The sequence below is a fragment of the Zingiber officinale genome, chromosome 1B (assembly GCF_018446385.1).
Source record: "Zingiber officinale cultivar Zhangliang chromosome 1B, Zo_v1.1, whole genome shotgun sequence".
NCBI lineage: Eukaryota > Viridiplantae > Streptophyta > Magnoliopsida > Zingiberales > Zingiberaceae > Zingiber > Zingiber officinale.
Window position 1 is genome coordinate 76,130,740 of NC_055986.1, and position 72,089 is coordinate 76,202,828.

The 72,089-nt window shown below is 38.7% G+C and overlaps 2 protein-coding genes and 2 long non-coding RNA genes across 5 annotated transcripts; 1 reads left to right on the forward strand and 3 right to left on the reverse strand.

Annotated features, from left to right (window-relative positions):
- The first annotated feature begins 5,885 nt into the window (after positions 1 to 5,885).
- LOC121967839 lies at positions 5,886 to 7,547 on the forward strand. The gene is made up of 3 exons (XR_006107869.1): positions 5,886 to 6,268; positions 6,692 to 6,752; positions 7,287 to 7,547. It is a non-coding gene; the product is annotated as an uncharacterized LOC121967839 (long non-coding RNA).
- Positions 7,548 to 8,241: 694 nt separating this feature from the next.
- LOC121967830 lies at positions 8,242 to 10,151 on the reverse strand. Of its 2 annotated transcripts, XR_006107868.1 has the most exons (3): positions 9,700 to 10,102; positions 8,669 to 9,276; positions 8,242 to 8,584 (listed from the first exon to the last, which is right to left on the reverse strand). It is a non-coding gene; the product is annotated as an uncharacterized LOC121967830 (long non-coding RNA). The 2 variants fall into 2 exon arrangements; XR_006107866.1 differs by having other exon boundaries at positions 8,669 to 10,151.
- A 1,113-nt stretch (positions 10,152 to 11,264) lies between these two features.
- On the reverse strand, positions 11,265 to 12,069 carry LOC122038959 (WEB family protein At3g51220-like). The gene is made up of 2 exons (XM_042598944.1): positions 11,854 to 12,069; positions 11,265 to 11,778 (listed from the first exon to the last, which is right to left on the reverse strand). The coding sequence occupies exons 1-2, from the start codon at positions 12,067 to 12,069 to the stop codon at positions 11,392 to 11,394; spliced, it is 603 nt and encodes a 200-aa protein (XP_042454878.1). The 3' UTR covers positions 11,265 to 11,391.
- A 14,466-nt stretch (positions 12,070 to 26,535) lies between these two features.
- Positions 26,536 to 36,543, reverse strand: LOC121967844 (nitrate regulatory gene2 protein-like). Its single transcript, XM_042518332.1, has 4 exons — positions 34,980 to 36,543; positions 31,581 to 31,792; positions 29,297 to 29,520; positions 26,536 to 27,747 (listed from the first exon to the last, which is right to left on the reverse strand). The coding sequence occupies exons 1-4, from the start codon at positions 36,310 to 36,312 to the stop codon at positions 26,952 to 26,954; spliced, it is 2,565 nt and encodes an 854-aa protein (XP_042374266.1). The 5' UTR covers positions 36,313 to 36,543; the 3' UTR covers positions 26,536 to 26,951.
- Positions 36,544 to 72,089: the final 35,546 nt, after the last annotated feature.

The following is a 72,089-nucleotide window of genomic DNA, read 5'->3' on the forward strand; positions in this document are numbered from 1 at the left end:
ACAATGGATCCTTTCCGGAGACCCCGTATAATGGGAACTTCATGTAAAGGACTACTTTTTTTTTACTTATACGAAGTTTCGATAAGTAGAGGACGATCAAATATCATCAGGTAAAGAAAAAGGGTAGGAGATGAATTTTTTTGGCAAGTGAGATGTAAGAGAGTGATCTAGAATACGAGTAATTAAGGGTAACTTTCTTAAAGTGAGCAATGACTTGATTAAGAAACATTTGTTTCAAGGTCAAAGTTAATAGATTAATGTCTGATGGTACTTTACTAGTTGATTGATTTGCATTGTTGACCAAGATTTTTACAAGATTTGTTTTGTTTGAAGTCCAGTCGATTGATGTTTCTTCATTAGTCAACTAATATTTAAAATTGATTTATTATAATATTAAAATAAGATGAAATCAAGGATATTTGATTAATATGATACTTAAAATTGATTGAGAACAAAGTCAACAACAAATCAGATTCGGTTAGAGGACAACTCAATTAAGATAAACTCAGAAGAAGTAATCGACTGATGGTCTAAGTTTAATCAACTATTAACAAGGTTAACAGAAGTTTTGGTCAAAGGATAAACTATTTAGGATCACTAACATAATCAGTTGATTACCTGTTCAAATAATGAGGATAATGAAGTTTCAGCCTCAAGATTCAGTCTCGAATTTATTTCATCCAGTCGATTGAAAGCATGCAAGCAGTCAATTGATAACACAACCAGCTATTAGCAAGTCCAGGTCTAAACAAAATGGGTAAAGTATCATGGGCGAGTCAATTGATAAAGACATCATCTTGGATAACAACTGAAATCCTCATACCAATCAACTAAACATCAATAACTAATCGACTGATGGATATTGATCAACAACTATAAAAAGGACTCTAAGTTGTTCGACCAAAGCATCAAAAATTCTAATAACCCACAACCAATACTCACCCTACAACACCCTCAAGACAACAAGTGTGCTTCAAATTTCTATGGTTCGAAGTTTGTTTACTTTTATTATTTACATTCCATAAATTATTTATTTCTGCAGTTGTTATTAATTTGGCTAATGAATTCTTGTGATTTATATTTTCTATTGTTCGGATTTTATGAAGATATATTATTATTACACAGCCTTTGTGTAAAGGTTTCTTCGCCTTTGTGTGCCCTTCTTGTTTTTTTTCCTTTTACTTTCACCGTACTATTATTCAGCAAAGCTTTTGAAAACTAATTTTTAAACTCTAAATTAAGCTTTAAAAATTACATTAATTATAAAAATGTTATTCACTCCCTTTAGTTCTTTTCGGTTCAATAATATATATATATATATATATATATACACAGAATCAAGGTTCTAAAATTCGCTAGGCGCTAGTCGGGCGGCAGACCAGTGCCTAGCGCCTAGGCCGCCTAGGCGGGGACTAGGCGCCGCTAGGCGGATTCCTCGGTATCCCTTGTTTTATGTGGACTATGGACAATGTTATATGTAAATCTAAATGTTGTCTTAAACAATTTCATAGCAATGAAAATCTAACTATGTATGCTGAAATAAATACATACTTTCCAATACCAAAAAATGAACATGCAATAAGTTATCATAATCATATAGTAAACAGTATAACATTGGAAAATAGTAGCAATAGTTCAATTCAAGATTACAATGCATTGTGAACTAGTAACCACTAAGCAAAATATAATTGGTAAATAACATAAATCATGTCTTAACAAAATGAGTTCAAAATTACACAACTAATAATATCTCATAGACTCATATTTATTCTGCTTCTTCTTCTCCATAATTTTCAATAACTTGTTCTTCATCGGACACAAACTCAATATCATTATTGTGATCCTTGTCTTCTTCTTCGGATTCAAAATCATCTTCATGGAGTTCTCTCACTCTGGAGCTTCTTCGGGGTTGTAGATTTTCATCTGCTCCACTTGCTTCATCAACCATTTGCCAAGTGAGCCCGGAACCTAGTTCAACTTCATCATCTTCCCCACCATCCACAATCCAACCTTGTGCATTTGAACATCTTTTGCAAGAAGGACATCAACATTTCTTTCTTTTTCTCTTTTTTGTTTGTTCAACAATCTAGCATTAAATTGGACAAATACTAGATTGTTCAACCTGTTGGCATCCAACCTATTTCTTTTCTTTGTGTGAATCTAAAAAAACAGAGAAAGTAAATACTATAGTTAGTACCTGAATATACAGTATAGACATTAAAAATTATAACTAATTTAATTAAAGAGTAGACTGAAAGTTTAAAACTTACTCCTTCAAATGTACTCCAATTTCTTTCACACCCAGATGAACTTGTAGTTAATGAAAGTATCCTCAATGCCACCCTTAGCAAGTTAGGTGTGTGAGCACCGTATGTACTCCACCATGCACATGGATCAAATGTATCATCATTTTTTTCATATGCTTTTGCTGCCAATGTTTTTCCAAATAACCCAGTCTTATTTCTATATTTTGGAAATTCCTTGTTAATAATTGTATCTTGTAAATCTAACTCATTGGCATGCAAAGTTTCCATGCATTCAAAAATCCCCATCGCGACCTCCTCATAAAGAGCAATCGAACTATCTTTGTAGTAAAAATAAGGATTCAGCAAAAATGCAGTGGTATGCAATGATGTATCAAGTCTATCCTTCATTTTTGACTCAATAATGACTATGATAGGCTGATAATTTGATTCCACGTTATTCAGAGCCACCTTGATATCTTCTTTAGCTTGAAGAAGCTCCCCATATAGAAACCCCATCGATGGCTTTCTATCTCCATCTACCAATCGAAGAACTCTTACCAAAGGAGCAAATATTTTCAAACAAAGCGTTACACCATTCCAAAAACTCATGCTCATCACTGTAGAGTAAGCCAATTTTCCTTTGTTTGTTTTTGACCATTTACATTTCTCCCACATATCACTTGTAAACATGGCCCTTAAACTAGCTTTTTTTTCAATCAAACTTTGCAATGTGAGGAAATTTGATGCAAACCTGGTAACTCCTGGTCGGACTATGTCTCTCTTCTTCGTGAAACTTCTCATCAATGATAAATTCTTATGGTGAGCATAGATGAAAATGGTAAAAGCCTTGGACTGCTCAATCACCTTTTTATATCGTGGAAGTTTGCCAATACTTTCAAGCATAAGATTAATAGTGTGAGTTGCACATGAACTCCAAAAGATCCCGGGTCATTTTTCTCTCATCAATTTAGCTGCAGTCATATTGTTGGTGGCATTGTCTGTAACAATCTGAACAATATTCTGAGCTCCTACTTGTTCAACACACTTGTCAACATACTCAAAACTAAGTTCAGCTGTATGTGCCTCTTCTGAAGATTCCTTAGACTCTAAAAATGTAGTACCCTCCTTGCAATTAACACACAAATTTAAGATGCTTCTTCTTTTTCTATCACTCCATGCATCTGTCTTGATCGAGCATCCATTCTTTGTCCATTCTTCTTCATGTTTCTTCAGCAATTGTTTTGTTCTTTCAACTTCGGCTTTCAATAGTGGCTCCCTAAGTTGATATTGAGTTGGAGGCTTGAATCCTGGTCCAAATTGACCCACTACCTCCATTAGTTGCTTAAAGCTATCATTATCAACAGCATTGAATGAGATTCCATTTTCATAAACCCATCTCCCAACATATTGTTGAACTTGTTGAGTTCTCTCTTTGAAAAGAGCCTCATTTATATTTTTTTGCCGAAGCACTTTACTTCCACTAGAGCCTGCATTTTTTGGAGCAATTGCCGATGCATATCTATCCATGGGGCCAAGTGGAAGAGGTTTTTTAACTCCATCCATCCCTTCAATTTCAAGACCTTCTTCTTCATCTACGGAAATAGCCACCTCTGCTCTACAACTTTGTTCTTCCATTATTTTGTTCTTCTTTCTGTTCCTCCCTTCTAAAATAGCATGTTTGCACTTATTTTTGTCTTCTTCAGATGCTTTTCGACAACCCGATACATTTCCAAGTATATTTCCAATGTGCTCCTTTATCCTATACACTCCTCCTGACATTGCTTTTCCACATAACTTACATTTAATTTTGTCGAGGTTCTTAGGATCAATCAATATTTCAAACTCCCATCCGATGTCATTTGATTTTCTTCTAAGAATCCCAGATTCGGGTTGAGTGACAGATGCTGTCGAAGATGGATTGCTTGCCATTGATAACAGATAATCTGAAGGAAAAAAAATCATATATAACAAGACATAATATGATAATAAAATTTAATTATACTATACCATACAAATATACAATACAAAATAATGAAAATATGAAATATAACATTAAGTCATTAACAAGTCTGAGAATATTTTTTTATATATCTTAATCTAATTAATAAAATTTATTAGATATTTGTTTAAATAAATTTAATTTTAAATATATTTTATTTTTTATATTATTAAATCTGTTATATACTTATATATAAATTAATAATATTTATTAGAATTTTTAAAATTTTAATTTAATTTTCATATTTTTAAAACTGATTTATATAAATTAATAATATTTATTAGAACTTTTAAAATTTTAATTTAATTTTCATATTTTTAAAACTGATTTATATAAATTAATAATATTTATTAGAATTTTAAAAATTTTAATATAATTTTAATAATTAATATTTATAAATCCGATTAATATACATTTATAATATATAAAATTTCTAAATATGATTTATATGAATTAATAATATTTATTAAAAATTTTAAAATTTTAATATAATTTTAATATGTATAAATCCGATTAATATAAATTTATAATATATAAAATTTATAATTTATAAATATTTAAATATGATTTATTAAATTATTAATATGTATTATATGTTTTTTAATTTTAAATATTTTTATATTTTTATATTTTTAAATCTGATAAAGTGATAAATGGTTATTAGAATTTTATATATAATTTTATATATTTAAATTTGTTTTATATAAATTAATAATATTTATTATAAAAAAGATAAATTTTAAATATATTTAATTGGGATCTTAATTTTATTAGGGTTTATGAACTCAACCTTATTAAAATTATCCCCGTTAGGAGTTAGGAATTGTTTTAATTTATTAAATCTAAAAAAAATAATAAAAAAAAGCTAAAATCGCGTCTCTTTCGCGAGTCTCGCGGCTCGCGCGACGGCGCGGACGGCGCGGACGGCGGACAACACGGGCTGCCACCGGCGGCTCGCGGGAGGGCTCCGGCGCTGCCGGAAGCTTCGCCGGATGAGTCCAATGCGTCCGGCGAAGTCCGGCGTTGCTTCCAGTGGCGTCGGTAGCGTCGCGCGGAAAGCTTTTGGCACAGCCAGAAGCATTGCGACTCTACCGGCGTTGCTCGAAGCAACGCCGGACTTCGCCGGACGCGTCCGGCGAAGCTTCCGGCAGCGTCTGACACCTGCGATGCATCCGGTGTTGCCGCGACGAAGATTTGAGAAACAAAAAACGGGCGATGAAACAAAAATGAACGGAAACCAAAACTTACCAGAAGCAACGCGATCAGGGTTCAGGGAAGACGAACAGCCGGGGCGATGAAACAAACGAACGCCTACAAATGCCTGGCAAATACCTACAAATCGGATTTATAATGCCTTAAAAAGCTTGGCCCGCCGAGCCCGCCGAACCCGCCGAAGCCCGCCGAGGACCACCTAGGCGGCCCAGCCGCCTAGGGCTTCCGCCTCGCTGGTTTCCGGCGTGGCATCCTGCCGCACAGCGCCTAGGCGGCGCCCTAGGTGGCCGCCTAGGGCGCAATTTCGAACACTGCACAGAATCGATCTACAACGGTGAGAGTCCTGCGGTTTTCGTGCGGCACGCTTATGTGGCGAGTTCCACGTCATCCGCGTGAGAAGTAATAAGCAGAATCGCGTCAAAATTCTCCTCGCGCGATTCTTCACCACGAAACCTAGTCACTCCTCCCTCTCCGAATCGCTGAACGCGCCTCCCTCTCTGAATCGCCGAAGCGCCCCTCTCGCTGTAAATGCGCCTCTCTCTCGCTGAAGCTACGGGACCAGACATACGACTCTCTCTCGCAGCGAGCCCTTTTCTACCGTGAGCTCTCCCTCGCCGTGAGCTCTCCAAATCGCCCATCACCCATCCCTCTCGCGCCGAAGCTAGGATCTACGACTCTCTCTCTAGCCAAAGCTCCCCTCTCGCCGCAAGCACGCCTCTCTCGCTCTGAGCTCTCCTGCGGCGAGCTCTCTCTCGCTAGATCTAGGGTTTCTCACTCTGCAACCTCTCTTCGCCGACAAACTCCTTCACTGGTAAATGCTCGTATACTCAGGCGAAAAATGATGTTTCTTTAGAGTGACATCAGTTGCAACTTTGAGATTTACCTTCCGGCTTTTATATTTTCTAGCCTCATCTAAACCTTCCGACTTTTATATTTTCTTGTAAAACAGATTTTGCAATTTTTCTTCTGAACATCAAATTCAAGTGGCCCTGCAGCCTCTTCGATCTGTAATTTATTAACTTTTAGATGTTTGAGCATAGCCTTATGCATTATTTTACTGTTTCTTTCCTGAGAATTTGCTTCTGTTTATCAGAATCGCTTCTGTTTTATATCGGCAGAAAAGGAAGATGAATTTCACTAGTTTTCTGGAAATGTGTTTCATTTAGTCTACTCACTTTATTGAATATGCTTTGTGATAAATAGAGTACCATTTACAATAGTCTAATGAATGTAGAATTACTTCAACCATGGAAGGAAGCTCCTCTGGAGGGAGGGAGTCAACTTTAACTTTGATGGTGAGGAATATTTGTGAGTGTTATCTTACAAACTTTGCATTTACATCTGTCAAGAACCCAATGCAGGCTTTTGTCTCTCATTTTTCTCCTATTTTAAGTTATTTACTAGTTCGATCAAATTGATCTATTACGTTGAATGAGTGATTCTAGCCATTGAATTTTGACTTGGTTCACAAAACATGGCGCTTCATTCTCCTCGATGTGTAATTTAAATTCTTTAGACATCCATAGCATATTCTTTGTGTGTGAGTGCAACATGAAATTTTGCTTAGCTCATTTTTAAAATCAGTTCTCAAAAGCTTGTGTTTGAACTGCTTAATGTTGGAAAATTTTGGCAGTTTAAATTTATAAGAATTTGCAAATTTTGAATTTTGATAATTTACTAGCATCAATTATCTCAAACAAACAGATTATTATGAGATAATAGTGGAAATGCATTAACGTGAGATTTGTTTCGTGTAGTTTTTATTATTATTGTTTTGACAACAAATCTAAGGTTGCACTGAAAATCTTATGTTCTTTATATTTGTATAGATATGATGAAGAAGGCACCAAATGCTAGAATGACACATCCATGGCCAGACCACTTTTATTCATTGCATGTGGCACTTGGAGCTGCAGGGGAAAGAGCAAAGGCTGAATTAATTCTACTATTTTGTTTTTTTTTCTTCTTGTGTTGTATGTTCTGGGGGTCAGGTATTGGACTGTAACTATTTGTTTGTTGGCTTCGGGTGTTGTAATTTGTTTCTAAACAGCCAGTTGTTTAAACTTGTAATGATAGTTTCATTTTCTTAATTCTGTCTCTTTATCTCTTGTAACGACAGTATGTTGGCCTCGTGCAGTTGTTCATTCTCGTGTCAAATTATATACTAGTTGCTTGCTTCATTGTTTCCTACAAGTGATCTCCCTGTGTATATTAGTAGACTTTGCTGTTGTTGTTTCAGTGAAAGAACTTTATTGAATTTTGTATTAATTAGTTAAAATATCATAAATTTGCTTCACCTCTCTGCCATGGAGCTTCTCAAGGAGTCTCCTTTTCTTTCTTTCTCTCTCTCTCTCTCTCATTCCATGAGTAATTATTGTCTAACAACTAAAGGCAAAAATAGTTCGATTTTCCTCATTTTTCTAGTGCCGACAAAGCCTACATTTGAGAGGTTTAGGTACTACAATCTCTTTAGGAAGCCAATGAAGCGTGGTATATGAAGGTCATTGAAGTTGTTGTAGCTCAAATTCAAATGTTTCAGAAACTTGAGCTGGAGCAAGGAATGATCCACTCTCCCACTCAAGTTCCACATGTCATATCTTGTATCAGATGCATTTGCATATGGATTATGGAGATCAATACTGACAACTAATGCAGTGCTGAGACACAGTTGCTACTACAAAGTAAAAGCAATAAGTGGACAATCCAAGAACAACATTAGAGACTCATTATAGCTACATGTTGAAATTGAAGAGGATTTATCATACCACAATTACAACACCAACATTATTCAACAGTGTTTAATGATATAAATTAACAAACCAAGTTTACATCTAGAATTACAACATTTAACCATTTACAAACCAAGTTTGCGTCAAGTAGTCAATGTCAGTAGCGGATCCAGAAAAAAATTTAAAAGGGTGCTAGATAAAAATTTAAGATAGTCTAGCTCCCGAAAGCCACGTAGTCTTGCTGATGACAAAGGAGGTCATGAAATTTAAAGAAATTGACAAATGTCACTACACTTCCAGATGCTTTGGTCCCTCTCATTAGCAGTAAACATGTGTTGTAGACCAAACAAAGAAACCTCCAGGTCTAAGAATCCTATTGAGCTCCAGTGGCTTCTCACCTGCATTAACATAGTTCAGATATAAAATTGAGGATAAACATTACTCTACAAAAGTAAAAGAATTAACTAAAATATAACAGGTACCATCTGCATCCCAGTGGACTATCCGCGTGAGATGTTGATATCACCGTGAATGCAGAATCACGTCAAACCTCTCCTCGCGATTATTCTCCACGAAACAAATCTCACGTTAATGCATTTCCACTATTATCTCATAATAATATGTTTGTTTGAGATAATTGATGCTAGTAAATTATCAAAATTCAAAATTTGTAAATTCTTATAAATTTAAATTGCCAAAATTTTCCAACATTAAGCAGTTCAAACACAAGCTTTTGAGAACTGATTTTAAAAATGAGCTAAGCAAAATTTCATGTTGCACTCACACACAAAGAATATGCTATGAATGTCTAAAGAATTTAAATTACACATCGAGGAGAATGAAGCGCCATGTTCTGTGAACCAAGTCAAAATTCAATGGCTGGAATCACTCATTCAACGTAATAGATCAATTTGATCGAACCAGTAAATAACTTAAAATAGGAGAAAAATGAGAGACAAAAGCCTGCATTGGGTTCTTGACAGATGTAAATGCAAAGTTTGTAAGATAACACCCACAAATATTCCTCACCATCAAAGTTAAAGTTGACTCCCTCCCTCCAGAGGAGCTTCCTTCCATGGTTGAAGTAATTCTACATTCATTAGACTATTGTAAATGGTACTCTATTTATCACAAAGCATATTCAATAAAGTGAGTAGACTAAATGAAACACATTTCCAGAAAACTAGTGAAATTCATCTTCCTTTTCTGCCGATATAAAACAGAAGTGATTCTGATAAACATAAGCAAATTCTCAGGAAAGAAATAGTAAAATAATGCATAAGGCTATGTTCAAACATCTAAAAGTTAATAAACTACAGATCGAAGAGGCTGCAGGGCCACTTGAATTTGATGTTCAAAAGAAAAATTGCAAGATCTGTTTTACAAGAAAATATAAAAGCCGGAAGGTTTAGACGAGGCTAGAAAATATAAAAGCCGGAAGGTAAATCTCAAAGTTGCAACTGAGGTCACTCTAAAGAAACATCATTTTTCGCCAAAGTATACGAGCTTTTACCAATGAAGGAGTTTGTCGGCGAAGTGAGGTTGCAGAGTGAGAAACCCTAGATCTAGTGAGAGAGAGCTCGCCGTAGGAGAGCTCAGAGCGAGAGAGGCGTTCTTGCGGCGAGAGGGGCGCTTTGGCTAGAGAGAGAGTCGTAGATCCAGCTTCGGCGCAAGAGGGATGGGTGATGGGCGATTTGGAGAGCTCACGGCGAGGGAGAGCTCACGGTAGAAAAGGGCTCGCTGCGAGAGAGAGTCGTACGTCTGGTCCCGTAGCTTCAGCGAGAGAGAGGCGCATTTGCGGCGAGAGGGGCGCTTCGGCGATTCGGAGAGGGAGGCGCGTTCGGCGATTCGGAGAGGGAGGAGTGGCTAGGTTTCGTGGTGAAGAATCGCGCGAGGAGAAGTTTGACGGCTTATAACTTCTCACGCGGATGACGTGGAACTCGCCACATAAGTGTGCCGCACGAAAACCGCAGGACTATCACCGCAAGCAGTCAATTGATAACACAACCAGCAATTAGCAAGTCCAGGTCTAAACAAAATGGTTAAAGTATCATGGACGAGTCAATTGATAAAGACATCATCTTGGATAACAACTGAAATCCTCATACCAATCAACTAAACATCAATAACTAATCGACTGATGGATATTGATCAACAACTATAAAAAGGACTCTAAGTTGTTCGACCAAAGCATCAAAAATTCTCATAACCCACAACAAATACTCACCCTACAACACCCTCAAGACAACAAGTGTGCTTCAAATTTCTATGGTTCGAAGTTTGTTTACTTTTATTATTTACATTCCATAAATTATTTATTTCTGCAGTTGTTATTAATTTGTCTAATGAATTCTTGTGATTTAAATTTTCTATTGTTCGGATTTTATGAACATATATTATTGTTACACAGGCTTTGTGTAAAGGTTTTTTCACCTTTGTGTGCCCTTCTTGTTTTTTTTGTTCCTTTTACTTTCAATGTACTATTATTCAGCAAAGCTTTTGAAAACTAATTTTTAAACTCTAAATTAAGCTTTAAAAAATACATTAATTATAAAAATGTTATTCACTCCCTTTAATTCTTTTCGGTTCAATAATAAAGAGAAATATATATATATATATATATATATATATATATATATATATATAGATTAATCTAGACTGTGTAATCCTCTAAAATTGATCCTAAAATTAAAAGAATTATTATAAAGTTTGTTATTCTACGAAGACATTCAATTGTGAGATTTGTTTATATCATATGTAAAGACATCTTTGCTCGACAATTTTTATATAGTAAGATTTTCCTTTGAGAAAGTCACACTAGTGCAAACTAGAATGGAGTTTCTCTTAACCATGTAAAATCTCCATGTTAAATTCTTACTTATTTATGTTTATTATTTTAATTGCTACTACTAATGATAGATTAATTTACTATAAGTTATATCTTTACTTTATTTTCTGTTCTAAGTTATATCATGACTAATTCAGTTCATCAATTACTAAATATCTTTCTCTCGATATAAATAAATACTCATTTTTCTTGTGAGAAAATAAAACATATTACTAAAATCCATATCTCATTTGGCACAGCAACAAACAAAGCTTAATATGTTTCGACTCTTGTAATGGAAAACGTACAGAACTTATTGAATTGAACACGATATAAAGCGAGTGGATGACGTATAATACATGTAGAACAAGCATTAAGTTAAGTGAAGCTGTTAATGGAGGAACGACTGTAGAAAGAGCTACTGAGATCTACATTGGCTCCTTTTTTCCTGGAGAACATATCTCCTACCAATGGAACAATAGGCTTTTTCTTCTGCAGCTTAATCCGTCTTCGACCGAATTGGGTTTGGTCTTCTGTCCTGACGATGCTCAGCACTTGACGCAAAGTCGGCAAATACTCAAATCTTTCTTCTAAGTTTGTTGTTCTATACTCTTGCCATTGATCTACTGGCTGAGCACTCTCTGTTGCTTCTAATTTAGAGATTCGGTCTTGTACCTGGGACCTGAGAGTGGCAATTGTTTTGGCTGTTTGGGACTCCCTCTCCTTCATATGAATCAACTCTTGCTTTATCTCCTCGACTTCAGCCTCCAATTTTCGTAGAAAGTTAAAGGTAGTTGAAGAATGGTAGGAATTTGGCGAGGAGGAAACACTCGAGCAGACTGGTTTTGGAACCAGATTTGGAAATGAAAGAATTGGCATGGGAGGGGTGTCTACTTTGGAACTAGCAGTGACCTTATGAGAAGAAGAAGCATCGCCGGTAAGCAAGCGTTCCCCGAAGACTGCAACGGCCTCCTTGACGGATCGGAAGGGGCGAGTGGTGTCCACCTCTCCTTGAGCTGGAACAGAGGATGCATGGCCTTCCAGGGTTTCTTCCATGCAATGAAGACAATTGTTGGATCGTGGAGCACAAATCAGATATACATATAAGTTTTGAGGAGAATGATGGTGGGTTTGATTGCTTTACGTCTACTTCATTATCATAGCTGTAAACTGCTGCCTCCGTTGCAAGGGAAAGATAAGTTTTTCCAAACTTCCAACAGAAAGAAGAGAAACTTATGGAGAAAGGTCTTTTAGTGAGGACCTATTGTTTAAGTGTACGAAGACAATTAATTGTGGCTTCAAGTATGCAATAGGGCCTTCTGTTTTTAACAAGGTAGCTAATAATTGTCTATGGAGATGCAAAATACCATTCAAGATTAAACGGCAATTTCCCAAAGGGGCATTTCCGAATTCGCAAAAGGATCATCAAGGTTTTATTCTTCCCAAAGGCCGCACCTAATTTTCATTTTGCCCCCTCTTGCCAACAACTAACTCTTCTATTTCCCCTCTCTTTTGCATATAACATGCCTTTTATTTATTTTTATTGTGGTAGATTTGTAGAATCTTCTATTTTATTTATCTTTTATGAATATGACTTTTAAATATCAGCATTGGTACTAATTTTTACAAATCAACAACATAGCTTAATACATCAGCATCGCTATGATGTTGGTTTTTTAAAAATCAACACCACAACTTAAATACTAGTACCGTTAGTAAGATTTTTAAAAAATAATAAAGAAAAATATATTTGGACTTCGGAGTACTATAGAAATACACAAAAATTGGAATGGATCCAATCACAGCTATCTAGGGGATTTAAATTTATGAAAAGTTGGCATGTAATGGAAGAAAAAGGTACAATGAAGATATTTATGGTGTCCATGTATAATTCTAACATTCTTATAATAAGTTATATGTATGTTTTAATTATCTTAAAGTTATAAACTTTGAAAGCTTTCTGATCATTGTTATTAAGGACTTAAGCTAATATCTTTAGGCATACATAGACACTGGGACATTTTAGAAACTTGTAGCACTTGAAATGAATCTAATCAACTCTCTAACTCCATCAATGGATTTTGACCGAAACTTATTGATAGACTTAGAGGATTTGAATTTAAAAAAAATTGACATGTAATGTTAGAGCTGAATGTCGAGAAGATAGATATGATGTGCAAGCTTCATCTTGAGCCTCATAAATGAAATTATAATTATGTGTCAATTGGCACACACTCTAGTGTTGGTCATGGAAGATCATCACCACAGTGGTGTTGATCTTTCGTAAGTAGCACTAGAGTGTTATATTCTTTTTACAGGGGGTGTTGCTGGTTTCGAAATCAACACCATAATGTTCTAAAAATCTAAATATCTTTTGAGTGGTAAGGTCTTCAAACAGTAAAGGAGGGCATATTTGGACTTCGATGCACTGTAAAATCCATAGGGGTTGGAATGAGTCTGATCGGAACTCTCTAGGTCTATCAATGGATTTTGACTGAAATTCTTTGATGGACCTAGAGAGTTTTGATTGGACTCATTCCAAGTGCTATAAGTTTTTGAAGTGCCCCAGAATCTATATATGTCAGAGATATCAACTTAAAGTCATTAACAACATTGATTAAAAGGTTTTCAAAGTTTATGACTTTAATACAATTGATACATACATATTAGAACAAACTTCCAAAGGTTATAACTTTTGACTCGAGTAGCAGAATGAGATGTTCTATGCGCCAAATCAAAGCTCGTTTAGATATCTATTCCATTACATGTCATTTTTTTTTCATAAATTCAAATTTCCTAGGTCCATCAATGAGCTTTAATCAAAATACATTAATGAACCTAGAGAGTTCCGATTCAACTCATTCCAAGTGTTAAAGGTTTCTGAAGTACCCCATAGTCTATATGTGCCTAGAGATATTAGCTTTAAGTTATTAGCAGCAGTGATCAGAAAGTTTTTAAAGTTTATAACTTTAAGACAATTAATACATACACATAACTTATCATAAGGATATTAGAATTAAACATGAATACTATAAATATCTTCACTACACTGTTCTTTTTCATTACATGCCAACTTTTTAGAAATCTAAAATTCTCTATCCATCAATGAATTTTGGTTAAAACTTATTGATGGATCTAGAGAGATCCAATCGAACTCATTCTAACTTCTATAGATTTCTACAATATTGTTGAGTCTAAATATGTCTTCTTTACTGTTAAAAAAAAAATCTTATTGATGATATTGGTGTCTAAATTGTGGTGTCGGTATGTTAAGCTGTAATACTGATTTTAACAAATTAGCATCACAATGGTACTGATGTTTAAAAATCCACATCATTAAAGAATAAAAATTAGAAGAGAGGAAAAAAATGTGAAAGAAGAGATGAAAGTTGGTAAAAGACGACTATGCTCACTCCAGCACCCCTAAAAGAAGAGAGGAAAGAGAAGAGATGATGCTACATGCAATGAAGAGAAGAAACAGAAGAGAGGATGCTATATGTAAAGGAGAGAAGAAAGAAAAAAAATCTTTTGTTGGTGGGAGAGGTAAATAAAAATTAGATGTTTTTTTTTAAAGAATGAAATCTTGGTGCACCTTTAGAGCTGATCCGGTGGTAAGAGCCCGGGACCCCCTAACGAGGGGTCAACGCCACGTGGAGGTCAAATGGCCAAGTAGCCCGCCGGAGAAGGGTGAGCCGTCCGGACTTGGAAGAAATGGATAAGACCGATCGGCCGACCAAGGGACATTCGGTAATAAAAGGCGCCCCGACCGGGTAGGGGTTCCGGCGCTTTGTCGAAACAGTAGTTAAGAGCCGAGCGGAAGAACCAGGAGAAAATGACACTGCTAACAGTCTCTACATAGCGCCTACTGGAAATTTCCCCAGCACACCAATGTCAACGGCAGGCCGGACGCGAGGTGACTGCCGTCCGACCAGCGCGTAAAAGGAGGAGGGGCCGGCCGGACGGACTCCCTGTCCAGCCGGTCGGACGCCTCGGATTATGAGCAGTAAAGAAGGGGGAACATCTTCTGACAACCGTCAAGTCATATGGCTAGGCCATACTCCTAGTCTGACAACGGGGTGTCCTATTGTCCCATCGAAGGCGCAATGGGACTGTTGCAGTATGGCGTCAGGTAAGCTCTCTGACAGGTGCATACCGGGGTATGGGTTGCCGACACATATGCCCCTCGGCGGACGTGCATTAGTTCTTTCATCACTCTATATAAAGAACCTCTCACTTCGCCGGAGGTACGCGCTCTACGAGTTTTGGAGCCCCTTTCTCTCTATTGAGCTTTGCCTGACTTGAGCGTCGGAGGGTTGCCATCGGGAACCCCTTCCCGGCCCGACTTCTGTGCAGGATCGCTGGAGCTTCGGAGGCCTACGCCATCGACTAGGAAAGCACCACGTGCCCAGCGTCCTTTGGTTCGGCGATTCGGACAGGATCAATTTGGCGTCGTCTGTGGGAACGCTCCTGCATCCGATCGGAAACAATGGACGAGGCTGGATGACAACACACGGTGACGCTTTCGAACGAGGAACTCGATGCTCTGATCGAGATAAGGGCCGCCAAGCTCGTGGAGCAAAAACAGAAAGCTACAGCCGAGCGGCCGGAGCAGCAAGCAACATCAGCGTCTGGTGGTCGAGCGGAAGCGCCACCAGCCACCGTTGCATTTCATCGAGCCCTGTTCCGCACCCCTGAAGCCGTACCAGCTCACAGAGATAGGGGATCGTCTTCGGATGAAATGCCTAGACGAGATGCCAGAAAGGGGAAAGCCCCTCGAGCGGACGCATCGCCCGAGCGGATCAATCGCCAATTTTCAGAGGCTATTCTGCGAGACCCCCTGCCCAAGCATTACGTGCCTCCGACGATCGGCGAGTATAATGGGACAACCGACCCAGATGATCATTTGGGTAAGTTTGACAACACGGCAACCCTACATCAATACACAGATGGGGTGAAGTGTCGGGTTTTCCTCACCACCCTCTCCGGGTCGGCTCAACGGTGGTTTCGGAGGCTGCCGGACGGATCCATCGCGAGCTTCAAGGATTTCCGAACGGCCTTCCTCCACCATTTTGCGAGCAGCCGACGCTACCAGAAAACGAGCGTGAGCCTGTTCACCATCAAGCAAGAAGCCCATGAATCGCTTCGAGGTTACATCCAGCGGTTCAACCAAGTGGCGATGGACATTCCAACGACCACCTCGGAAACTATGATGAATGCCTTCACACAAGGCCTAGTGGATGGAGATTTCTTCCGATCGCTCATCAGAAAGCCGCCCCGGGATTATGATCACATGCTACACCGGGCTAACGAGTACATCAACGTGGAAGAAGCGCAAGCGGCCAGGAAAAAAGAAATTCCAACCGAGCGGCCCCCTCCGTCCGAGCGGAAACAACATGCCGCTCATCAGCCGCCCAGAGGACCGAGGGCCGAAGCAATCAGAGCCCCTCATGTCCGATCCCACGTACAAGAGGTAGCTACCGCTCGGCCAAAGCCAAAGAAGAAATGGACCCCGATGTTCTGCTCCTTCCACCGGACAGATACGCACAATAAAAGAGATTGTCGAAGTTTTCCCTTCGTGGCTCATCCCGTGCCCCGGAATGCCAGACGACGGTCTCCCTCAGTCGACAGGCGGCAGAGAACTCATGACGCCGAACGGACACGAACCGATAGGCCACAGCAACAGGCTCCCGATCGACATCGTTCTCCAAGGCAGGAGAATCGCCGAGCGTCCAAAGAACGGTCCCGACCTTCCGCTCGGGAAGAGGAAAATAGAAGCAATACTTCCCGAGGTGAGATCAACGTTATTGCTGGCGGGCCGACCGGAGGAGACTCCAATCGAGCTAGAAAGGCAAGCGTCCGGCAGCTCCAAATTCATGCAGTCGGCTGCAGCCAAGAGCGGGCGAACGGACCGGAAATCAGTTTCGGGCCAAGGGACTTGGAAGGAGTTGAAGTACCCCACGACGATGCTCTGCTCATCAAAGCGGTAATAGCCAATTACACAATTCACCGCGTATTTGTTGACACAGGGAGCTCAGTCAACATCTTATTCAAGAAGGCGTTCGATCAACTGCAAATTGATCGAGCCGAGCTGTTACCCATGACAACTCCGCTATACGGGTTTACGAGTAACAAAGTTCAGCCGGTCGGACAGATCCGCTCAGGAGGACAAGGACAACAAACTTTGTGGTGGTCGACTCTCCCTCGTCCTACAACGTCATTCTGGGACGACCGGCTCTCAGCGAATTCCGAGCGGTCGTCTCAACCTTCCATCAGAAGATCAAGTTCCCTGTGGAGGACAAAGTGGGAGAAGTACGGGGAGATCAGCTAGCAGCTCGACGATGCTACATCGAGATGGTCCGAGCAGAAGCCAACTCCGCTCGGAAGACACCCCGGATCGAGGTAAACGCCATCACTGAGAAGCCACCTTCTTTAATTTATGAAGAAAAAGAGGAGGTACAGATTCACCCAACCCGATCGGAGGCCACGACTTTTATTCATCCGATCTGGAGGAGAAGCAGAAAGAGGAGCTGACCCAATGCCTCCGAAGAAATCATGATGTCTTCGTCTGGGCGACGCATGAGCTGCCTGGAATTTTGCCTAGCATAGCGCAGCATGAGCTACATGTCCGGCCAGGCGCACGGCCGGTGAAGCAAAGAAAAAGGGACTTCAGCGCCGAGCAGAATTCCATCATCCGAGCGGAGGTGGAAAAACTTCTGGAGGCCAGCCATATACGCGAGGTGCAGTTCCCGAGCTGGTTGGCCAACATAGTATTAGTCTCCAAGTCAGGCAACAAGTGGAGAGTGTGCATAGATTTTCGGGATCTCAACAAAGCTTGCCCGAAAGATTTTTATCCTCTGCCCCGGATAGATCAGCTGGTGGACTCTATGGCCGACTGCGAATTAATCTGTATGCTTGACGCCTACCAGGGCTTTCACCAAGTGCCGCTCGCCCGTGAAGATCAAGAAAAAGTCAGCTTCGTGACAGCCGACGGCACTTATTGCTATAATGTGATGCCGTTCGGACTGAAGAATGCGGGGGCCACATATCAGCGTTTGATGAATAAAGTATTCAGAGAGTAGATCGGGCGGAATCTAGAAGTTTATGTGGACGACATTCTCATTAAGTCCGTCCGAGCGGCCGATCTCTTCAAGGACCTGGAAGAAACCTTCCGAATGCTACACAAATATGGAGTCAAGCTTAATCCCCAGAAGTGCCTGTTCGGAGCAAAAGGAGGGCGTTTCTTGGGGTACATAGTGACCGAACGAGGCATCGAAGCAAATCCCAGCAAGGTGAAAGCTCTACAAGATATGCAGCCTCCAAGAAATACAAGGGAAGTGCAGCGTTTGACCGGTCGGATAACCGCTCTGTCCAGATTCATCTCCAAAACCGCCGACAGGAGCCTTCCTTTTTTCAAGATCTTACGCAAGGCTACAAAGTTTCACTGGGATGAAGAATGCGATCGGGCGTTCGAAGACTTGAAGGCCTATCTGAACTCTCTCCCAGTATTAGCCAAGCCGACTGCTGGTGAGCCACTTTATATGTACTTATCTTCAACCGAGCATGCAATCGGCTCGGCTTTAGTGAGGACGAGCGGAGAAGAGCTCGTGTATTTCCTTAGTCATATTTTAAAAGATGCTGAATCTCGCTACACTGGGCTCGAGAAGCTGGCTTTTGCTCTGATCCTCGCCGCTCGGCGCCTCCGTCCATACTTCCTAGCGCATACTATCATCGTCAAGACTAATAGCCCGCTCGGACGTGTGTTACTGAATCCAGAAGCATCCGGGCGGCTCATCAAATGGACGATGGAGTTAAGTGAATTTGACATCCAATACCAGCCCCGCTCGGCGATCAAAGCGCAATCCTTAGCCGATTTTGTGACTGAGGTGCAAAGGCCGGAGCCGGAAGCTATGTGGAGAATATATGTGGATGGGTCGTCCACTCGGCTCGGAAGTGGGATTGGAATATTGTTGCTCTCCCCTCAAGAAGAAAAGATGCACTTATCCGTCCGGCTGGATTATAAGGCTACCAACAATGAAGCAGAGTATGAGGCTCTCATAGCTGGCTTGCAGGCTGCCCGGCATGTGGGAGCCGGTCGGGTAACGCTCCACTCGGATTCGCAGTTGGCCGCTCAACAGCTCTCCGGTACCTTCGAAATCAACAGCGCTCGGCTCAAGCTCTACGCTAAAGCCTTCGAGAAGCTGAAAACCGATTTTAGAGAAGTTATTGTCCAGAAGATACCCACAGCAGAAAATCAAGCAACTGATGAGTTAGCCAAACTCGCGAGCTCAATAACGCCGGTCGTCATTCAGCAGCCAATTGAAAAAGTACTGTTGGTAGCACACATTGACCGGATGGAAGGCCTCACATTTCCAAGCGACTGGAGGACGCCCCTCATAGAGTTCCTCCGCTCGGGCGCCACACCATCCAATGAGTATGAAGCCCAGCTGCTAAGGAGGAGAGCCGGTCGGTTCACACTCATCGGCGATCAGCTTTATAAAAAGGCTTTCTCACGCCCGTTGTTGAAATGCGTGAGCTCGGAGGACTCGGCTTACATCCTCCAAGAAGTACATCAAGGATCGTGCGGAGGACATCCGGACGGACGAGCACTAGCTAAGAAGATCCTGCTAGCTGGATACTTTTGGCCGACTTTACAAGCAGATGCAACTCGGACAGTGTCGACGTGCCTTTCATGTCAAAAGTACCATAACTTCAACCACCGACCGGCAGAAGAAATGAAGGCATCAACAGTTTCCTGTCCGTTCGATCAATGGGAAATGAATATTGTTGGTCCATTCCCGATGGCGACCGGGCAGCGGAAATTTTTGCTAGTGGCGGTTGATTATTTCTCCAAGTGGGTGGAGGCCGAGCCGCTAGCCAAGATCACCGAACAGATGGTCAAAAAATTTATCTGGCAACACATCATCTGTCGGTTCGGCATCCCTCGCCGCTTGGTCTCAGACAATGGGCGACAATTCACAGGGAAGATGCTAGAGGATTGGTGCAAAAGCTACGGCATCGAGCAACACTTCACGTCCGTGGCTTATCCGAAGTGGCCAATCGGGAAATTCTTCGTATTTTGCGCGCTTGGCTCGACCATTTGGGAGGAAGTTGGCCAGATGAAGTGTCGGGCGTCTTATGGGCCATCCGAACGGCTCCAAAGGAAGGGACGGGCGTCACGCCTTTCCACTTGGTGTATGGCGGCGAAGCGGTCATTCCTGTTGAAGTCGGAGTCGAATCCGCTAGGATCCAAAGCTATGATGAGGGCAACGCCGAGTGGAGGAACACAGAGCTGGATCTGGTCGAAGAGGAAAGAGCCAAGGCGTCCGTCCGGCTGATGGCGTACCAGCAACGGATGAAGCAAAATTACAATCGCCGCGTAATCCCCAGATCATTCCAGGTCGGCAATCTTGTTTGGAAGAAAGTCAAGCCGGTCGGCGACGTCGGCAAATTGGAGGCACCATGGGCGGGCCCTTTCAAGGTTATTGAAAAGCTCCGCTCAGGCGCATATTATTTGGAGGATGAAGTCGGACGGCAGTTGGATCGACCGTGGAGTTCCAATCATCTCCAGCCTTATCGAGCTGGGTGAAAGGTGCACGAATGTAATTCATTTTTGTGTATATGCTAGTCGCCTATGTCCTTGTAATGCAGGAAGCAAAAAGATGAAAACGCATTGAGCATTATTCGCCGAACGGCCTACTGCGTGAAGACCCCGTGCCGTTCGGCCGGGGCGTACAAATATACTAGCCAAACGCTCGATGACGTAGACCCCGCGCCGTTCGGCAGTGTGAATTGTATCCGAGCCAAAGGCTTAGTATCGGAGGCCCCGGACCGTTCGGCCGGAGGTACATTAAACGAGCCGCACGATCGATAACGAGGACCCCTTGCCCCTCGCCAGGGCGTATATAATCAGTTAAAAGTTAGCCGGGAAGGCCGTCGAGCTCCGACGTTAAATATCGAGAGACGAGCAGACGTCTATAAATGTCCGAGCGGAAGACCGTCGAGCTCCGACGTTAAATATCGAGAGACGAGCCGGCGTCTATAAACGTCCGAGCGGAAGACCGTCGAGCTCCGACGTTAAATATCGAGAGACGAGCCGGCGTCTATAAATGTCCGAGCGGAAGACCGTCGAGCTCCGACGTTAAATATCGAGAGACGAGCCGGCGTCTATAAACGTCCGGGGGGGAGGCCGTCGAGCTCCGACGGTAAATATCGAGAGACGAGCCGGCGTCTATAAACGTCCGAGCAGAAGATCGTCGAGCTCCGACGTTAAATATCGAGAGACGAGCCGGCGTCTATAAATGTCCGAGCGGAAGACCGTCGAGCTCCGACGTTAAATATCGAGAGACGAGCCGGCGTCTATAAATGTCCGAGCGAAAGAACGTCGAGCTCCGACGTTAAATATCGAGAGACGAGCCGGCGTCTATAAATGTCCGAGCGGAAGACCGTCGAGCTCCGACGTTAAATATCGAGAGACGAGCCGGCGTCTATAAACCCTCCGAGCGGAAGACCGTCGAGCTCCGACGTTAAATATCGAGAGACGAGCCGGCGTCTATAAACGTCCGAGCGGAAGACCGTCGAGCTCCGACGTTAAATATCGAGAGACGAGCCGGCGTCTATAAATGTCCGAGCGGAAGACCGTCGAGCTCCGACGTTAAATATCGAGAGACGAGCCGGCGTCTATAAACGTCCGAGCGGAAGACCGTCGAGCTCCGACGTTAAAAATCGAGAGACGAGCCGGCGTCTATAAACGTCCGAGCGGCTCGCATTGCAAGAATCTAGTGCAAACCCCTTTGAAATAAGGCGCAAAGCTAGAGATGGTTAATTAGAATTAAAAATGTGAGCAAGTGAACGAATGACGTTCGAGCGCCGAGCGGCTACCTAGTTGCATGGCGAAAGATGTTATTCAAGGCAAGCGGCTTGAGTCCACGTTATAGCGTAAAGCCGAGCGGAGGAGTTATAAAGAACACTTAAAATGTGAAGAAAGATAAATTTCTTGTCAAAACAGAGGTTGGAGGAACAGAAAAGATTATCTATTATGCACTGGGTGAACCAAAAAGGTTACTACAAAAATAAGTTGAGCCGAACGGCTGGAATACAAAAAAGTTCATAAAAAGAAAAAACGCTTATCACGCGTCAAAGTCAAAAAGAGTGTCTAGGATGGCGCCCATCACGGTCGCGAGGTCCTCGGGGGGGATGGCCAGCTCGGCGGGCAGGTGGCCCTTGGTCTTCAGGTAATCTACCGCCGCCTTGATCGCTTCTTCGAAAGTGAGGGATATCTTGTCAGTAAACTTCTCTCCGAAATCTTCCGAGCGGAGATACGCCTTCCTCACTTCGTCCGAACGGGCCGACTCCCCCTCTTGATATTCTTTGAGCGCGGCGTGGGCAGCGTCGCTGGCGGCTTGGAGATCCTTCAAGTCTCCATCAAATCTTTGGAGATCGGCCGAGCGGCTCTCCTTCTCGGTAGCCAGCAGAGCATCCAGATCCTTGATGCGTTGCTCCAGCCCTCGGATCTCCACCTTCATGCGGTCCATATCATCGATGGCCTAGAGCTTCCGGGTGGTCGCCGTCTTGATCTCCTTATCCCGTTGCTTGATCATCGCCTCAAGCCGAACGACCTTGCTCGCCAGATCGGAAGCCCTTTTCCGTTCGGCATCCAGTAGTTTTTTGGCCTTCTCCAGAGCGGCCGTCGACGGCCCGGTACCCCCTGCAGCTTTTTGTTTTTTCAAGTCGTCCTCCAGTTCGGCCAATCGATCGCTAATGACGATCTGCTCCACCCAGTTCTGCTAGCAAATGTGGACAGGTTAAAAACATAATTCAAATACACAAACAAAGAAACAGAGCATACCCCGGTGGCCTGTTGTAGGTTGCTGTCGCCGAGCTGCCCGGGAGTCATCTTGGCTATTCGACGCCGAGCGTCAACCCAAGCTTGGGCAAGAGGGCCCGTCAAGGTGATCTGTTGCTCGGGGACCATTGGCCGATCAGCAGCAGCCATGTACGCCTCCGAAGGAAGGCGCAGAACGGTTTTAATTAAATTCTGGCCGCTCGGCTCGCTCTGAGAAGCGTCGGCCTTACCGGACGGCCCACCGGTGGATGAGGAGGGAAGCTCGCCCAAGCGCCTGATACGGCGCAGGGTTCTTGTAGGACTGGACGGCGGCACCTCGGAGCTTGCCCTCGGAGAGCCATGTGGGGTCGGGGTACTCTCTAGGGAAACCATCCCGGACAACACTGGAGCATCCGCGCCTCGCTCGGGCTGTGGTTCATGAAATGGAGTTGAGGCAGATGCGGATTCCGGTCGTCGGTGTTTCCGAGTGCGTAGCGGCACATCCTCGGCCGAACGGCCCTCCACCTCGGCTTCGGTAGAAGGTGCTATGTTGCCCACGGCCTCATCGTGAGAGGCAGGGGCGTCTAAGGCTTCGGGGACAGTTGGAGTCCCCTCACCTTCTTCGCCGGCCGGATCAGCTGGAACCGCCAAGCCCCGCTCGGCGACCTCTTTGTTCTTCACGGCCTCGATCTGAGCGGCTTTCAATTTGAGCTTCTCGGTCGCCTTAGCACGCCACATGACTTCAGCTGCAGAAGCAAGAAATAAATCAGTTAGAACAAAATAAACGGGAGGATAAGGGAACTTACTCATGCTGCAGGGCAGATCGGCTGGGGTAGAAGACAAGCCGAATATGTGCATTACTCCCGGAAGGAGCAGCTTGTCAATATGATAGCGCTGACCAACTAGCCGTTCGGCTGCATGAAGGTAGGCCGCGTCGCCTCTAAATTTGCCGAGCTCCGATTGCGCTGGCAGCGCCGTCTGCCACTTGGTACGAAAAGTTGGTCGCTCGGGAAAACGTATATAGAAAAAATGCTCCTTCCAATGTTTGTTGGAGCTCGGCATGTTATCGAAGAGGACGAAACCTATCCTAGACTGGAAAACAAAGGTGCCCCACTCGGCTTGCTTGGGATAAAAAAAGTAGTGGAAAATTTTTGGGTCTAAGGGGATGCCGTTCAGTTTGAACAAAACTATCACTCCGCTCAGGAGCCTAATAGAGTTGGGAACTACCTGGCCGAGCGGAATGCGAAAATAGTTGCAAACTTGTAAGAAAAATTGGTGGGGTGGAAAACGCAGTCCGGCCAGAAATTAGTCTCGGAAGAAAAGAACTGTGCCAGACGGCGGTTCATGAGGCCGATCGGCCGGTGTGGCTAACACTATTTGGTGATCGGTCGGCAGGTCATAGGTTCGAGTAAGGCGCAAGGCGTCCTCCTCGTCGAACCGGCTTTCCATGGCCGAATACCAAAGACCCGGAGCACCGCCGGTCGACTGCGAAGTACTGGTCATGATCGAAAGACAAGAATGCGGGACAAAAGGGGAAGGTTCAAGCGAGGAATGGATGGAAACCGACTGAAGGAGACGATTAACAGAAAAAGAAAACGTTGGGAGCGAGAAAAAAGGTCTTACGAGCAAGGAAGACGGTCGGAAGACGCTGTAGGGTCGTCGGAAAGCCGAAACGCAGGGTCGCCGGCGAAAGGAGGAGCAGCGGGATGTCTGGAAACGAGGAGGTCGAAGTGCGGCGAAGAGCAGGGGTCGGGAGCTTTATATGGGCGGCCGCCATCAATTTCCACCGTCCGATGCAGGTCACCAATATCAAGGTCGTCATCCAGCCGTTCATTTCAAACGGCGGCTGTCCCATCGGAAGTGACGCCACCGCCATACGCTGACGAACGCACGATCGCCACGTGTCAGCGGGATATTGGCCGCATTTAATGAGCTCCCCTTACCGTGCGCAGCGCACGTGATGGATAGTAGGGGAGAGCATCGGACATGGATTCCAAGAAAACACAAGGCACGGACAAGATGCCGCCGAATGGACGAGCATCCTTATGCCTGGCCGAGCGGCCCAATGCAACGATCGTTGCTCAGTCAGATCGGCAGTCCAGTCAGTCGGATTTCGCCTCCTTCGACTAGACTCGAGGGGAAGGCAAGTGATCCGGTGGTAAGAGCCCGGGACCCCCTAACGAGGGGTCAACGCCACGTGGAGGTCAAATGGCCAAGTAGCCCGCCGGAGAAGGGTGAGCCGTCCGGACTTGGAAGAAATGGATAAGACCGATCGACCTACCAAGGGACATTCGGTAATAAAAGGCGCCCCGACCGGGTAGGGGTTCTGGCGCTCTGTCGAAACAGTAGTTAAGAGCCGAGCGGAAGAACCAGGAGAAAATGACACTGCTAACAGTCTCTACATAGCGCCTACTGGAAATTTACCCAGCACACCAATGTCAACGGCAGGCCGGACGCGAGGTGACTGCCGTCCGGCCAGCGCGTAAAAGGAGGAGGGGCCGGCCGGACGGACTCCCTGTCCAGCCGGTCGGACGCCCCGGATTATGAGCAGTAAAGAAGGGGGAACATCTTCTGACAGCCGTCAAGTCATATGGCTAGGCCATACTCCTAGTCTGACAACGGGGTGTCCTGTTGTCCCATCGAAGGCGCAATGGGACTGTTGCAGTATGGCGTCAGGTAAGCTCTCTGACAGGTGCATACCGGGGTATGGGCTGCCGACACATATGCACCTCGGTGGACGTGCATTAGTTCTTTCACCACTCTATATAAAGAACCTCTCACTTCGCCGGAGGTACGCGCTCTACGAGTTTTGGAGCCCCTTTCTCTCTATTGAGCTTTGCCTGACTTGAGAGTCGGAGGGTCGCCGCCGGGAACCCCTTCCCGGCCCGACTTCTGTGCATGATCGCTGGAGCTTCGGAGGCCTGCGCCATCGACTAGGAAAGCACCACGTGCCCAGCGTCCTTTGGTTCGGCGATTCGGACAGGATCAAGAGCATTCGACCGAAGATTAAAATATCCAAGGCTTACAAATCATTCATGTAACAGCTTAATTTCAACAGCAAATTTAATTAGCAAAAGTTACAAAAAATAAATAACATAACATAACATAACTTAATGTCTAATGTCAATGTCTCATTTATTTTCTCTAATGGGATGATAAATTTAGAATGTTAGACTATTAGACCTCCACTGTGATTATTTTCAAATTTACCTTAATAGCTAGTAGAAAATTTTCATGAGATCAAATAGACTATTCTCAGAATTAATCAATTCGAAGGATTAGATATTTAGTGCTAGCTAATAATAATAATAATAATAATAATAAATAACTCGATTCCATTCAGTTGAAGAATTGATTAATCCATTCGGTTGAAGAATTGATTAATCGGCTACTCTTCATGCAAAAATCATATGATCCCATCATGTGGCAAAAGACGAAATCGCTCGTCCCCAGCGCCCCCGTCGCACCCGACCCAAGGCCATCACGAGGGAGGTAAATCACAGCATCCTGAGCGAGCATATGATCCCATCATGATTTGAAAGAAACTAGCTATGATCATATCATTAAGATAGTAGCATAACAAAGAAGATGGGTAAACAACGAATGAAGGAGGAATCGAAGATAGAATAAAAGGGTAAGGAGGTAGCAAAGATGATCCAATTTTAGATTAAGTTATAAATGTACAAGTCACAACTGCTCCATAAGGCATCCATTGACTATGCAACGCCAGATATATGATAATGATTCGTGCTTTTGCACGATCAAGCACTCAAATAATAAGAATATTCCCAAAACATTAAACATCTGCAACCTAGAATGCCAAACATTTAAAAAGAAAAATTTTATGCCATTGAAACAGCTTTGTCCCATAGGGCATTAATCTTTGCGTGAACAAAGAACTTTGGTGTATGTCACACTACCTGAACTGTAATTGCATTTGTGAACTACTAGATCTGTTAATGTTCTGCTCAGCCATTATGCTTGTCTATTATGTCTTAACATCCCATTTTCTCAAATGTTTCTAACGAAGAACAGTTCAGTCAGTCTCTTCCCGAAGAAGCAAGGCCAATCTTGAAACATCACCTTCAATAAAACCCATCCAAGGCAATAAATTCATTTAACTAAAACGGCTTTTACACTTGTCCTGCATTTCTCCACCTTCAGTTGGAATTCTAACACTATCATACTCTCTTAATATATCTGAAGTAAAGCTCCCTAGTGCTTCGAATAATGGAGTCAATCCACTTTGCAAAGTACTGGAAGAAACCTTTTTAATTTGATTTAAACTCTCCTTATGTTTGTGAATCTTCTCATCCAATCTCTTTCTCAGAAAGTCCAATTTGACTATGCCATCATCACGGTGTGGCAGACCGTTCTCACTTACAGATTCAATCTCCAGATGCCCCGCTGTGTCTTTCTCCATGAAATTAACTAAATTTTTATCATAAACCTGAGACAGATACTCTGCTTCGAGTCTATGATGTTCTTCCTCTTTTTGAGTCCGCAAAAGATTGTGAAGAATCCTAATAAAAGTATCCATAGCTTCAATGACTTGTTTTCCTGAAATATGTTTGTTTGCATGGTACCAATCATTCGAGAGGACAAACACAGATGGAGCTCCAATCCTACTAGGAGAGAAAGGAGCAACTCCATCAGATGTCTGCTCGACTTCTTGAGGCAACCAGCTAATTAACCACCCATTCAAGGCATCAATATATGATTTCTGTACGAAAATCCAATCAATGAAGCATTGGTACCAGTTTATCAGCTCCAACTGCAATTCCTTAGTGGCTTTGGAAACTGATTCTCGTTGACTTCCAGTTCTTGACACCAGCTTGTGGATTTTGCTATTAACTATAACCTTCAGCTGCTTCTGATGGCAATTCAGAACACTCTGCCACATTCTTAAAAGTCTACATGAAATTGAAAAACAGCTATCAGAATGTGTTGGGTAATGACAGTAGATACATAAATTTTCTTTATTGAACAGATCTCAAGAGCCCCTACAGCAATCATCCATGTATTCCTTCTTTTCTCATAAAAGAGTGTAAACAAAGTCATAGACAGGAAAAAAATATTTATCAGATACCATATTTGAATTCCAAACAAACCATAGTTCTAGAGGTTAAGTTCCTTTACAAATTACAGTGCCAATGAATAACCATTGAGCATCAAAGCATCAAACTCTAAATTTTGATCTGCAAACAGTTGCAAATGGAAACATTGACATTTAAAGTTGGCTTTAGATGTTGGTCATCCACTAATTGATCTAATGGTTGGATTAGAGGCATTGTTTGAAATATCATATCATGCCAGGCAAAACAATCAAAATGTATCATTTTGGTAAATTACTGAAACTCAAAACCACTTGGCATAGATAAAGTCTTCTTCCTCAACTTCATCTCCTTCAACCTCCAATTCACCACCGGCACTATGCATTAGGATGTCAACACAATATCAAAATAATATCGTTCCAGTCAAAGACCGAAACTCAAACACGGCTCAAGATTTTGAACCTTGATTAAAGGTTTCCTAGTATAGAATAGAATGCACTCGTACTATGATGATGTATGATGCAAATTCGATACATATATCATCTTCTACTATAGTTTATTGAGGTTAGAAGACTGGTTTTCTACTATGTAAATTGTTGTCAATGGAGAGACAAGGCCTATATAATAACCTCAAATAGTTAAAACGAATATTCCTTGATAATGACAAACTTTTGATCAAGATATGTTGAATAAAACCTCTGGTAACTCTTTCCTGAGATCTAGATAGTTACCTCAAATATCTGAGACTAACATGTCTTGACAATGACAAACTTTTGATCTCTTTGTTAATTTCAAGGGAATATTTCCCCATATCGAACTATCTACTAACAACTGAATATTATTTTAAAGGATTTCAATATGGTCAATATATAGGCAAGTAGACTTTGTCAATATCCATTAGCTACCTGCTTGAAGCTGCAACATTCAACTTTGGTTTAATTGCTAAATTTATCACATAATTTACAATTTTTAACAAATCTATTTCATACTATATAAAAATGTAACAAATCTATCACACAAATGAAATTCCACTAATTATTTGTTAACACATGAAATAACTGCATGCCTAGTTAATAAAAATTCTCTTTTAGTATACCATCAGTTGATAAATTCTTAACAAATTTTATTTCATAATATATTTGTTTTATTTTTAAATAGTAATAGTTTGTTATTTTTAAAAGTACGGGATTGATTTTTTAAAAGGTGTAAAGTACATGGCAAAGTATGACAGAGTGATTTTTGAAAGTAGATGATAGATTGGTGATTTTAAAAGTACACGATAGATTTGTTAGAGTTAGAAAGTATCGAACAGATTTAACAATTGATCCTTTAACTTAATTGTGCTAAAATGCTAATTGGTAATAAAAAATGAGTAACAAAAAGAATCACAACAAAGCTTGGGGCATACCCTCGCACTAATTCAGTAAGTAGAGGTTGCAGTTCTTCATCTCTGATCTTGTGCATTCTGTTTGAAATGGAATTGATAGATCTAACAATGACACTGATTTCTGTCTCCAGTTTTCTTACTGAAATTTGAGTCATTTCAATCTTAGAGGAGTCTGCTCCACTATCACTCAAAGCTTTTAGTTGTTTGTATCTCTTTTCATAGATGATTCGAAGTTTTTCTTCCTCCTAGAACAATCACCTAGAAAATTTAATAGAGATGTCCATAAAGAGGGATGATGAAGCAACAAAGAATGCGCTTACTAACTGTTAGCTGAACTTTTTAACCTATCCGCTGTGGAAAAGAAGATTAACTAAAAAAAAAAAGCAATTATTGGCTTCCAAATTTGCCATTGATTCAGATTAGTGCATGCAACTGCTGAAGGTTTCATAAAATATTTTGGCATTGATACATCAAGACTAGTGATTTAGTTAAATAATTGAAATGCATTATTAAATGTACAAGCATTTTTCATGCACAAGCTAAATAGGACATTTTTAGAAAACAATTACTCAAATAACTTGCACAAAGTGCCAATATTTGGGAAACATTAGACACAGCTCTTACAATGTAAGATACATAAAGTCATTTAAAGGTCATAAGAAACAAGATGGCTTTCAAAATGTGCTGAATGTGAACTAAAAGAAGTCAGCCTAGGAATTTCCAAAAGGGATAAAAAATCAACAAAGTCTGACATAAACATCCACCATTACAACACATGTTTTATTTTTCTTATAGTAAGGTGCATTAGAAAAAAAAAAAAAAAAAAAAGGCAGCCCGGTGCACGAAACTCCCACCATGCAGGGTCTCGGGAAAAGATCCATTGTACGCAACCTTACCCTGCTTTTTGCAAGAGGTTGTTTCCAGGATTCGAATAAAGGTGCATTAGAAGAGATTAGAAATATCAATGGTGACAACATTATTATGCAAATCTCTCCAAAGAACCAGTGGGTTTGTTTTCTAGCTCAACTTGAGGCACTCAAGGTGACTACTGATTAGGGCATCTCTTTATCAAGTTATATTAGCTAGTGAAAAAGGATTTCTTCTTGCTGGCACTCCATGTAAATTCTCTTTTTATACATTTCCTTGTTACATTTTGCATATTCAAGCAAGCATATGTCAATGCAATGGTTGGTGATTTTGTCACATTGCTTTCCTTTAAATTCTATGGCTTTGCCAAATTTCTATTAATGTGGACCAACAAACATGGAAACTAGCATGATATATAAATGGACAAGCTAAAAAAGTACATGAAAACATCACTAGATAAGTAAATACTAGTGTCTTGTATCTTATGTTGCCATTTCTTATCAACATTCATCTGATATTAGTTGTTTAAAAGGTGGGTGATAATATATTTTACTTGTAAGTGAAAATATCAAAGCTATTAATGAATTAATTAAAATGATAACATTTACCACTCAAGTTGTTTTCTCAATTTTGATGATTGTTAGTCTCATAATTTAGTCCCATCATAGTGCAGGATTAAGTTAAAGGAAGGAAATTTTCATTTTACACCTTGGAATCAATCTCCTTTTTCAAAATGCACCCAAAGTTTCAAAATCATCAAATTATATCCAAAATTTTCAAGCACTTATCGCTTTCTAACAAAACAATCAATATCAATTCCAAGCCCATATGATAAATGATTTAGGTTATGTTACACTCAGAAAGTGAGCATAAATATCTATTTGAACCAATAAACATGAATCTCAATTTTCCTAAGCTAGATTGTCTTACATAGAATTTAACAAAGGGATAGGATTCATGAAATCGACTCTAAGTAGTTGGGGCTTGATAATGATGATCACTTTACCCCGTAGCCATCAATATTGTTACTTCATCTAATGGATTAAATTATGTATCAAGTTTACAACTCCAATGAATAATGCCACATGTTTGCTACGTGATTATTCTTGTAAGGCACTAAGCATATAAATGGTTGGAAGGGATTTAGATTACAAGAGAATGAAAACTTAAGTGCAACATTTTAATGATTATGAAATTCTAAGGTCATTTTGAAGGAGTAACTGAATTAAATGGAATTTTTGCCAAGAAAAATCTAGTCTTGAGAGCATCAAAGTATTCTACTCACAATAAACTTCTTGTGTTCTTGCAAATTAGTGAAGTTTTGCTTATTCGCTCAAATAAAAGATTGCTTAATACAAAATTCAATGACTCTATTGAGTTGAGCTAATCTACTTTTCCCATGGGAAATCTTTTCTAAAAGAAAGCTTTTCCAGTGTACCTTTATTTCCTTATAAAGTTTTTCTTCCAGTAGATATAGCTTCTCGAGAGTAGATGAAAGGTTCCTTGAATTCATGATAACATCATCAGCAAGATTGTTTTTCCCTGTTTTTCCCTTCATTGTACTAGTATTTGCATCTTGCGGTGGCTTAAAAGAAAGTGAAGATGTCAAAAAAGGAACAGCTGTCTGATCCAAAATTCTGAATGAAATATCTGCAAAAAAAAAACTCTAGATTATGAAATTTTACCGAGTATCATGCTTCGTGTTATAATAGTTTGCATGGAGAGGCCTATATGTCCATTTTTTTTAATTATGAAGATCATGATAAAGTAGGAATACAAGATTTTTATAACACAAAAATGATGAAAGAGTCATTTAGTGATGGAAAACTTAGTTAAGATATTTAAGCATTAAGAACTTAACTCTTAGAAATAGAAAACCATCCCAACCAAAAAGCCAAGAAACTCCTTGCCTTATAGTTACCAAAGATACTAGAATTCATTATTGAAAACGCTAATCCTCTTATAAATCAATGGTTAAATTTAAAGAAAGTAGGGTTTCAAAGAAATTACTAACTACACTAGAAAATAGATTAAATTGATTAAAAACTTATCAAATCATGAATAAAGAGGATATAATATATTGAAATTTGCCAAATAATATCAATTTTGACAAAATCAACAAATCTACCAAGTCTATCCCTATCTTTGTTTGAATACTAGTGAAGGCATGCATGCGAAAGAGATAGTCATTATTGTTGCTCTGGTAAATTTTAACTTAAATCTTTCACTGACTAACCACCTAATATTTGTTGTGAGATCAATAAAATAACTTTGTTGCATGTGAATGTAAACTAAGCACTTCATCCATTTCTTCTTCATTAAATATTGATCAAGATTCAAGAGTTATAATATCTTTTGATAATTTTGTCACAAACTCTTGCTTAATTAAACTAATATTGAATATTAAATAATAATCTATTTTAGAAAATAATAACTAATGAAATTTAGATACTCATGGTACTTTTATTAATATATTTAGTTAAACTTGCTATAATATTATTAATCTAATTAATTCAATTTACAATTCCAATTATTCATATTAATTATCCTATGTTTTAGCAATTGGTATTAAAGTTGAATTCTTAATTTAGTATGATAATCCACCTTCTCTTAAAGGGTCCTTCATCTCTAAGCATCCCCCCCTTCCACCATACCTTTAATGTCACTTCATCCATCATTTAATGGTTGATTCTCTTTTTGCCACTTCCTATATCTTCCGCCATCATCTACCATCCAGTCTCATGCAAGCCTCCTTCAGTTTCATGGACTTCTTGTCCTCTTCTCCAACCCACCTTTTGTTGCCTATCTCCTGAGATAGATTTATGATCTTTAAGCTTTTGTGGGGTTTTCTCTTATTTATTCCATCTTGTAAGGAAAGATTTTCATTAAAGGATTCTCCACCTCTTGAAGGAGAATGACTTTATAGTAGATTTTGCATGGAGTAACTTAGCGTGGACTAGTTTTGGGAGTTCGAACCACGTTAAATATCCTATTGACATTGCCTTGATTTATCTTTTATTTTCATTGCACATTTAATTTCTAACATTTATTCATCCATATGAAAATGCAAGAAAACTATGAAATGTGTATTTGAAGGTTTACACACAATTCACTCCCTTTAGCATTCAAATACATATTATAATCTTAAACAATTACTAAACAAGAGTGTTCTTTCCTAAATTATTATAACTTTTTATTATAAAATATATATCCTTGATATTTTTCCTTATTTACAAAAATTAAATGATTTTAAAAATTGTCCATTTCTAAATATGGGATAAGTTAAACTAGATAAGGTCGCAATCTAAGTCAAAGTTAATATTTTGAATGGGTTAAGGATAACCTCTGGCTAAAAATGACATTGAATACCTTTTATAATTATTTTCTAAATAGTATTCCTTCTATCTATAGAGATTTTTTAAAAAAGAAAATAAAATAAAATTATACTAAATAGTTATAATTTTTATAATATATATTTAAGAAAAATTTGTTTAATATTTAAAATTGCATTTATTACTATTGTTAATTTTATTATCTATACTTTAAAATATTTTTTTATCTTTGCAACTTGGTAAGTTGACATAGGCATGACACGAGATATCATGGCTGAATTTGCATTGATCTAGGGTTGTGCCATCACAAATTGTAGCCTGCATAACCCCTTTAGGGAGTGGCAGACATAACACAACCCAACTAGATCCATCCATCTTGAGCATAGCTAATTGGCATGCCTATGAGTGGGCTATTGCATCAAAGTTAATATTGAAGTCATCCATCTATAATTGACATTTTAACCTTCTTAGTTCTTACAATTAGAAGAGAGGAAGGTTTACAAGTTGACTGAATTAAATGAAAGAGGAGGGAAAAGGAATTAATCTTTCTTCGATTTTATTTGTTTGTAGTTTAACTTATCTTTCTAACTGAATAGGTGATGGATGGATCCATTCATTCATTCATCTATCTAAATGAACAAGAGAAAGGATACATTCAACAATATCCATCAGCTCACACATTCATCACTAATTGAAAAAGCCCTAAATTATGATTAGGGTTGATGTGCAAGGTTGGTAGAGTGAAGCCCAAAGGGTTTACATAATACATTTGAGTCACTTAAATTACCTTGATACAACCAGAGAAAATATCATTAGAATTAAAGGTACAACAACAACAACAACAACCAAACATTTTCCTACCAGGTGGGGTCGGCTGTATGAATCTTTTTACGTCATTGAGCTCTATCTCCTACTATATTAAATAAATTTTATCTTATTTTATTGTTACTAACCAAGTCTTTTTTGGTCTTCCTCTTACTCGTTTGATATGCATGTTTATCATAGTTTCACATTGTCTAACTGGAGCATTTATTGGCCGTCTAAGTACATGTCCGTACCATCTTAAACGTGTCTCTCAGAGTTTTTCCTCAATAGATGCAACTCCGACTTTCTCTCTAATGCTCTCATTTCTTATTTTATCCATCCTCATATGTTCACACATCCACCTTAATATCCTCATCTCTGCAACTCTAATCTTCTGTTCATGTGCTCAAGTCATAGCCCAACATTCAGCTCTATATAACATAGTACATCTAACTGCGGTTTTATATAACTTACCTTAGAAAACTATGACAAAGGAGATCATGTTAGAAAACGAGTTTTGCAATGTTAAAAAACAAATTACAATTAGAGAACTATGACAAAGGAGTTAAAAGAATTACCATGATGTGGATGATATCAAATAAAATCCATGATTTAGCAGATGATATCAGAATTTAAACTCATCTCAAATATGTGGATGGAGAGCAGAATACTTTAACTGACAAGAAAAATGGAAGACTAACCTCCAAACCTTCCACTTCGTGAATGGTAAGGAAACTTATCCGCCTCAAGCATCCTTGATACCTCTGCACCACAATCAGCAGCAGAATTGAAATGCTCCCTTATCTCCTTTACAACATCTATTAAATCCCTTGTGGAGTGAAGGAAAAATGATTGCTCACTACTTGCAGAAATCAATGATTTCCCACAGCTTGGCTCACTGTCCTCTGATGCATAGGATTTTTTATCAAATGCCTCCATGCCCTTTTTCCGGTCTTTCGCTTCACCATTTTTGCCATTATTGAATGCCCCACTATTCATTCTCCCTTTTTCTGCTAACCAGATAGCATCCGTCTTCTCATCCTTCGTTTTTGCATTCTTTGCAGACACAGCTTCCATCTTTCCAGCGCTAGATTCTTTGCCTCCTAAACCTTTGTCAATTGCGTTCTTCTTTAGCTCTGTATTCTCTTTCATCACTCTCTTCTTTGGCTCAGCATCCAATTCAAACTCAAGATCAGGGATTCCCTCTTGCTTTCTTACTTCACCCAAATCAGGACTACTCGTGAAGAAACCAGTGTGAAGCTTACCCAGAGAGTAATTAGGCAAGAAATGCTCATAACTAGCAAAAGGATCTAAGAACTCCCAGCCAGAGGTTTTGGCTGGCGAGGGCGGAGGGGGAGTAGGAGGAGCCACCATGGGAGCGGAAGGACCAGATTTTTCATCTGCAGCTGGAGTCCCTGGTGCCACTGTAACGCCATAAGGAGGATAAAAATAGCCATATTCATAGCCATTGTTGAGAGAATCTGACCGAGGTTGGGGAAATGGTTCCTGGTAGATTGTTTGGGGCATTTCCACGGACGATTTTAGGAATGAGGAGTTAGGGCTTGAAGAGGAGATATGCTGATGTGGTGTAGAGGATTCATCCTTTCCATGGTCGCCACCGCCTCCGTCGGGTTCGCTTATTCGGTCATGATCCGCCTGCGAATCCGCAACGGACGACAACGGCAAGTGGGATCCATCCGGAGAGAGGGCGTGAGTGAGCGTCGTCACGTAAGAGGAAACAGCAGCCGCGGGAGGGCCACGGCGCACGCTGGAAGACTTTATTTTGCCTTTGCCGATCGGCGAGGGTACGGTGAGGAGTGGAGAATCCGGAGGCAAGGAGGAGGACGCCACCGTGAGCCCCTCTTGTACGAATCGATGGAGGGCGTCCCCTACCGACGAGAGGGCGTCGAAGTAGGCGGCGTGTGCGGCGGCGAGGTCGTACCGTCGGTCCACCGCTGCGGCAATCAAATCCCTCCGCTCCCGGCACAGAAACACCAGATCCGACTTTTCCACCTTCGAGCTATTGCATCCCATCTCACTCCTTCCCCGCCGCCGCCGCCTCAACGGGGCCTCCGCCAGAGGCGTCGCAACTCCAAATCGCAGTTCCACATCAAGGGAATGAAACAGAGGACGGAACAAGCAAACCTAACCACCGAGCTCCTCTTCCTTTCTCACCGCCGCCTCATTCCAGCAACTGCTACAGTCTAATTTCGTATCGCCTTAGTTTCGTTCAGAAAGACGCCCGAAACGGTTTGAGAAAAGAGAGGGAAGGAAGACCAACGATGCGAGGGAAGGCGAGGAGCTGGCATTATATTTTGTATTCTTCCGACTTTGCCCTTCGGATTTGTTACTATTTTACATAAAGTTGATCTCGTAATTTGTTTCCATTTTTTTTTATATATTTATTAGGTAGCCTGGCTTCTAATTCGCCACTCAAAAAAAAAGTAATTAACAATTTGTTTCCATATTCGATCTATATGTGAAATTGAAAATTGGCATGAGGTCATTTATAAAAAGGAAAAAATGATAATAATGCACATATGTATTGGAATATATTTCTTAATTTAAAATGATTTAAGAATTGAGTAAAACTTAATACTTATTAGACAAATAAAATTTTGAAAATACATTGCAAAGGTAACTTTTCTTTGGTAATGTTTGACTGATCTAGTGAAGTCATCTCATTCTTTATCATCGACGGGGTGAATAAAAATTGTATTTTAAAAGCTTATCAAATATGCAATAGAATATAATTTTGATTTTTCAAGATCAAACCTAATTTTGAAATCAATCAAAGATTAAAAGCAATAAAGAAAATGACATAGTGGTTTAACATGATTTGGTAATCCCAAATTCCTACTCGACAGTGTATGTTCGTTAAGCAAATCTCTCCGCATCAAAATTCTACTATGGTTTCTCCTTTTTGAAAGCAGGCGAGTAATGAGAAAGCTACCCTACAAAATAATTTTGATTTAGGAATGAAATTTAATGCTGAAAAATTTTTGTCCTAAATTTATAAAAAAATTTATGATGAAATAAAAAATCGTTACTAATTAATAATAAAATTAGAAAATTTTGTGGCTAATTAGTAATAAATAATTTTTATCATAAATTTCATTACAAATTAGTAATGAATTTAAATAGTTAGGTTTTACAATAAATTTCATATTCATTGCAAATTTTGCAATGAAAATTATATTCGTTACAAATTCTTTGATGAATTTAGGATTCATCGCAAAAGATTGAAAAATATAAAAATTGATGTAGCTAATTATGTGATGAATCAATGAATTCGTCATAAAATTAAAAAATAAAATAAAATAAAAATTAATGTATCCAAAATCGATTTTTGTCAGATTTAATTTTTTATTCAGTCTGCGAACAAATCATAGAAAAATTAAAATAAAAAATTAAATATGTCCGAAATCAGTTGAGAGATTTAGAGAACTTGAAATGACATGAAGCTAGTTTCTATGTATTCATTTATTTCTCTTGATTATATAAATAACATCAAACATCAATTTGACCAAATATATTGAGATTAATGATTTTTTTACATCAAAATGACTCTAAATGTGTCTAAAAATGGTTGATGAACCTAAAGAGATTAGAAATATATGGAACTAGTTCATATGTATTTGTCTAGTTCTTCTGATTATATCCATGAATTCAAACATCAATTTGATATAATATAATTTTTTCATAGTTAAGACAATTAGATGGACTTTAATTGACTGATGACTTAGTAAAAATACTAAAAAGAGTTATTGATTAAATATGTTATAGTCATTTTGATGTTAAAAAATCACTCCTCTCAATATGTTGCGTCAAATTGATATTTCAGGGCATTTATATAATTGGAGAACTAGATGAATACATAGGAATTGATTTCATATCATTTTGAGCTCTTTAGGACCCTCAACTAGTTTCAGACATAGTTAATTTTTTTATTTTATTTTTTTCAATTCGAGACAAATCCATGAAATTGTCACAGAATTGGTGAGAATCCAATGATTTGTCACAAAATTGGTGATGAATTACAAATTTGGTGACGAATCCTAGGATTCATCGCACACTAAATAAAAAATTAAATGTGTCTTAAACTCGCATATGAGCCTAGAAAGCTCAAAATGATATAAAATAAGTTCTTATATGTTTGTATAAATCTTTTGATTATAAAAATACTCTTAAACATCAGTTTGACCAAATATATTCAGATCAATAATTTTTTTAACATGAATATGCCTAAAAAATCTAATTTGTGTTTTAAAACTTAAAAATCTCAATATATTAGGTCAAATTATTGTTTAAGGGCATTTATATAATCAGGTGATTTATACGAACACATGGAAACTAGTTTTATGTCATTGTAAGCTCTTTAGGTTCTTCAACCGATTTCAGACATATTTATTTTTTTCAACTATGCGATGAATCTATGGATTCGTCGTAAAATTAGCAATGAATCCATGGATTCATCGCCAATTCTATGATAAATTTGGCGATGAATTATTTTGTCACCAAAACACCTAAAAAATCAACACTTAGTTGATTCCCCCATTTCTTTGTCCTTATTTCCCCTCAACGATGGTGACTTTGACGTCGATTCCTCTTATCCAGTAAAGATCTATGCTGGTAAGTACCCTCTCTCTCCCTTACGCTTTTCTCTCCTCTCTGAGGGGCAGCTGGCTACGACTAGCCTTGGTTGGTCACAGCTAGCCTTGGCTAACCGCTATTGCCCTTAGCTAGCTATTGCTGGCCTTGGTTGGCCTCTGTCGATGCGACTGGCCTTGGCTAGCTGCGGGTTGCCAATTTTGGGTTTTCCTGGCCGCGAGTGGCTACAGCTAGCCTTGGCTGGTCGTGGGTGACCCCAGTCGACTGCGACTAGCCAAGGCCAACCGCGCTCAACAGTAGCTGGCCTTGGCTGGTCTTGCGGCTATTTGTATTTGTTATTGTAATATTGTTTGTGTAGGGTCCATGTTTGGAGAGAAACTCATGTTTGTTGACCTTTGTTAGGTATACCTACACCTGTTACTTTAATAATGGCATTGGTGTGTAGGATCGATGACGTGCTAGAGGTGAGGGAGGGGAAGGGGTGAATAGCACTCGTAGCTTTTTCACTCATTTTAGAAAACACAAAATAAACACAGTGGAATAAAGAACAAGGAAAAGAAAAGCAATGCTAACACAATTTTTTTTACTTGGTTTGGAGTCTGCGACGAGTCATACTCTAAAGCCTGCGATCGTTGATCGCTTTCATTGGGCATATATTCGAAAAGGCTTTACAAATATGCAAGTACAAGTATTAACAAAAACAAAGTGTACTGACAATAAATGATTAGTTGTTCGTTGATTGTCGGAGCAGCAGTTAGGCGTTGTTGAGTTGTTCCGGAGCAGTGCACATGTAAGAAGATCATTCTGAATGTCTTCTATGAAGCTGCTGAACGACCCTCCTTTTATAGCTGAGCTAGACATGATCCAGATCCACTGATCTCGGGATCAGTCTTTAACTCGAAGCTGATCGGTCGATCGATCTAGGTGTTTGGTTGACCGAACCCTCTGAACCTGCTCAGCTTTTCGTCCACATGCTTCTGCTTGGATAAAAGTCTGCATTCGGTCGACCGTTCCCGTCGATGATCTCTGACTTATATGATTTGATCAACCCAGTCTGAAGCTAATCCACGTTCGGTCGACTGAACCTCCCTCTTCAGTCGACCGATTCCCTGGTCAACACTTCACCTCGAGCTGGAATTTGATATGTTCACTCAGTGGTTCGGTCAACCGATCCAAAGGTTTGATCGATCGATTAATGCCAACTCTTCAACCTGTAACATGTTAGTTCCTTGAAAAACAGACATTAGAAAATAGGCAGATAACATATGAAGTAAAATCCATTTTGGTAGTCATTAGACTGTTCGATTCTGACTTTCAGATTTCACTAGAAACTCTACGTCGAACGGACACCTACTGTTCCCTCTTTAGGGAAAGCATCCTCATCTACTCCTCTCAGGAGCGTTTACCCGTCCAAACCGACTAGACTTTTACTCAGTGCCTGAGACTTCAGGTCTTTATGCTGGACGTCCACTCCACGACCCGTCCAGACTTTTACCTGGTCTGCGACCACCAGGATTTTCACCTAGAGTCCCCGACTCTAGGATTTCGTCCAAAGTTCACAACCCGCCAAGACTTTCCACCTAGGGTTACTACCTCCTAGGACCTAGGGTTACCTCCCCGTAGGGGTTTTCATAACCTAGAGTTGTCATCCCTTGGGACCTAGGGTTACCTCTCCTTAGAGTTTTCTATAACCTAGAGTTACTACCCCTAGGACCTAGGGTTACCTCCCCTAGGGGTTTCCACTTGCCTAATATCCACTAGGACTTTTGCCTAAGAACACTTAGGACTTTCTTGCAAGCTCAATCACATTTATTAGATAACAAGAAAACTTAACTTTGAACCCTTTGCCATTATCAAAACATAAGTTCGATTGTCTAGTGCTTCCCCTACCAACAATCTCCCCCTTTTTGATTATGACAACACAATTCAAAGTTAAGTAAAACATAATAATATTTACTGTAATATAATGAAAAGGAATTTAAGCATGAGCATAAGTAAAGTACAATAATTTTGACATATTTTTTAAAAAAAACTCCTCCTTATGCTCATGTTTTATGTTTAACTCTTAACTCTAACTTTTCTCTCCTCCTTTGCCATATATCAAAAAAGAGTACTAAGTTAGAGAGAAAAAGAATATTTAAATCTGAAATGCTAGTTTTTTCAATCTTTTAAACTCTCCATGAAGGGTACCACTTACTTGGCTTAAAAATTGTTTATCTTTTAAACAAAATAGCTAAATACCTAGCTATGAAAATGATGTATTTAGAAAATACTTAACTCAATACTTATCTTTGAAAAGGTTTTCTTAAAAACACTTAGCTCAATACTTAGCTTTTAAAAGAAAAAAAACTTAGCTCAATACTTAGCTTTTAAAAGATTTTCTTTTAAAAAAACTTAACTTAATACTTAGCTTTTAAAAGAATTTTAACAAAAACTTAGTTAAGTACTTAGCTTTAAAAAATTTTGATAAAAACTTAGTTAAGTACTTAGCTTAAAAAGATTTTGATAAAACTTAGTTAAAAAAAACTTAGTTAAATTTAAGTTTTGAAAAGAATTCCTTATAATAATACTTAGCTAAGAAAATGATTTCTTTGAAAAATACTTAGCTAAGTTAAAAACATTATATCAAGTACTTTGCTTTTTGGAAAAAAAATTTAAAACACTTAGTTAAAAATACTTTTTCAAAAACTTAGTTGTCCAGCTAGAAATATTTAAACTTCCTTTTTGAAAAATACTTTGATCTAAAATCTTGAAAAAGAATACTATTACTTTGAGAAAACATTTAAGAAAAATTAATGTCACTCCTCCTTTAAGAAAAATAGTTAAGAAATCTTAAACTTTCTTTCACTCCCCTTTAATTAATGCAAAAAAAAAATGAATACTTTAAGTTTTAGGGTCCTAGAGTCCAAGCATAAGAGTGTCAAATCTTCAAAACAAACATCTACCTTCCTTATTAAACTGTCTAACCTTTAGTTACTAGCTGTTCACCATAAGATTGTAGCTTTCACTTAGCTAGTCAAGTTAAGTAAGTGTTCCAGTTAGTTTAACTAAAATGGATAACTTAACTTGATCAATTTAACTTGGTATTTATTGTCCAGACTTATGTTGATGTACAAACATAAGCATTCTAAAGTCCTAGGTAGTCCTAGTATTTTTGCATCTCACACAATTCTAAGTGTTTTTGCATACACAAGCAAGGTAATCCTAGTGTGCTTGTGAGATCCTTTAGCTGAAACCTATGGGTACATACTTTCTAAAGGAAAAGCCCTAGACTCTTTCCAATCTTTGAAAATTCTAGTAAAATTAAGAGTTTTAAAAATAATTTTCCTAGAATTTTAAAACAAGACAATATAGTAACTTTTTAAAATAGTAAAAATTTTAAAAAATTTTAATCTACTCTACTAAGTGTTTTTAATTTGATAAACTCTTTTAAGAATTTTGCATTTGTTGAACCAAATATTATGTCGTCTACATAAATTTGAGCGATAAAAATATAGTTTTCTAAGGTTTTAACAAGTAGGGTTTGTTGGACCCCGGTTGGCCAGCTAGAAGGGGGGGGGGGTTTGAATAGCCTTGCATAAATTAAAAAAGAAACCCTTCTCGACAATTAACTTAAATAATGAACACTTGCAAAAAATAATTAAATGAACAGAAAAGAAAGAGACTCCGGAATTTTTACTTATAGTCGGGGAGGTTGTTAATCCAAGGAAATGAATCGCACTACTTTCTCCTTCAGGCAGAGAATCCTCTTTACAACAATTTACGCACAAAAATGAAGAAGCTAAACAAAGTGGAAAGTGTATACAAGTGTTGCTCAGTAATTCTTGTTGTTGTTTAATTTCTGGACCAAGGCTGTATGTATAGCCTTGGTCGGGGCGCCTAGAAGGGTTCCAGGTGCCTGGAAGGGGATAAAATTTTATCTCCTTGGCAACGACCAACATCCACGTCGACCGTGGATAAAAAGAGGGTTCGAGCGCCCAGAATCGCTCCGGGCGCCCGGACCCTTAAAGTCAACAAGGTTGACTTTTTCGGTCCATGCTTTCTGCTCTGGTGCTGCTCGCCTCGGTCTGGGTCTTTTGCTCCAGCTCCGCTCACTTGGGTGATTTCGGCCAACCGAAATAAGGCTTACCTGAACCCAATTTTAGCCTTCTCCTTGAGTAGGCTTCCGCTCCAACTTATTATCCCTCGAACGTTGCGTACGTTTTTCTCATCCACCGATGTACTCTTCCACAGCTCTTCCATCCCTCGGATGCACCGAGCCTGTCGGCTCCCTTCCCGTATCATCCTTCTCGCTAGTCGAGTCTTCCGCTTGACTTCTTGTGCTCCTAAGCTTCTGCACACTTAGACACAGGGATAAAAAACTTGATCTAACTTAACTTGTTTGATTACATCAAAACAACCTTGGGGTTCCAACAATCTCCTCCTTTTTGATGTGAGTAACCCAAGTTAAGTTAGGGTAAACATACATAAAGTTAAAACAATAAATTCTGTAATAAAGTGCAAAAATTTAAAAAATATTAATATGAAAATCTATCTCCCCATTTAAATAAAAAAATATTAATTTGAAAATCTACCTCCCCCTAGACTTAACATTTTCCTTCTCCCCTTTGATCACACAAAAATGGGGTACCAAGAAACATCTAAGGGTAATAATTTTTGAAAACTTTGAAAAAATTTGAAAATTATTTTGATATAAAAAAAATTGCAATAATTTTAGAAACTTAAAGTTTTGTAAGAAAAAATTTCTAAGTAAAAAAAATTCAAGCAGAAATTTTTCTAAGTTTAAAAAAACTCTTAGTTAGACAACTTTGCAAAAAAATAATTTTTGAGAAATTTCTAAGTAGAAAAAAAATGTTTGAAAAACTTTTTAAAGCATGATCTAATTTCAATTTAATGCTTTATTAGTTAGTCAATTAAATATTTTATTTCAATATTTGGCTTCTAGGCTGTGGCGAGGCACTAGACCTTCTTGATTATTGGATCATCAACCACTTCTAAACAAAGTCTCATAAAGAAATCAAATATTCAATGCACTTTCTGAAAGCCCTAAGTCTAATTAACTTTAATTTAGATAAGTTTTTGGAACCTAATATAGATTCCTTCCAATTGGGTTAATTAGAAATTTCTTTGGTATATATTTCTTAGAAAATTTTCTAATTTGTCCTTTGTGGTAATAAAAATACCAATTTAGACTATTAAATTTCCTACTACTTGTATTATATGAGCATACATGATTTTTCAAGTTCATTATTTCTTTTTACAAAATCTCATTTTCTAGCTTTATTTTTTCAAATTCCTCTAATGGGCGAGATTTTGCTAGAATTGATTTTAAATTTTTAATTTCCTTTTCAAGTTTGTAACAATCTTTGGTTAATAATTTTACAAACTTAAACAACTTGTCAGGTGGGAGAGATCGTACCTGACTTACCTTGTCGATCTTGTGATCCGTGGCTCCCCTGAACTGCTGCTTTCTTCCGATGTTGCTCCCCCTTCATCGATGCTCTCGATGCTCATTTTGGAAGAGCTTTCTTCGTATTCATTTTGATGACTTGCCATCAACGTAAGCCCGGAGAACGCCTCAACTTCTGATTCGGACGATGTTTCATCCCACATCGCCTTTAAAGTCTTGTACTTGTTTGTTTGGACATGCTTCTTTCCTTTGTCCTTATCCTTGTTCCTTAGCTTAGGGCAGTTGTCCTTAACATGCCCTTCTTCGTTGCAATGGTAGCATCTGATTATCCTTTTCTTTCTACCCTGCGGATGGTTAACTTTTCTTGATTTAAATAATTTCTTAAATCGCCTTACCATCATTGTCGTTTCTTCATCCTCAAGGGAGGATTCTGAGTCTTGTTCGTCCATCCTTGCCTTAAAGGTAATGTTGTGTGTTGGCTCCTTCTTCATATCTACACATCTTGACTCATGGACTTCAAAAGTCGAAAATAATTCTTCTAAGGTAACAATTTCTAGATGCTTAGAGATATAGAAGGCATCTTCTAGTGATGCCCATTTTATATTCCTAGGGAATACATTAAGAGCATACCTTAGCGAATCTCGATTGCTTGCCATTTCTCCGAGATTCAAAAGTCTAGTGATGAGCTCTTTAATCCTCGAGTGAAGGTGTGTAATAGTTTCGCCTTCTTCAAATCAGAGGTTGCTGATCTGGTTACGAAGTAAGTCCCGTCTCGTAAATTTTGCCTCCGAGGTTCCTTCGTGAAGTTCTAGGAATTTTTCCTAGAGCTCCTTGGCAGACCCGTAAGTTCCGATCTAGTTGACTTCTTGTAACAGGAGGACATTTAGCAGATGAAACTCTGCTTTGCCATTTGTCACGAAGTCAGCTTGTTCCTTCTTCGTCCATTGATATTTTTGCTTGCCTTCGGGTGCTTCAAAATTGAATTCCATTATTAATAATACATCGAATTATTTTTTGAAAAATGCCTCCATTCTCTTCTTCCAGCTAGCGAATTCCCCCTCGAACTTTGGTGGGAAGATGCTTGGTTCGACCATTTCGTGTACTTCATTCGACAGTTAGTCCTCCTGAAGCGTCCTGGCTCTGATACCACTTGTTGGACCCCGGTTGGTCGGCTAGAAGGGGGAGGGGGGTTGAATAACCCTGCAAAAATTACAAAAGAAACCCTTCTTGGACAATTAACTTAAATAACGAACACTTGCAAAAAATAATTAAATGAACATAAAAGAAAGAGACTCCGGAATTTTTACTTGGTTACAACCGGGGAGGTTGTTAATCCAAGGAAATGAATCACACTACTTTCTCCTTCAGGTGGAGAAGCCTCTTTACAATAATTTACACACAAAAATGAAGAAGCTAAACAAAGTGGAAAGCGTATACAAGTGTTTCTCAGTAATTCTTATTGTTGTTTAGCTTCTGGACCAAGGCTGTATTTATAACCTTGGTCGGGGCACCTGGAAGGGTTCCAGGCGCCTGGAAGGGAATAAAACTTTATCTCCTTCGCAGCGGTCAATATCCACGTCGACCATGGATAAAAAGAGGTTCCGGGCCCCCGGAATCGCTCTGGGCGCCCAGACCCTTAAAGTCAACAAGGTTGACTTTTTCGATCCGGGCTCTTTGCTCCGGTGTTGCTCGCCTCAGTTCGGGTCTTCCGCTCTGGCTCCGCTCTCTTGGGTGATTTCAGCCAACCGAAATAAGGCTCACCCGAACCCAATTTCGGCTTTCTCCTCGAGCAGGCTTCCGCTCCGGCTTCTCATCCCTCGAATGTCGCGTACGTTCTTCTCATCCGCCGGTGTACTCTTCCGAAGCTCTTCCATCCCTCGGATGCACTGAGCTCGTTGGCTCCCTTCTCGTGCCATCCTTCTCACTAGCCGCGTCTTCCGCTTGACTTCCTGTGCTCCTAAGCTCTTGCACACTTAGACACAGGGATAAAAAACAAACATGATCTAACTTAACTTATTTGATTACATCAAAACAACCTTGGGGTTCCAACAGGGTTTGGTCTATTTGCCCTTGGTTAAATTCATTAGATGTTAGATATGTTGATAGTCATTCATACTAAGCCCTAGGTGCTTGTTTTAGTTTATATAAAGCTTTCTTTAACCTAAGAACATGATTTGAGTGGTCTAGGTCTTCAAATTCTAGGGGTTGATTTACATAAACCTCTTCTTTGATGAACCCATTCAGGAATGTTAATTTTACATCCATTTGGTATAAAATCCTTTATGTGCTGCATAGGCTAGCAACATCCTTATGGACTCAGGTATGACTACAGGTGCATAGGTTTCATCATAATATAACCCTTCTACTTGGTTGGACCCCTTAGCTACTAGTCTAGCCTTATTTCTTATTATTTCACCTTCATCATCTAGTTTACTTTTGAATACCTACTTAGTGGCAATTATAGATTTATTTGTAGGTTTAGGTACTAGCTCCCAGACTTGATTTCTCTCAAATTGAGCTAACTCCTCTTGCATTGTGATTATCCAATCTGGGTCAGGTAGGGCTTCCTCTATTGTTTTGGGTTGTATTTTAGAAATAAGAGCTATTTGACTTAGATTTCTATAGGGTGATCTAGTTCGTACTCCTAGGATTGAGTCACCCAAATTTTGATCAGATGAGTGGTTGGATTTTATCCTATATGGTCTCATGTTAAGGTCAACATTTGGTTCTTCTGATTCACTAGGTTTATATCTAAATTGATTATCTTCTTCATCGTCTATTTTTCTTATATTTTGATGATTACTTTCATTGATTAAATTAGGTAAGTAATTTTCTTCATAAAAAATGATGTTAATTATTTCTTCAATTTTTGGGTATTTTTGTTATATACTCTATAAAAAAATGTAGACCCGCTTGTTATAGACTCTATAGGCTCTACTAGTTGTGGAGTACCCTAAAAATATGCTAGTTGTAGATTTTGATATAAATTTACCTAAATAATCCTTAGTGTTTAATATGTGTACTTTACATCCAAAGACTTTTAGATCATTTAGATTAGGTATTTTGTTATAGTATATTTCATAAGGGGTTTTAGCTTAGTGTTTAATATGTATACTTTACATCTAGATACATATTAAGTTTTCCGTCATTGTCGAACGCAAATAACCCTAAGTTCTTAAGTTTTAGCTTAATGAACTTCAATATGTCTCCAGTAATGTATTTGGAGCATCCACTATCCTACATCCATTGGTCCAAATCATTATGTTCCTACACATAAAGTATTTGATTTAGATCCAATTTTGATAGATTAAAAGATAGTTTGATTGAATTTAGCTCCTTAATTTTCCATCTCACAGAGTCTAGATTGTCAATCATGTTATACCTATGGGTGATTATGAGATGGTTAATAATAATTTTTTTTAAGTTGATTTGATTTGAGTTTGGTTTAAATTAAGTTTAATTTTATTAGATTTAAGTAAGTGTAATTTATTTTAATTTTAATTAAGTTTAATTTTATTAAGTTTAAGTAATTTTAATTAAGTTTAAGTCATTTTAATTTAGTTTAATTTTAATTAAGTTTAAGTACTTTTAATTTAATTTAATTTTAATTAAGTTTAAGTAAGCTTAATTTAATTTAATTTTAATTATTAAGTTTATTAAGTTGTCAACTAATTTAAACCTAGATCCATCTCACCTTTTTCTAGATTTTCAATTAGGGAACCTTATAGGTTTTCGTGAGATAATTAATTTTATCTTTACTTTAGATTAAAATCTAGAGATTGTTTCACATTTGAGTTAGACTAAGGTTTAGCAATTAGTTAATTAAATATCCATTTCAACAATTGGTTTTCTGGCTATGGCGAGACACTAAGCCTTCTTAGGTATTAAATTATCAACTACTTCTAGATAAAACCTTTTAACAAAATTGAATATTTAATTTTCTTTCTAAAAATCCTAGGTCTAACTAGTCAAGTGTAAACCAAGCCTAAGTCCTTATCTACAATAATCTAAACATGAATAATAGAGAGTAGTAGAACATACATCAAACAAATTTATCTAATGAATATGGTTTTTCTATTAGCTCCCCTTCGATCATAGCCTTGATAGGGTCTATCAAAGTAATGGATTTGATCCTTGAAGATCCAATATTGACCGAGCCCAACTTGATTAATCAAGTTAGACTTGGAGATCCATGCTTAGATTATTTTTCTACTTCTTCAATTCACCAGTGATAAATAAGATCTAAACTTGCGGTTAGCCTTATATCCAAGTCCGGATCGATTGTATACAACTATTTATTTTTCAAGAATCAAATCAAGATTCTTGGAACCCACGGTGAACCATTCCAATGTATCTTTCAGTTCCTTGACTTGATTTTTTAGACTGAAATTTTCATCCTCAAGTTTTTGGACTTGAGTTGAAGTTCCATTCTGAACTAATTCTGTCAAGGAACTTGGGGCAGTCACTTCCTTGAGGGCTTTGACCTCCTCTTAGAGTGACTTGACCCGGAGGTTGGACTTCATTAACTTTCTCGACAGGTAAGAGATTAAGTTATGCGATCTAGTTAAAGAGATACTTATATTGGTTTGGGAACCTTTTGAACAGAATAAGGATCCGTGACTTCACTCGGACTCAGCTTCCGACTCTATCTCGGACTCGGATTCAATGACTTACTCTTGGGCCGGAAGTGCGAGGACACTTGTTTGTTCGAGGTCTTCATCGGAGTCTTCTGATGAAGATTCATTCCATGTTGCTTGTAGCGCCTTCTTTCTTCGTTGCTTCTTCACTCCCTTCTAATTTGGACAGTTGGCTTTGATGTGACCCTTCTTGTTACAACCATAGTAGGTGACTTCAACCTTCATTTTGCAGCTTGGGCTTGGTTACCTCATCTTTGACTAGATTACCTTTTTGATTTCTTGTTTTGTGAAGCCCTTCTTTTTCCTGTATAGTTTTCGTACAAGGTTGATGAGTTTGGTGGTGATCTCGTCGTCATCCTCTGAGTCTGACTCATCTTCAGGCTCGAGTTCGGTTCTGCACTTGACTTTTGGTTCCTTTGTTTTGTTTGTACTTACAATAAGACCAATACTTTTCTCGACCAAAGGTGTATTAGTTTGTTCATGTAATTCAAATTATAAAAACAATTCATCTAATATAATTGAGGAAAGGTCCTTAGATACCTTGTAAGCATCTACCATTGATGCCCACAAGGTGTTCCTAGGAAATGCATTTAGTGCATACCTGACGACGTCGCGATTCTCTATGCTGTTGAGTGGAAGTGTGAGGCCAGTTTGGATGATCATCCACATCTCAACTTGCATCTTGAGGTGGCACTCCATTCGGCCCTTCCAATAGCCAAAATCCTCACTGGAGAACAGAGGTGGGCGGGTTGTACTGTAGCCTTCTTGGTAGACCATTGTTAAAGAGAAATCTCGCCCACAAAAAAAAACAACGAATGTTCCAAGACTTGGTTTTGGATTAGTAGTGTGGGGGAGAGAGAATATAGTAAAACTTGAGTGGTGTTTGCACCGACTTCAAGAATTTAAAAAAAAACTTGATCGATAAAACTGATTGGAAGACAACAGCTTTACCGACTCCGATTGACTCCAAAAAATTTAAAAATTACCATGAAAAGAAAATGAATTTTGCTTAAATGGTGATTTCACTAATTCGAAGTGACCCTGCTTTGATACCAATGTTGGTGTGGGTAGCATCCGACGATCGAACTTGTGTTTTGATTATGTCAAAGGGTCCAAAGTTAAGTTGTTTTATTATCTAACGAGTTTGAATGAGATTGTAGGAAAGTCCTAAGTGTACTTAGGTAAAAGTCCTGGCTACGGTTAAGTAGGTGGAAACCCTAGGGGGTGGTAACCTTAGGCCCTAGGGGGTGGTAACGCTAGGTGAGGAAAAGTCTTAGCTGCAGTTAGGCAAAGGGCAAACCCTAGGGGGCGGTAACCCTAGGTCCTAGGGGGTGGTAACCCTAGGCCGAAAGTCTTGACGAGTCGAGGGCTTCAGGCAAAAGTCCTAGATTCAGGCACTCTAGGTGGAAAGTCCTGGTGTCGCGAACCAAGTGGAAGACTGGACGGATCATGGAGCGAACGTCTAGCAGAAAGTCCTAGAGCCTCGGGCACTGAGCAAAAGTCCATTCAGTCTGGAGGATCGGTCTAGCAACAGGTAAATTCTCCTAAGTGGAGTAGGTGAGGACGCACTCCTCGGTGAGGGAACAGTATGCGTCGATTCAACCTAGGGTTTCTGGATGAGAAATTCGAAGTTAGAATCGGTCAGTCTGGAGATTGTCAAATACTTTATTTATCATGTCGATATTGTGCTAACTTTGTTTTACAGGGTATGGTTAGTTTCTAGGACTAACGTATTTTGCATGAAGCGAATTAGACACATTTGCCTCAGATGAATAGTACCCGAGGCACCCTCCATGGAGCTTGGAGGCGCCTCGGGGTCACTTGCAAAGACGACCTCGTAGCAAGGTGTGAGGGCGCCTCCATGGAGCTTGGAGGCACCCTGGACACTGGCGCGAGGGCACCCTCCATGTAGGTTGGAGGCGCCCTCAAGCGGATAAGCAGCGACTAGTTCAGAGCTCATCCACGCTGTAGTTTTAGCGGGATTAAGGGTTCCCTCCATGGTGTTGGAGGCACCCTCCATGGGCTACTTAAGCCTTGTTCGACTAGCAGTAAGAAGACAACGAAAACTGACAATCCTTCTTCCATGTGCTGCTCAAAGATCGATTCTACAAAGCTGTAACTTGACACCGACGACCTGAAGCTTCAAACTCTCTATTTTTCATTGTCGGTATAATTTCCATTTTGCTTTATAATGTAAATCAAAATTATATATTTCCGAGCTTATAGTGATTGCCCAAAGTAAACGCTCAAAGAGCGTGGGCCTTGGAGTAGGAGTCGCACCAGGCTCCAAACCAAGTCAAACCCCTTATGTTCATGTGTTTGCAATTGTTTTATTTATTTCTGCTGCATATTCTACTCGATAGTTTTCCGAAACGAAAGTGAAATCCACGAGCGTTATTCACTCCCCCCCTCTAGTGCTTTCAATCATATAATTAGTATCAGAGTAGGGTCGCTTCAAATTGGTGAAACCACCATTCAAGAAGTTTTTCGTGGTAATTTTTTTTTTATTTTTCGGAGTCAATCGGAATCAATATAATTACCTCCTTCTAATCTATTTTAATCGCAATCGAAATTTTTACTCGAAGCTGGTGCAACACCACTCGAGTTCGTGTATTTATTTTTTTAATCCCGCACTACTAATCCAAGACCAAGTCTTGGAACGAAGTTTCTTGTTTTTGTCTATACGAGATTTTCTTCCTCAATAACCCATTAAGAAGGCTACAGCACAGCCCACCCGTCACTTTTCTCCGGCGAGGACTTTGGCTACTGGAAGAACCGGATGGAATACCACCTCAAGACACAAGTCGAGATGTGGATAATTATCCAAACCGGACTCGAGCTTCCACGAGACGGCACTGGAAAACCCATCTTATGCGTGAACTGGGACACCAGCTTAATGAAGAAGATTGAAGCTGACGCCAAAGCAACCTGCATGCTACAATGCGGGTTGACAAAAGAAGACTGAATAGAGTTGGCCCTTTCACAAGTGCGAAAGAACTGTAAGAAAAACTGATCGAGCTGCACGAAGGCACCTATGATACAAAAGTAAGTAAGCTCTATTTAATTTTGAATAATTTATATAACATAAAAATACAGAAAGGTGAGACGGCTAGCCAACTTCATGCGCAGATTCAAGATCTACTAAACAGACTCCACGCGATTGGACAGAAGGTGGAGAATCGAGACATAATCAGGTATACACTCAACGCCTTTCCAAGGAATACTTTGTGGGCATCTATGGTAGATGCTTACAAAGTATCCAAGGACCATTCTTTAATTAGACTAGATGAGTTATTTTCAGAGTTTGAGTTACATGAACAGATTAATGCATGTCCAGTCAAGAAAGGTATTGCTTTGGTTGAAGGTACAAGCAGAACCCGATAGTCAAAAGCAAAGCACAGAACCGAAATCGAGTCCAAAGAAGAATCAGACTCAGAAGATGACGACGATGTGATCACGGTGGAGATTGTTAACTTGATATGAAAAATGTGCAAAAAGAAGAAGGTGACTCCATCGAAGACAAAGGCCAAATCTGGAGTTACCTGCTACGGCTGTAATCGGAAGTGACACTACAAGCCGGACTGTCCCAACCAGAAGCAACAAAGAAGGAAGTCCTTGAAAGCAACGTGGTCCAAGTCCTCTGAAGAGTCCGATGAAGAAGAACACAAGCAAACTAGCTTCCTCGCTCTACCGGTACAAGCGTATGTTGCTGAAACCGAGTCCAAGTTTGATACTAAGAGCGAATCTGAAGCTAAGTTCGAGCGAAGCCACGGATCCGTATCTGTTTCCGAAGGGCCTAACCCCACTATAAGTTCTCTATTCGATGGTACTCAAGTAGACGATCTAGAAAATTTAGTTTCATATTTATTAAAGAAATTAGCTAAATCTAATATCCGGGTCAAATCACTTCAAAAGGAGATAACGACCCTTAAAGAAGTGACTAACCCTAGCTCCTTGACTAACCTTGTTCAGACTGGAACCTTAACTCAAGTCCAAAAGCTTGAGGAAGAGAATTCTAGCCTTAAAAATCAAGTCAAGGAACTAAAGAACACGTTGGAATGGTTCACTTTGGGTTCCAAGAACCTAGACCTGATTCTTGGAACACAGAGAGCCGTCTATAACCGATCTGGACTTAGATTTAAAGTTAAACATAAGTACAAGTCTTATTTATCCCTTGTAAATAGAGAAAATAGAAAAATAGTTCAAGCATGGGTCCCCAAGTCAAACTTGGTTAATCAAGTTGGACTTGGACAATATTGGGCCCCCAAGGATCAAGTCCACTACGTTGATAGACCTTATCGAGACTATGATCCAGGGGGAACCAATAGAAAGACTATTTTTATTAATAAATAGATTTGTTTGATGATTGTCTTTACTGCTTTTATTATACATGCTTAGATTAGGTTAGATAAGGACATAGGCTTGATTCACACTTGACTAGTTAGACCTAGGGGTTTCAGAAAGAAAATTAAATATCTAATTTCTTTGATCTCATACCTAAGAAAGCCTAGTGCATAGTCACAGTCAGGAAGTCAATCATTGAAATAGTTATTTAATTGACTAACTGTAAAACTTGAGTCTAACTCAAATGTAAATCAATCCTTAGATGATAATTTAAATTGAAAATTAAAATTAATCATCTCACAAATCTATTAAGGTTCCCTGATTGAAAATCTAGAAAAGGATGAGATGGACTTAGGTTTAAAATAGTTAATCATACCCAAATTAATTAATTCAATTAAGTTAACTTAATTAATTTCAAAATGTTAATTATTTTTAAATCATAATTAAATTATAATTATTTTTAAATTATGATTAATTTCAAAATCATTATTTTAAAAATTATAATTTCAAAATCATAATTAATTTTAATAAAATTATTTTATTATTAATCTTTAAATCATAATTAAATTTCAAATTATTAATTCTTAGATTTTCAAAATCTTAATTATTTCTAAATGATAATTAATTTTCAAATCATATTTAATATGTAAGATTATAATTTTAAACTTAATTAATTTTTAATATATTTTCAAAATCTTCAAAATTTTAAATGTTTACTCATATTTTAAAACTTGAAGTTCAAATTCATTGAAAAATTCAAACTTATATTTTAAATCTAAATTTTAATATTTTTTAAATAAAGTTAATTCCGTCTCACACACACTCATAAGCTGAACATGTTTGATAACTTAGAATGGGTGAGATGGAAAATTAGGAAAATAAATAATAACTTTTATATTTTTTATTTACATGCTTGGACTCTAGGGCCTTAAAAATTTATTTTGACATTAAGGGGGAGCACAAAGAAATTTAAGACATTAATTTTTATCTTTATTTTCTTAAAACATTGTTTTTCAAAGTTAAACTTTTCAAAAGGTTCAAAATATTTCTAAAATGGGAGTTCAATTTTTTTTGTAAAAATGAATTATCTTTGATAGAAACTAAGTATTTGCTAAAATATTTTCAAGTATTTTTACAAGAAAATATTTTTAAAGTTAAGCTTTTATCAAAATTTTTAAAAAACTAAGCTTTTATCAAAATATTTTTTAAAGTTGAGTACTTCTAACTAAGTTTTTTTTTTTCAAAATCTTTATTTTTAAAGCTAAGTACTAAATTTATCAAAGTCTTTTTAAAAGATAAGTTTTGAAAGCTAACTACTAAATTTATCAAAGTCTTTTTAAAAGCTAAGTTTCGAAAGCTAAGTACTAAATTTATCAAAGTATTTTTTAATCTAAGTACTTTCAAAACTAAAAATTTATCTAAGTTTTCTTTGGAAAGACTATGATAATTTCAAAACTTACGTTTATCTAAGTTTGTTTTGAAATAGCTAAGTATTTTCAAAAAAAAAAATCTCTACTTTAGCTAAGTGTTGGATCGAAAGCACTAGAGGGGGGAGGGGGGGGGGTGAATAGCGCTCGTGGCTTTCACTATTTTCGAATTCGTAAATCGCACGAGTTTAAGCAGCGGAATAAAGAAAAGGGAACAACACAAACATACAAGGACACGAAGAGTTACTTGGTTCGGAGCCTGTGGCGACTCCTACTCCAAGGCCCGCGGTCGTTGACCGCTTTCGGTGGGCAACAACTATAAGCTCGAAAGATTGTTACAAGATTATTACAATTAGAACTATAAAAGGAAACTATACCGACAATAAGAATATCAAAATATGGAGTTCTGAGTCATCGGTATGTCGTCGCAGCACTTCGGGATGAACTCGTTAGTAGTTGAACACAGAAGGATCGCTTGTATATCGTTGTCCCAAGCTGCTGCTCGAAGTCCCTTTTTAAACAGTGCTGGAGGCGCCTCCAAGCCTGCCCGAGGCACCTCCAGGCCGCCGAGTCGCACGCGTGGATCAGCTCTGATCTGGTCGCGCCTTATCCCACTGAAGGCGCCTCCAAGCTGCTTCAAGGCGCCTCCAACGCCTAGTCCAAGGCGCCTCCAGTGACCTCCGAGGCGCCTCCAGTATCTCTGGACAGCTGGCTTCGGCTAGCACCCAAGGCACCTCCAAGCCTCATGGAGGCGCCTCAGACATTGTTCATCCGAGGTCTAAGTTGCTCCTTTGTTCCTACAAAATGTGTTAGTCCTAAACGCAAAACCTGCAAAACAAAGTTAGCACAGAAACAATATGATAGACATACTTGACAGTCGTCGGACTGTCCGGGTCTGACTTCGGATTTCCAACCGGAAACCCTAGGTCGACTCGACGCCTACTGTTCCCTCTACGGGGAACACGTCATCACCTACTCCACTCAGGAGATTTACCTGTTACCAGTGTGATCCTCCAGATCGACTGGACTTTTGCTCAGCGTTCGAAGCTTCTGGACTTTCTGCTGGACTTCCGCTTCCCGGCTGGTCCAATCTTCCACCTGGTTCGCGACACCAGGACTTTCCACCTAGGGTTACCCCCTAGGTCTTTTGCCTGAAGCTCTCGACCCGCCAAGACTTTCCGCATAGGGTTACCACCCCCTATGACCTAGGGTTACCACCCCCTAGGGTTTTCTACCTGCCTAACCGCAGCTAGGACTTTCCTAAAATACTCAATTAAGTATGTTAGATCATAAAACAACTTAACTTTGAATTCCTTTGCCATTATCAAAACAACGGTCGATCGTCGGATGCTTCCCGCACCAACACTAAGTTTTTTAAAAGAAATTATTTTCAAAGTTAAATTTCGCTGAGTGCTACCCTTCAGGGGAGCTTAAAGTTAAAAAGAATAAATATTTTACAACCCTCTCTCTACTTAGTATGCTTTTTTTGATTTATGTCAAAGGGGGAGAGAAGTCAAAGTTAAGAAAGTTAAGAATTTAAACATAATTTTTATAAAAGGGAGAGCATAAGTAAGGGGGAGCACAAAGTTTTTTTTTTTTTTATGCTCATGATACTTATGCTTAAATTCCTTCATTTTATTTTTATGTTTTACTTAACTTTGAACTGTGTTGCCATAATCAAAAAGAGGGAGATTGTTGGTACGGGAAATATCCGATGATCGAACCTATGTTTTGATTATGTCAAAGGGTCAAAGTTAAGTTGTATTGTTATCTAATGAGTTTGGATGAGATTATAGGAAAGTCCTAAGTGTACTTAGGCAAAAGTCCTAGCTGTGGTTAGGCAGGTGGAAAACACTAGGGGGGTGGTAACCCTAGGTGAGGAAAAGCCCTAGCTGCGGTTAGGCAAAGGAAAAACCCTAGGGCACGGTACCCCTAAGTCCTAGGGCACGGTACCCCTAGGTCATAGGGGGTGGTATTCCTAGGCAGAAAGTCTTGGCGGGTCGAGGGCTTCGGGCAAAAGGCCTAGAGTCGGGGACTCTAGGTGGAAAGTCCTGGTGTCGCGAACTAGGTGGAAGACTGGACGGGTCATGGAACGGACATCCAACAGAAAGTCCTGGAGCCTCAGGTGCTGAGCAAAAGTCTAGTTGATCTGGAGGACCGGTCTGACAACAGATAAATTCTCCTGAGTGAAGTAGGTGAGGGCGCGTTCCCTGGTGAGGGAACAGTAGGCGTCGGTTCGACTTAGGATTTCCGGACGGGAAATCCGAAGTCAGAATCAGGCAGTTTAGAGACTATCAAATACTTTATTTATCATATCTATATTGTGATAACTTTGTTTTGCAAGGTATGGTTAGTTTCTAGGACTAACATATTTTACAGGAAGCGAATTGGATACATTTGCCTCAGATGATTAGCGGGATTAAGGGTTCCCTCCATGGTGTTGGAGGCAGCCTCCATGGGCTATTTAAGCCCAGTTCGACCAGCAGTAAGAAGACAACGAAAACTGACAATCCTTCTTCCGTGTGCTGCTCAAAGATCGATTCTACAAAGCTGTAACTTGACACCGATGACCTGAAGCTTCAAACTCTCTATTTTTCATTGTCGGTATAATTTCCATTTTGCTTTATATTGTAAATCAAAATTATATATTTCCGAGCTTATAGTGATTGCCCAAAGTAAACGCTCAACGAGCGTGGGCCTTGGAGTAGGAGTTACCCCAGGCTCCGAACTAAGTAAAACCCCTTGTGTTCGTGTGTTTGCAATTGTTTTATTTATTTCCGCTACATATTTTACTCGATAGTTTTCTGAAATGAAAGTGAAAATCACGAGCGCTATTCACCCCCCCTCTAGCTCTTTCGATCCTACAACCAATTGTAGGATCGATGACGCGCTAGAGGGGGGTGAATATCACTCATGACTTTTTATCTCATTTCGAAAAACATAGAATAAACGCAGCGGAATAAAGAACAAGTAAAAGAAAAACAATGCTAACACAATTTCTTTTACTTAATTCGGAGCTTGTGATGACTCCTACTCCAAGGCCCACGATCGTTGATCGTTTTCGTTGGGCAATCACTATAGATCCGAAAAGGCTTTACAAATATGCAAGTACAAGTATTAACAAAAATAAAGTGTGCTGACAACAAATGATTAGTAGTTTGTTGATTGTTAGAGCAATAGTTAGGCATTGTTGAGTTGTTCTGGAGTAGTGCACACGTAAGAAGATCATTCTGAATGTCTTCTACGAAGCTGCTGGTTGACCCTCCTTTTATAGCTGAGCCAGACCTGATCTAGATCCACTGATCTCCGGATCAGTCTTTGACTCAAAGCTGATCGGTTGACCGATCTAGGTATTCAGTTGACCGAATCCTCTGAACCTACCCAGCTTTTCATCCACATGCTTCTCCTCGGATAAGAGTCTTCATTTGGTCGACCGATCCCTGCGTTCAATCGATCGTTCCCGCCGATGATCTCTAACTTATCTGATTTGATCAACCCAGTCTGAAGCTAATCCACATTCGGTCGACTGAACCTCCTTGTTCGATCGACTGATCCCCTGGTCAACACTTCACTGCGAGCTAGAATCTGATCTGTTCACTCAGTGGTTCGGTCAACCGATCCAAAGGTTCGATTGAACGATAAAGGCCGACTCTTCAACCTGCAACATGTTAGTTCCCTACAAAATAGACATTAGAAAATAGGCAGATAACATGTGAATTAAAATATATTTTGATAGTCATCGGACTGTCCAGTTCTGACTTTCAGATTTCACTAGAAACCCTAGGTCTAACCAACACCTATTGTTCCCTCTTCGAGGAATGCGTCCTCACCTACTCCTTTCATGAGAGTTTACTTTTTGCCAGACCGGTCCTCCAGACCGAGTGAACTTTTACTTAGCACCCAAGACTTCAGGTCTTCATGTTGGACATCCACTCCACGAGCCATCTAGACTTTCACCTGGTCCACGACCACCAAGATTTTCACCTAGAGTCCCCGACTTTAGGATTTCGCCCAAAGTTCACTACCCGCCAAGACTTTCCACCAAGGGTTACCACCCCGTAGGACCTAGGGTTACCTCCCCCTAGGACCTAGAGTTAACTCCCCTAGGAGTTTCCATAACCTAGGGTTACCACCCCCTAGGACTTAGGGTTACCTCCCCCTGGGATTTTCCACTTGCCTAGTATCCACTAGGACTTTTGCCTAATAACACTTACGACTTTTCTGTAAGCTCAATCACACTTGTTAGATAACAAGAAACTTAACTTTGAACCCTTTTCTATTATCAAAACACATATTCGATCGTCTGGTGCTTCCTGCACCAACATAGTGTACTGTCTCATGTTATTGATTTTATTGATTTTATTTTTTCTCCATTTGTATGTGAACTAAGTACATATTGACTATTAGTGTACTATCTAGATTTTATGTGTAGTAGTTTTTGTTAATGTTGTAATAAATTGGAAACAGATAAAATGCAGAATGAAAGAAGTTGGATGTAAAAAAAAGAATTTATTTGACCATTGGGGTTTAAATGATGAGTTTATGACTAGGTTGAACCAATGCAAAAAGTGTCACAATGATAAATTTTTACACTATAAAAAAGTTTCAAAATATCTTTGTAGATTTGGTTTTACCTATAATTACTATAATTAGACATGTCATGGTGAACCGTTCATATCTAATGAGGATTATGGATGAACATACAAGTCTTAGTTAGTGGGAATTAGAGTTATTATAATCAATTAAATCCATATCAAAGGATGATAATTGATACCGTGAGTTAGAATTTTATTCCTGAACCATGTGGTGCAAGTTCTAGTTGTCCTCCAATAGTTGAACAAATATTTACTACTTATATATCATCCTTGGAGGAGGTAGAAGTATCAGGTGTTGATGAAACATATCTCTAATTTCAAGAAGTGTCGAGTTCTACAGATGAACCATTATGGACTGGTTGTGACAGTCACACTAAATTATCTCTCACCACAAGACTATTGAACATCATGACAAAGCATAATGTGTTGTATGATTGTTTTAATGATTTTGTTGAGTTCTACAAATGAACCATTTTGGAGCATGATCACATACTGCCTAATGATTTTTACAATATAAAAAAACTTGTGAAAGAATTAGATCTTCCGATGGAAAAAATTGATGTTTGCAGAGATAGTTGTATGCTATATTGGGGAGATGATGCAGATGTCTATAAATTCTATAATCAAGCTAGGTATAAGAACACCAAAATGAGTCAACATCGGTGTAAATCATATAGTCAATTATTTTATTTGCCTTTAATTTCTTGGTTACAAAGGCTTTATGCATTAAAGGCAACTGTTGAACACATGACTTAGCATACAAATCATCAAATAGAAGATGGGCTAATGTATCATCCATCAAATGCAGAAGAGTAGAAAATTTTTGATATAACATATCCAAAATTTGTAAAGGAGACTCGAAATATTAAATTAGGTCTCTATACTGATGAATTTGCTCCATTTGGAAAATCATAGGTAAGTAGATAATCTAAATTTGGTTTACACATGCTTACTTTTCACAATTGACATATTTGACTTTAAGTTTATGATAATTAAGCTCACCTTGAACATGATTTATTAATCCATTTGTCATGAGGTCCAAAAGCATTGGTACACACTTGGCCCACATATTTCATAAATGGATATAATTTTCATATTCAAGAATATAGAATGGGGAAGGCTACAATGAATAGTGGGGTTTATGTTCAACCATCCAATAATAGAGGTGCAAGCAATGATTTTTATGTTTTGTTCAATGAAATTATAAAGGTAAAATACTCAAGGTAAGAAATACAAGTTATCTTATTTATATATCATTGGTTTAACCATGCAAGAGGGATGATGATGCATTCACGTTATAATTTGGTTGAAATAAATCATAAGAGATTGTATAAGAGATATGAACCATTTGTATTTGCACAACAAATGATTCAAGTATTCTATTCTTTATATCCTATTTTGAAACATGACAAGATTGAATGGTGGGTTGTTTGTAAAATGAAAGCCCAAAAACAATTGAGGAGCATTGGAAAGACATTGCATATCAACAAGAGGAAGTTGCTAACACATTTCAGACCGAGAAATTGTTGGTGCGGTTAGCACTAACGGTCTAATCTAGGTTTTGATGAATGACAAAATAGGTTAAGTTAGTTTTGTTGTTTTTCTAACACTCTAAACCGAGTGTGCAGGAGAAGCCCATATAGGTCGACGGGCTGACCTGATGTCTGGCATGAAACCCAGCTAGGTCGACGGGCCGACCGGATAGTTGGCATGAAGTCCAAACGGGTTGACGGGCTGACCGAATGTTTGGCACGAAGTCCAGCTAGGTCGACGGGCTAATTGGATAGCTGGCGCGAAGTCCAGCTAGGTCTACGAGCTGACCAGATAGCTATCACGAAGTCCAGATGGGTCGAAGGACTGACCGAACGTTTGGCAGGTAAGTAAAGGTAAGTCACTGGAGGGGAGTGACTGTGAGGATGCGTTCCCGGGAAGGGAACTTAGGCGCCAATTCGACTTAGAACCATTTCGGAACTCTAAGTCAAGATTGTGACTAGATTCTGGTCTCGGAAAGACAGAATCTAAGTCATACTCTTTCTATTGAATTATAAACTGTGCTAATAATATGTTTTGCAGGATATATGAGTGCCTCGGAATAACGTTTTTCTTGTAGGAAGGAGTTTACTAAAAAATATGGTCCGGGCGCTCGGGAGGTACCTAGGCGCCCGGAGGCAAACTTTTATCCCCAACGTCACTGAGGCACGTGGAGTTCACTGGTTGGCTCGACTACGTCACCACCATGGCGCCCTGAAGGTTCCAGGCACCCCGAACCTCCTATATAAGGAGGGTCAAGGCTGAAGCTCCACAGACAACTAACGATCAGATCTTTATGTGCTCTTGTGACGCTGCCGAAAGCTCACCGACAAGTTTTATTTCCTCCTATCTTAGTTTTCATAATTATCGGCATTTTCTTTACTAATAATTCATGTACTTTCATTGTAACTCTGATTTTGAATTATTAGTAATTGCCCACTGAAAGGACCCTTGTGTGCAGGCCTTGGAGTAGGAGTCGACACAGGCTCCGAACCAAGTAAAAATTACTTATGTCATCTCGCATTACTTTACTTTTTCCTCTGCGTACTCTCGTTATTTTTTAAAATCGATATTCACCCCCCTCTATCGACTTTCACGATCCAACAAGTGGTATCAGAACAAATACCGCTCTGATTTGGTGCAACCACCAGTCAGACAAGGGGGTGAAATTTTTTTATTTTTTTTCGACTTTTCAGTTTTTCGCATAATTCCAAACTGGTATTATTGCCTTTTTGAAAATATTTTCTCGTTATAGTTAATCTAAATTGGTGCAACACCAATTTAGTTCTTCTCTATTATTTCCATCTCCTCCCGCACTACTAATCCAAGACTTAGTCTTGGGATCCCTTTGTCTATTTTTTTGTGTGTGCAGGTTAATCATGTCTCAACTTGAAGGATTCAACATAGTGCATCCTCCTTTGTTCAACGGGGATGATTTCCCGTACTGGAAGAAGCAGATGGAGGTTTACTTGAAGACGGATTTTGACCAGTGGCTCAGCGTCACGAAAGCCTACAAAACACCCGTTGACAACTCCGGAATTCCACTAGACCTGGAACAGTGGATGTCAGACATAAAGAAGAAGGCATCAACGGAGAACAAGGCGATCAACACGTTACAATGCGGACTGACAAGGGAAGAGCTAAACCGGGTAGGACCGCACCAGAACGCTAAAGAGTTATGAGACAAGTTGATCTAGCTGCACGAAGGGACCAGTGACGCTAAGGTAACGAAACAAGATTTACTATTAAATAGAATATTTAATATAAAAATGTAGGAAGGAGAAACAGCGAGTCAGCTTCACACGAGGATCAAGGACATCCTCAATGGGCTCCATGCAATAGGCCACCAGATGGATAACAGAGACTTGATAAGATACGCGTTAAACACATTTCATAGTTTGTGGGCATCCATCGTGGATGCCTATAAATTTCTAAAAATTTATCAAAATTAAAATTAGACGAACTTTTTTGTGAATTAGAACTACACGAACAAACTAACGTTGGAACTAAGAAAGGTATAACTTTGTTTGCAGGTTCCTCTAAAGAAAAGAAGAACAAGCCTGAACCTGAAGAAGACTCTGACCAGAACTCTGAAGATAAAGAGCACCTGGTGAACCTGGTAAGGAAGATGTTCACCAGGAAAAAGAGGAGCTTCAGCAAGAAGGACCTTCAGAAGATCAATTCTCCAACAGAATCAAGGAATGTGACGTGCTTCGGATGCAACAAGAAGGGCCACTACAAGAATGAGTGTCCGAGATTGAAGAACGACAAACCGAAGATGACAAAAAAGAAGGCCCTCAAAGCGATGTGGGACGACACCTCCTCGGATGAATCGGAGGTCGGAGATCAGAAGCACCAGAGTCATCTTGCGCTAATGGCCTACGAAGCTGAGTCAGAAGGTGAATCAGAAGACGGGTCCAAACCCGAATCAAGCCACGAGTCCGTACTCGTTTTCGAAGGTCCCGAAGAGGTATATCTTCACTTAAATAAAAAATTCTTTAAAATTATTTCGTGTTTGAATAATAAATTGGTTAAATTAGAAAAATTAAATGAATTGCTCCTTGAAGAAAATCAAAATCTCAAGGAACAACTCACGAATAACAATCCAACTCAAGATCTAACACTTGAGGAGGAAAATCTGACACTAAAAATAGAAATTAACAATTTAAAGGGAATGTTAGAAAAATTTACAACGAGATTCAAAAACTTGGATCTAATTTTAAATAACCAAACAGAAACTTACAACAAAACTAGACTTGGCAACAAGTCAAGTTCAAACAAAACATTTAAATCGTTAATAACCCAACACAAACCAACTAGTAAATCTTGGGTTCCGAAAGCGTACTTAACCACGCAAGTAGGACTTAATCAATATTACATACCTAAAGATAAAATATATCATGTAAACTCAATCAAACCTAGACCAAAAAATTCAAAGTCCAAGTATACTAAAACTCACCAAAACTTAGATTATCATCAAGTAAAGTATAACTATAAAAGAAATAGACATAAACCTAAAACTAAAAATTAAATTAAAAGACCAATAATTCAGGGGGAGGCTCCAGAATAGCTGGCACCTCTAAAACTAACCTACCAGGAAGGGTAACCCAAACTAATCTACCCGGCAGGGTACTTAGGACCGATTAGGAAGGGGACTCAAGTTTAACTTGAAAAATGGTACTTGTGAAGTTTTGGATGATAGTACATTAGGGAAGCTTAGTCTATGCATGTCTAGGAAGATATGGCTTCGACCTGGTGCATTTAGCTAAGTGGAACTGACCGAAGCTACCCTTTATGGATCCTAACTAGTTAGACCAAGGTTTTGTACTAAGTCCAGTGGATAGGATTATTTGAAAAACCTCGAAGGCATGGCTACTCTAATGATGTCCAAGTGACTCACCATAGCCCAGAAGTTTATCCAGAGAATGTCTATTTGTTGAACCCAAAGCTAAACCTGAATCTAACACAAGTTAAAAACAAAACCCTAAAATTGAACCTAATTCATCTCACAAAATTATAGGATTCCCTGATTGAAAACGTAGATCAGGTGAGATGACTAAGGACCCAATTAGAATTTTTTAAAACTAATTAAATCAAATTAAATTAAATTAAATTAAATTAAATTAAATCGAATTAAAATTAAAATTTATCTTTAAAATTAAACTTAATTTTTAAACTTAAAATTTATCTTCAAAATTAAATTTGATTTAATTTCATTTTTAAAATTAAAATTTATCTTCAAAATTAAACTTAATTTAATTTTTAAACTTAAAATTTATCTTTAAAACTAAACTTAATTTTTTTTAACTTAAAAATTTATTTTAAAATTAAACTTAATTTTTTTAACTTAAAAATTTACTTTAAAATTAAATTTAAATTTTTTTAAATTAAAATTTTATTTTAAAATTAAACTTAATTTTTTTTTAACTTAAAAATTTATTTTAAAATTAAACTTAATTTTTTTTAACTTAAAAAATTTATTTTAAAATCAAACTTAAATTTTTTTTTAACTTAAAAATTTATTTTAAAATTAAACTTAATTTTTTTTTAACTTAAAAATTTATTTTAAAATTAAACTTAAAATTTTTTAACTTAAAAGTTTATTTTAAAATTAAACTTAATTTTTTTTACTTAAAAATTTATTTTAAAATTAAACTTAAACTTTTTTAAGTTAAAAATTTACTTAAACCTTTTTTTTACTTAAAAATTTATTTTAAAATTAACCTTTAATGCTACTTACTTGAAAATTAACTCAAATTCTCTCATAAAATGACCAATCTTGAAAATAATCTTAAAAGAATAAAATTAGACTAACTTTAATTCCTACCTATTGTAGGAAACCAGGTGGATTTTGGACAGTGGTTGCTCCAAGCATATGACTGGAGATCACACCAAGTTCACCCAACTTACTTACAAGAGTCTAGGAATAGTTGCCTTTGGAAACAATGACAAACTCAAGGTAATTAGTATAGATAATATTGAATTAAAAATAGATTTTATTATTACAAATGTTTTACTTGTTGAAAACTTTAAATATAATCTCCTAAGTATAAGCCAATTGTGTGACACTAGGTATAAGGTTAAATTCCTATCTACAGAATGCTTAATCAAACATCTAGATAATCCTACTATAAGTCTAAAAGGCTTTAGAAAAGACAACATCTATGCAATTAACTTAACCACTTCTTCAGTTAAGTGTTATTTAACACAAAAAGAAAAAACTTGGTTATGCCATAGAAGGATGTCACACACAAATTTTAGAAATATAAGCAAATTAAATGGATTAGTTAGAGGCTTACCAAAGTTACCTAACTTAGACTCAACCATATGTAATGCTTGTCAATAAGGTTAACAGACAAAATCTACTCACAAACCAACTAATTAATCACAAACAAACTCAGTTTTAGAACTTCTACACCTAGATCTATTTGACTCCCATGGAGTCAAATCAATAAATGAAAGTTTATATTGTTTAGTCATAATAGATGACTACTCTAGGTTCACTTGGGTCAATTTCTTAAAAAATAAAGATGAAACTTTTGAAATATTTACAAACTTTTGCAAACAAGTTGAAAAATAAAAAAGACCTTAAAATCAAAAGAATTAGAAGTGACAATGGGGGGGGGGGATTTAAAAATCATAACTGTAATAAATTTTGTCTCGAAAATGGCTATCATCACGAATTCTCATGTCCCAAAACTCCACAACAAAATGGAATTGTAGAAAGAAAAAATATAACCTTGCTTGAAGCATCTAGAACAATGCTAAACGAATACAACCTACCTAAGTACTTTTGGGCAGAAGCTGTTAGTACAACCTGCTATGTATAAAATAGAACAACACTAAACAAAACACATAATAAAACCTATTTTGAAATCTATTATAATAAACAACCCAATATAAAATACTTTAAAGTATTTGGGTGCCCAGCCTTCATTTTAAATACAAGAGAGCACTTAGGAAAATTCACATCTACAGTAGAAAATAGAATCTTTGTAGGGTACTCCCTAAACAGTAGAGGTTACAGAGTTTATAATAAGGTTACCTTAAGAATTGAAGAAACTACTAATGTAAAATTTGAAGAATCCAAACAAAACCAAGAACAAATCCAATTTCAACCAATTGAATTTGTTCAAGAAAATACCAATTCTGAAGAAACCAATCAATCTCTAAATCACGAAGAGGAAGAAGAACCTCAAGAGAGTCAACCTTCTAGAACAATTAGAGTCAACCCAAATCATCCAACTAGCCAAATAATTGGTGATCCAGACCTAAGGGTTCAGACTAGGTCATCCTTTAGAAACCTAAATCAAATTTCATTAATTTCAAAAATTGAAACTAAAACAGTGGCTGAGTCGCTACTTGACCCAGACTGGGTAATTGCTATGCAAGAAGAACTAGCTCAATTTGAAAGAAATGAAGTTTGGGATTTAGTGCCACCACCCAAAAATAAAAAGATAATAGAAACAAAATGGGTATTTAGAAATAAATTAAGTGAAACTGGGGAAATCACAAGAAATAAAGCTAGACTAGTTGCTAAAGGATTCAGTCAAGTAGAAGGAAACTTATACCCCAGTGGCTATACTAGAGTCCATTAGAATGTTACTTAGTTATGCAACCCACAAAGGGTTTAGACTGTACCAAATGGACATTAAGTCAGCCTTCCTAAATGGACTGATAAAAGAAGAAGTCTATGTAGGACAACCACTTGACTTTGAAAATCTAGAACACCCTGATTATGTCTTTAAATTAAAGAAGGCTTTATATAGACTTAAGCAAACCCCTAAAGCATGGTATGAAAGACTCACTTCGTACCTAATTTCTAAAGGGTTCAACCAAGGTCAAATTGACCCAACCCTTTTTGTTAAGTTAATACAAAAGGATATTTTCATAGTCCAAATCTATGTAGATGATATCATCTTTGGGTCAACAAATTCAGAATTTTTAGATGAATTCACAAGTCTAATGGAACAAGAATTTGAAATGAGTTTAGTAGAAAAACTAACTTTTTTCTAGGATTACAAATCAAACAAACAAAGGAAGGAAACTATATTTATCAACAAAAATACACTAAAGAATTACTTAAAAAATTCGGAATGGAAAATACTAAAGAGATAAAAACGCCTATGGCCGTGAACACAATCCTAGATAATGACCCAAATGGAAAATCAGTTGACTTAAAATATTATAGGAGTGCCATAGGTAGCCTACTATACTTAACTGCAAGTCAACCCGATATTTTATTTGCAGTTAGTATGTGCGCTAGATACCAAACCTACGCTAAGGAATCACATTTAACCCAAGTTAAAATAATCTCCAGATACCTTAAAGGAACAACAAATGTAGGAATTTGGTATCCTAGAACTAATAACTTTGAATTAATAGGATATTCTGACTCAGATTATGCTGGGTGCAAATTAGACCGCAAAAACACAAGTGGTGGTTGTCAACTACTAGGTTCATCACTTGTTAGCTGGTTCAGTAGAAAGCAACACTGTGTTGCGCTATCCACAACTGAGTTAGACTATATAGCCATAGGAGAATGCGTTGCATAATTATTATGGATGATGCACACTTTAAAAGATTTTAACTTAAACCTTACAAATGTAAAAGTGTTAATTGACAACATTAGTTCAATTAATTTTACAAAAAATCCAGTACATCATTCCAAAACCAAAAATATTGAAATTAGGCATCACTTTATCAGGGATCATGTCACTAAAGGAGACATTGAACTCAAGTACATTGAGTCAAAGCCTAATTTAGCTAACATATTTACTAAACCCCTCCCTGAAAGTGAATTTAGCAATCTACGTAGAAAATTAGGGATGTGTCTAATAGATTAGGAATTTTAAACTGTTTTCAAAAAGTTTACTTTCAAATTCTAAGATAAAATACTTGTATGTTTTCAAAATTTCCTATTTTTAGAATTTCAAAACAATTTTAGCCTTAGACTAGAAAAATTCCCTAGAAATCATGCTCCCCTAGGGCTAGTACTTGAGCATCTCACCAACACCCTAGGATTTCCTTGTTTGTGATTGCCAAACTTAGAAAGGGGTGAGATGCATAGGCAGATTGCCTGGACTTAAGATGCTTATGTCAGTGCATCAAAATAAGTCTGCGCATTAAATACCAAATAAATATTAATCAAATTAAGTCATTCAGTGTAGGTAAACACTAACTGATACGTAGACTTAACTTGACTAACCTAGTGAAAGCTGTTATCCTCTGAATAGTCAGTAAAGTAACTAACTAGTTAGACAGATTTAACAATGTCAGGTTCAGGGGGAGCAATAATTATTTTCACATCAATTTTTTTAAAAATATTTTTGAATTTAGGTTTTGGAAAAATTCTTCCAAAAATGGTTTAGAAATATGTTTATGAAACCTAACCTTTGTAAAACTAAGTTATATGTTAAATTGGTTCTGAAAATTAAATGTTATAAACTTGGTTTGAAAACTGGTTTTGAAATCGAATGTAACAAACTTAGTTTTGAAATTATGATTTTTCAAACTTAATGTTGAAAATTAATTTAAGAAAATAGAAACTTAGTTTTGCAAATTAGATTTCACAAACTTAACTTTGAAAAATTAGATTTTGAACATTGAATCTTACCTGGTTTTTGAAAATTTCACTTTTGTAAAATTTTCTTTATAGAATTTATGTTTGAAAAATGTTTCAAGTTCAAGTTTATTTTGAAAAATTTTGGAGCATATAAACTTATGTTTGGAATTTTTGATTTTTTTAAAAACTTTAACTTGAAAATTAGCTTTTGAAAATCTGCAAACTTATTACTAAGTTATTTGTCTAAACTTAGCTATTTTTCACAACTTAACTATTTTGAAAAGGTTAAGAGATACTCATTAAAGAAAAATCCTTAATTATTTTAACTCCTCCGAGTCAATCTGACTTGTTTCTTGCAATTATCCATTTTCTTTATTGCAATGTTTCTGTATTAATAATATGATTGTGTTTGATGAATGCCAAAGGGGGAGGAGGGTTAGGTGGTTAAGTTAGCTAAAATAAATTGAAAATAAAAATTAACTTAAAAACCTGTTAATGCTTGTTTTACTTGCATTTTTACACTAACTTAACCAAGTTGTCATTCCATCAAAAAGGGGGAGATTGTTGGTGTGGTTAACACTAACGGTCTAATCCAGGTTTTGATGAATGACAAAATAGGTTAAGTTAGTTTTGTTGTTTTTCTAACACTCTAAACTGAGTGTGCAGGAGAAGCCCAAACAGGTTGACGGACTGACTTGATGTCTGGCACGAAGCTCAGCTAGATCGACGGGCTGACCGGATAGCTGGCACGAAGTCCAAACGAGTCGATGGGTTGATCGAACATTTAGAACGAAGTCCAGCTAGGTTGACGAGCTGATCGGATAGCTGGCGCGAAGTCCAGCTAGGTCGACGGGTTGACCGGATAGCTGGCGCGAAGTCCAGATGGGTCGAATGACTGACTGGATGTCTGGCAGGTAAGTAAAGGTAAGTTACTGGAGGGGAATGACTGTGAGGACACGCTCCCGGGAAGGGAACTTAAGCACCGATCCGACTTAGAACCATTTCGGAACTCTAAGTCAAGATCGTGACTAGATTCCAGTCTCGGAAAGACAGAATCTAAGTCATACTCTTTCTATTGAATTATAAACTATGCTAATAATCTGTTTTACAGGATATATGAGTGCCTCAGACTAACGTTTTTCTTGTAGGAAGGAGTTTGCTTGAAAACATGGTTTGGGCGCCCGGGAGGTACCCAGGCGCCCGGAGGTGAACTTTTATCCCCAACGTCACTGAGGCACGTGGAGCTCACTGGTTGGCTCGGCTACATCACCACCAGGGTACCCTGAAGGTTCCAGGCGCCCCGAACCTCCTATATAAGGAGGGTCAAGGCTGAAGCTCCACAGACAACTAACGATCAGATCTTCAAGTGCTCCTGTGACGCTGCCAAAAGCTCACTGACAAGTTTTATTTCCTCCTGTCTTAGTTTTCATAATTGTCAGTATTTTCTTTACTAATAATTCCTGTACTTTCATTGTAACTCTGATTTCGAATTATTAGTAATTGCCCACCGAAAGCACCCTTATGTGTGGGCCTTGGAGTAGGAGTCGACATAAGCTCCGAACCAAGTAAAAGTTACTTGTGTCATCTCTCATTACTTTACACTACAACAAAAACTGCAAACGACAATACCCCTACGACAACGGTTTTAAGAGAAAGCGTTGCGTATTTGCTCAAAGACAACGATTTTTGCCAAAACTGTTGTCTTTGAACTCCCCATTAAATATAAAAGACAACAGTTTTGACAAAACTGTTGTCATTGAGCAATATTTTTTTAAAATGACAACACTTTTTACAACGGTTTTATAAACCGTTGTCTTTATCCGCGTTTTTAGCGCCTACGACAACAGTTTTGAAAAAAACCGTTGTAATTGAATTTGGTCATTTTCCCCCCTCGCTGTTTTCCTTTCCCTCGCTGTTTTCTTTTCGGCGCCATGTTTTTCCTTCACGCTCCCGAACCTAGGGCAATTTTCTTTCCCTCTCCTCATACAATCTCTTCACGCCATCCTGTCGACCACTGGATCTTCCTCCACAATGGTGTGCTCTCCTCTCTCTCTCATTCTCACCCTCACTCTTGATTTGTCTACCTTTGCCTCCTAAAGGTTCGAGATGAGCCATGTCCTTGGTGCGCTCCTTGCATCTTCCCCTCTTCTGGCACAAGCCTGGACCCGCTGCCTACGTGCCAATGCAGGTAGCGCCAACTTCGTCATTGACAGGAGCGACGATGCGGTCTTCATCACCTTCTCCGGGACACAAGCCGTCACTTCATCATCTGGCCTTGGCAGAGGGTTCTTTGAACCAGTTTCCCTATATAGAAACACATACGACATCTTCGCACTGCTAGGAAGAGGCGAGGAGGATGACGGCGGGAAGCCGCAGCCCATGCTCCTCCAGGCCAGTGCCCTCCGCTTGTTTATGAGCTTGTACCACACCTCCGAGTTCCAGGTCTGCGCTCGATCTTTTTTTCCTTCGATTAGGGTTTCCTCTGCTTCAGATTCAATTGAATTAGGGTCATTTTTTTAAAAAATAATTCACCAAATCATCTTAATCATATTATTAATTGAATATGGCAATCATTTTCCACGAGATTTGTTCCTCTAGTTTTTCTTAATGACTTCTTAGATCAGAGAAGAACATGAAAACATACATCTGTTTCGCATGTAAGCAAGCTTCTTGTCACGCCCCCAGAGGAGTCCCTGTCCGAGAAAATTTCGGCAGCATCTCCCCTGTACAGCGGACAATCTGAAACTTTCTACATATCTCCATACCTCAGCCACATGCGGCTGGAATAATAACAATAAATATAACACAACCACACAAACATCCATGCAATTATATATAATCAAACAAAACAGTAATACTCTGACTCGAAAACCACCCTACTCAACTACACTCGTAAAGCTCAAAACCGATGAACTCACCTCTTCTGCTCTCTAGGCAGGCATGTAGTAGAATAAAATCCAAATCCATCGACATAATAAAATCTGTACCATATCCATAAGTAGAATAATCCAAAAACAAAACAAGTTTAAAACATAGTCTATGAAAGAAAAACCAAAAGACTAATCATATCCTCGAGGTCTGCAGGGACCAGCAACTGGAACTCTCTCCAGATAGCATCAACCTGAAAATATCAACAATGGAGGCGGGGTGAGTCCAACACTCAGCAGGTACAACTGATATACAAAGTAGGGA

Bases quoted from the DNA above. Each gene is read 5' to 3' on its own strand.
- LOC121967844 (XM_042518332.1), bottom strand. From the start codon at position 36,312: ATGGGATGCAATAGCTCGAAGGTGGAAAAGTCGGATCTGGTGTTTCTG. The intron at 29,521-31,580 runs GTACACTGGAAA...TGATTGTTCTAG, and splicing joins AACTTTATAAGGAAATAAAG to GAGGAAGAAAAACTTCGAAT. The intron at 27,748-29,296 runs GTATGCCCCAAG...AATTTCATGTAG, and splicing joins CTTACTGAATTAGTGCGAGG to ACTTTTAAGAATGTGGCAGA.
- LOC122038959 (XM_042598944.1), bottom strand. From the start codon at position 12,069: ATGGAAGAAACCCTGGAAGGCCATGCATCCTCTGTTCCAGCTCAAGGA. The intron at 11,779-11,853 runs GTCTGCTCGAGT...CGAAAATTGGAG, and splicing joins CAAATCTGGTTCCAAAACCA to GCTGAAGTCGAGGAGATAAA.